Source organism: Salvelinus fontinalis, chromosome 3 (genome assembly GCF_029448725.1).
Source record: "Salvelinus fontinalis isolate EN_2023a chromosome 3, ASM2944872v1, whole genome shotgun sequence".
NCBI lineage: Eukaryota > Metazoa > Chordata > Actinopteri > Salmoniformes > Salmonidae > Salvelinus > Salvelinus fontinalis.
In genome coordinates, this window is record NC_074667.1 from 7237793 (window position 1) to 7293265 (window position 55473).

The 55473-nt window shown below is 44.2% G+C and overlaps 3 protein-coding genes across 6 annotated transcripts; all 3 read left to right on the forward strand.

Annotated features, from left to right (window-relative positions):
* Positions 1–13925: 13925 nt before the first annotated feature.
* LOC129837495 (keratin, type I cytoskeletal 13-like) lies at positions 13926–18775 on the forward strand. 4 transcript variants are annotated; one of them, XM_055903712.1, is made up of 7 exons: positions 13926–14588; positions 14887–14969; positions 15288–15444; positions 15682–15843; positions 15983–16108; positions 17678–17898; positions 18122–18775. In XM_055903712.1, exons 1-7 carry the CDS (start codon positions 13977–13979, stop codon positions 18318–18320), a joined length of 1560 nt encoding a protein of 519 aa, XP_055759687.1. In that variant the 5' UTR covers positions 13926–13976; the 3' UTR covers positions 18321–18775. The 4 variants fall into 4 exon arrangements, with proteins under 4 accessions (XP_055759687.1, XP_055759694.1, XP_055759704.1 ...); XM_055903719.1 differs by having other exon boundaries at positions 18155–18775; XM_055903729.1 differs by having other exon boundaries at positions 18176–18775.
* A 5232-nt stretch (positions 18776–24007) lies between these two features.
* LOC129837489 (keratin, type I cytoskeletal 13-like) lies at positions 24008–27818 on the forward strand. Its single transcript, XM_055903699.1, has 7 exons — positions 24008–24620; positions 25152–25234; positions 25559–25715; positions 25953–26114; positions 26254–26379; positions 26704–26924; positions 27114–27818. The coding sequence occupies exons 1-7, from the start codon at positions 24072–24074 to the stop codon at positions 27361–27363; spliced, it is 1548 nt and encodes a 515-aa protein (XP_055759674.1). The 5' UTR covers positions 24008–24071; the 3' UTR covers positions 27364–27818.
* Positions 27819–37400: 9582 nt separating this feature from the next.
* LOC129835078 (keratin, type I cytoskeletal 13-like) lies at positions 37401–42289 on the forward strand. Its single transcript, XM_055900447.1, has 4 exons — positions 37401–37439; positions 41671–41826; positions 41963–42141; positions 42211–42289. Exons 1-4 carry the CDS (start codon positions 37401–37403, stop codon positions 42287–42289), a joined length of 453 nt encoding a protein of 150 aa, XP_055756422.1.
* Positions 42290–55473: the final 13184 nt, after the last annotated feature.

A 55473-nucleotide genomic window follows, 5' to 3' on the forward strand; every position in this document is an offset into this window, starting at 1 on the left:
ACCACACAGTGGAGTTAGAGGGTTAGTGTTGACAGATATGACTGTGGGAGACTTGAGAAACTCATACAAGGCTTGAAAAGTAGAGTGCTCTACTCACAGTGGTGCACAGCCATAAATCAAGAGGCAGACCACATGTAAGGGAAAGGGAAAGGGGGATACCTCGTCAGTTGCACAACTGAATGCATTCAACTGAAATGTGTCTTCTGCCTTCATCCAATATAGTAATTCATGCATTCGGATTGATTGCTTTCATCTAAACGGATTGCTTTGCCCTGGCTCCTTCTATGTGTGAACATGTCACTGCGGACTGACAGACTGACTGCACATTTCTGATTTAGCATTGCTTATAAAAGCCATAATATCACTTGATTGTGTTCGAGAGAATATTGCTATAGAATGTCTTCTTCATTACATATTTGTTCAGGCAAAGGGTGTCTGTTTGTTTCTACATTGTATGTCTGGAAGAACCAGTTACGTAATGCCAATGGACAGGGGTTGAGTTACAGGTGAATCTGGGTGACAGCGGACTCTATGTTGCGCTGCTGTACTCTGCTCCGTGTGACAGCCACAAACAACCAGATAATAAGTTATGAATTATAAAAGGTTGAGGCTAAAATGAAGCGGTATACCTTAGTTTACACACAAACCAGCTATTGCATGCTCTATTTATATAAAGAAACAAACTCAAATCAAACTAAATCTGAACACTTTATGCCACTAGCTGAATGTCAGTGGAAAGTACATTCTAGTAGGGGGAATAATAATAAAAATATTCCTTTACTTTGCTAAATCTTGTTCATCTGCTTTCAGTTGGAGTTTATATTGTTTTTAAGATTAAGATTAAGATGAAGAACTTTATTGGTCAATTGCACACAAGGTCCAAACCGAAATGACTTCCTCTTTTTACCCGACCCACACATACAAACAGATTTTTTGGAGAGGTGTGGGGTGCTGCCACACTGGATGTCCGGGGAGCTTTTGTTGTGGGGGGTAAAGTGCCTTGCTCAAGGGTACAACAGCAGGCAATGATGTCTAAGATTTGATACCAGTAACCCTCCGGTTGCCAGCTCACTTCCAGACTGATTTTTCCCGTCAGATCCGAGATTCAATCTTGCAACCCGGTTGCTGGCTCCCCTTTCTAACTGCTAGCCTACCTGCCACCCTTTATGGGTGATTGCACAGTAGGCAAAAGCTGCAATCCAAACTTAGAACTGGGTGTACACCATTGCTTTATTTAACCCTTATTCTACCAGGTGAATTGACTGAGAAGAGAACTCATTCTTATTTATAGCAACAACCTGGGAATACCTATAGGGGAGAGGTGAGGGGGTGAAAAAGTTGCTTAGAAAGCTTGGGATGATTAGATGGTCATCACGGTTGGAGGGCCAGATTTTTGGAATTTAGCTAGGACATAATCATGGCCCACTAGATTGTGCGGTCTGCCATCTTTTTGGAGGGGAGAGGACAGGCAGAGGTCACTTTACATAGTTCATGCTTCATATATTTTCTCCTGGGGGGGTTCTGCATGTTCATTCCTGTCAAACATGTACATTCTTTGCTTGTGTCTGATCATCAGAGTAGCAGCAGCGTATATGATGATTGTTTGTGTGAGTGTGTGTGCATGTGTGTAGAGTCAGCATGAATGTGTGTGTGTGTTCTGTGTGTGTGAGAAAATGAAGTGTGTGTGTGTCAAATTAAATCAAATGTTATTTGTCACACACACTTGGTTAGCATATGTTCCCGCGAGTGTAGCGAAATGCTTGTTCTTCTAGTTCCGTCAGTGCAGTAATTTCAAACAAGTAATCTAACAAATTCTAACAAAATGTGTGTGTGTGTGTGTGTGTGTGTGTGTGTGTGTGTGTGTGTGTGTGTGTGTGTGTGTGTGTGTGTGTGTGTGTGTGTGTGTGTGTGTGTGTGTGTGTGTGTGTGGACGTGTTTAACTATACTTGTGGGGACCAGAAATCACCACAAGAATAGTAAACAAACAACATTTTGACCAACTGGAGACATTTTGTTGATCCCCACAAGGACAAAGGCTATTTCCAGGGGGTTTGGGGTTAAGGTTAGAATTAGTGTCAGGGTTAGATGTAGGTTTAGGAGCTAGGGTTAGTTTTAGGGTTAGGGTTAGGAGCAATTTTGAATTGGACTGAATTGTATGTCCCCACACGGTTAGCTGTGCAAGACTGTGTGTGTGTGTGTGTGTGTGTGTGTGTGTGTGTGTGTGTGTGTGTGTGTGTGTGTGTGTGTGTGTGTGTGTGTGTGTGTTTGTGTGTGTGTGTGTGTGTGTGTGTGTGTTGGAGTATCAATGTGAGTGTGTAGAGTCCTGTGAGTGTGCATAAATTAAGTGCAAAAATAAAGAAATCCATAAAAAGGGTCAGTACAGATAGACCATGTAGTGATTTGGTCAGCCATTTAGTAATATCTCGTCCACAGATTTTCGTGGACAGATGAAACGGCGAGAATCTGTCAAGGCTCACGTAGAATAATGTCATTACGAGCGGCAGTAGTTCCTGGTTTTCCTTTTTCGTCATTGATTATTTTGATGAATCAGAATTGGGGCGAAGGCGGTGCGTAAACTGGTAGAGTGATTTTTAAGTCTGTGTGCAGATGATAATCGGTTTCCACTAGATTCCACAGCCACAAAGTCATGATAAATACTGGTGAAATTTGTTAAAGGGATGTCACGTTCCTGACCTGTTTTCTGTTGTTTGGTATGTGTTTAATTGGTCAGGGCGTGAGTTTGGGTGGGTAGTCTATGTTATGTGTTTTCTATGTTGGGTTAATGGGTTGCCTGGTATGGCTCTCAATTAGAGGCAGGTGTTTGACGTTTCCTCTGATTGAGAGCCATATTAAGGTAGGTTGTTCTCACTGTTTGTTTGTGGGTGATTGTTCCTGTGTCTGTGTTTTCTACATGGGACTGTTTCGTTTGTTCGTTCGTTTTAGGTAGTCTGTTTCTGTGTTTTCCACATGGGACTGTTTCGTTTGTTCGTTTGTTTTAGGTAGTCTGTTCCTGTGTCTGTGTTTTCCACATGGGACTGTTTCGTTTGTTCGTTCGTTTTAGGTAGTCTGTTCCTGTGTCAGTGTATTCCACATGGGACTGTTTCGTTTGTTTGTTCGTTTTAGGTAGTCTGTTCCTGTTTGTGCGTTCTTCATCTATATGTAAGTTTGTTTGTTTCAGGTCTGTTGCCTTCGTTTATTGTTTTGTAGTTTGTTCTAGTGTTTTCGTGTTTCGTCTGTCATTTAAATAAATTCAGTATGTATTCATCACCCGCTGCGCCTTGGTCCGTTCATGCACCACAAGACGTTACAAGGGAGGACTTTAGCCGAGAGTTTCCATGTCGCGAAGGAGGAAACTTAGCTTCCTTCCTTTGCACAAAGGTAATCATAATTGTTAACGGCATTCCCTCCCAAAGAAAAAAAGGAAATGGCAAACTTTACGAGAAGCTTCTGGGTAACTGAGATGAGCCTGTCCTTTAGCTTAGCGCCAAACTCTGTGTTAAATCAGGGCTTTTGATTGGGGAAGTAGCGTCGCTGATGTATTTCCTAATAAAGCCGTTGACGGAGGTGGTTAGCTTGTCGATATTGGCTTAGTAACGTAAAATATTCCAGTCAGCGCTAGCAAAGCAGTCTTGTAGATTAGTCTCCTATTCGGGGGACCGAAATCGGGGCCCGGATTTCTCTATGGAGCGGCTATTTCCTGTTTGACCTTGTAGATAGGAAGTACGAGTATAGAGTCATGATCTGATTTGCTGAAGTGGGGACGAGGAAGGGCCTTGTATGCTTGCTTGTGGATAGAGTAACAGTGGTCTAGGACTTTATCGCCCCTACTGGAGAAGGAGACGTGTTGATGGAAAGAACCAACCCAGATACAGGTTTCTGTGATTATATTAATTATCAATACCAATCATTAAAAACAACATACAGACAGAACATTTTATTTTTGAGGTTGCAAAGGCTAATGGTGAAGACAAGGAAGTGTATAAAAGAAAAGGGTTATTATGGACCACATGAACCTCTTCCCCTCCCACCTCCCACAATCCTCGATCCCACGCCAGCACCAAGATGGCAGTTTCTGAGAGTTTGTAAAAGTCTGCAGAGTGCAGGTATAGCCATGAGAGTACATTTCACACTGCCATGTCATAACACATGTTATTCTATATAGTTGAGAGATACACATGTGCATGACACAAACCAGGAGAGTTTAGGAGATGTTATAGAGATAGAAATGTTTGACTAATGCGAACTTAAACTTTTGTGACCAGAGTCAAAAACACTCTTCGCATAATTTTACTCCTCTGGGTTTGAGAGTAATGTGGGTACGAAAGAAAGTGGGGAATAGAGGGATAAGAGTGGGATATGGCTGTGCAATTTACTCTAGACTACATTTTATCATAATTATTATCATGAAATAGCATACCCAACAATAGATGTCATGCTAAACGAAGTAGAATTGCAGGAACTTAGCTTTAAAACAGAAATGCCAGGGCCACATTTCTGGTTCTAGTCTGCCCTTGCTTGCACCATGTACTTTTAATGCAAACTGCAATTCAGCTCATTTGGTTGTGCTATTAGATGCACAGTGACAACACATTGAGTTGTACAAATACACAACATTTATGTCATTGTTTTGCCATTTGAACCTTGTGCTAAACGTTTGAAAGTGCAGATATAACACATTTAGGTGACAACTAAACAAAAAATCAGACAATGTTTTTCCATTGTTTTGGATGGTTTAAAGCATAGTGATAACACATTGGGAATTCAACAAACTTTTGTCTGTCTTTTTGAATGGGTGAATATAGGTTATAATCTCATTGATCAACATCTCAACCAAATATCACCCAATTGTCCATGTTAAATTGTAACGTCTGCTTCCAACTCACACTCTCATTTACGTAGATCCCCTGAACGCAGCCCACTTCCCAGGCCACTTTCCAGCTCACACTCTCAAACACATAGATCCCCTGCACTTTCCCCACATACAGAACATGGGACTCAAATGGCAACATCTGGAGCATGCTCTGGTTATATGGAAATATGCAAACAAGCAATAGCTTGTTCTTGCACGCTGCAGATGCCAAATTCCTTGCCAAGGTGTTAAAGGAAAAGAACAGTATGTTCTATCATTAATCACATGGGGTACGATGCCTGGAGTAAGATCTCTTCCCATGGTGCTATAAAGTTGGAAATGGAAGGAAAACTACTTTTGTTGGACCTGCAGACAACTACAGTGGATGGAAAATGCATAAAGTTGAGTAAAACTTAATATAATGATACCTGAGTCTATGCATAAAATCACAAACACTATGGAGCAACAATGGACTGTTAGGTTTAAGGAAAAGGACAGGCGGTGATGACTGATTGCATCACCGCCTGGTATGGCAACTGCTCAGCATCTGACCATAAGGCGCTACAGAGGGTAGTGCGTACATCTCAGTACATCACTGGGGACAAGCTTCCTGACATCCAGGACCTACAGTATATACAGGTGGTGTCAGAGGAAGGCCCCAAAAATTGTCAAAGACTCCAGAAACCGAAGTCATAGACTGTTCTCTCGGCAAGCAACACTGGAGCGCAAAGTCTTGGACCAAAAGGCTCCTCTACTTCATCACCATCCCTGATCCGGAAGCATCCTCATCAGTAAAAAAGCTGACTAGCATAGCCTAGCATAGCGCCACAAGTAAATACTAGCATATAAATATCATGAAATCACAAGTCCAATACAGCAAATGAAAGAGACACATCTTGTGAATCCAACCATCATTTCCGATTTTTAAAATGTTTTAGAGCGAAACACAATATGTATTTCTATTAGCTAACCACAATAGCAAAAGACTCAACCGCATATATTCACCATTTTTTTACCGCATAGGTAGCTATCACAAAACCGACCAAATAGAGATATAATTAGTCACTAACCAAGAAACAACTTCATCAGATGACAGTCTTATAACATGTTATACAATAAATCTATATTTTGTTCGAAAATGTGCATATTTGAGGTATAAATCATAGTTTTACATTGCATCTACAATCACAAATAGCACCGAAGCAGCAAGAATAATTAGAGAGCAACGTGAAATACCTAAATACTCATCATAAAACATTTATGAAAAATACATGGTGTACAGCAAATGAAAGATAAACATCTTGTGAATCCAGCCAATATTTCAGATTTTTTAAGTGTTATACAGCGAAAACACAATATAGCATTATATTAGCTTACCACAATAGCCAAACACACAACCGCATTCATTCACCGCAAAGGTAGCGATCGCAAAAAAACAGCAAAAGATATAAAATGAATCACTAACCTTGACCAACTTCATCAGATGACAGTCCTATAACATCCGGTTATACAATACACTTATGTTTTGTTCGAAAATGTGCATATTTTGAACTGCAAACTGTGGTTATACATTGTGAATATGTAGCATCGATTCACCAGAATCTCCGGAGAAATTTTGGACAGTCACCTAATCTAATCAAAGAACTCATCATAAACTTTACTAAAAAATACATGTTGGACAGCAAATGAAAGATACACTAGTTCTTAATGTAATCATGGTGTTAGATTTTTAAAAATAACTTTACCATAACAAACAGCTTACGTTATAGCGAGACAGCGCCCGCAAAAAGGAAGGAAAATACGACTAAACATTTTCCACAGAAATACGAAATAACATCATAAATGGTTCTTAATTTTGCTGAGCTTCCATCAGAATCTTGTACAAGGAGTCCTTTGTCCAGAATAAATTGTTGTTTGGTTTTAGAATGTCCTCTTCTCCTGTCGAATTAGCAACCTTAGCTAGCCAAGTGGCGCGAAGATGTCCATCTTCACCTAACGCAGAGAACGGAAAACTCCAAAACTCCCGATAAACGTTGAATAATCTGATAAAACTATATTGAAAAAACATACTTTACGATGATATTATCACATGTATCAAATAAAATCAAAGCCGGAGATATTCGCCGTTTATACCGAACGCTTTTCAGAAGCCAATGCTGATGTCCTTCCCGCGCCTTCGAAGACAATGAAATAGTGGTCACGTCATTCCAAGAGCTCTTGTTCGACCTCAGATCAAGCTAGACACCCCATTCCACCTCCCACTGCCTGTTGACATTTAGTGGAAGGCGTATGAAGTGCATGTTTATCCATAGATTTCAAGCAAATGAATAGGAAGGCCCTGGAACAGGGCCCTGGAACAGCCTCGATTTCAGATTTTTCACTTCATGTCAGGAAGTTTGCTGCAAAATCAGTTCTGTTTTACTCACAGATATAATTCAAACGGTTTTAGAAACTTGAGAGTGTTTTCTATCCAATAGTAATAATAATATGCATATTGTACGATCTAGAATAGAGTACGAGGCAGTTTAATTTGGGCACGATTTTTTCAAAGCGAAAACAGCGCCCCCATATTGACAACAAGTTAACAGCTTCTACCGCCAAGCCATGAGACTGCTGAACAATTAATCAAATGGCAACCCAGACTATTTACATTGACCCCCCAACCCCCACTGCCTCCTGCACCTTTGTTTTTATACTGCTGCTACTTGCTGTTTATTATCTCTGCATAGTCACTTTACAAATGACCTCGACTAACCTGTGGTGGTGGCGGTTAAAGTTTCGGGCATGGGAAGGGGTGGCAGCAGTGGTGGCGGTTATGGTTTCGTCATGGGAGGGGGTGGTGGTGGCTTTCAAGCACATTTGTGTTAAGCATGGTGAGCTGCTTAACACAATTACAGCATGGTGAGCTGTAATTACAAACATCTGACCAAGGACCACAGTTTAGGGCACATTACTTACACAACTTTCTGCAACTTTTATCAATAATCAACATTTGACTTTTTCATCATTCTCTAATATCCCTCAAGTATATCACTTTCACCTGGACTCTAACACTATCCCTCAAGTTGTTGAAGCCAGGCACCACTCCATTACTATATCTAACATCTATATGCCTTCCCATTCAATCACTAGAGCTAACTTTTCAGTATGACAGTAAACATTCCAAATTCCAAACATACTCCCACAGTTTGACGCATCATCTCTGTCTCTCCCGGCCAATAGAAAGGCTCCCTGGAGAACACGCTGGCGGAGACGGAGGGCCGCTACTCCATGCAGCTGGGACGCCTCCAGAACCAAGTGACCAGTCTGGAGGAGCAGCTAGTGTCCCTCCGCAGCGACATGGAACGCCAGGGCCATGAGTACAAGATGCTGCTAGACATCAACACACGCCTGGAGATGGAGATCGCTGAGTACAGGAGGCTGCTGGACGGAGAGGCTAGCGGGTAAGGCAGGAAGCGATTGGACAGAGGGGGGCCAATGAGACAGACAGGGATGTGGGAGGAGAGTGTTACATCTTTGTGGGATGGGAAGAGGGGTGATAGGGGACCTTGAAACACTTGAAAATTAATTTATGTCTCCTTTAACATTTGATTTTATAAACAATGTTCATTTGAAGTTGACCTTACCATGAGCCATGGTTACTTTTGACATGAATCTACTGCTATGTGACTTTTTATTAGATATATATTATGATCATAGATGCTAACTATGCTAATCATGAGTTTCCCTTCCTCACAGCCTCAGCTCCTCGAAATCCGGCCACGGCTCCTCCAGCTCGCACGTCAGCTCCTCTAGCTCAGCCACAGCTCTGGTGTCAGTTCCTCCATCTCCGGCCACAGCTCCTCCACCTCCACCACACGCAAAGTGGTGATCGTCACAGAGGAAATAGTGGATGGCAAGGTTGTCTCCACAAGACAAACCAAACATACCTCTTAAGGTTCCACACACACAGCGAGCACTGCAGCAAGCAATGGGTTAACCCCATAGAAATATACTAGAATGGGTATAGGAAATAAGAGGCCAGCACATGGAATATTACTGCTCCACAGTGCTTTGTTCATACAACGTTACCACTTATACAAAGTCTTCGTCAGATGAAAAATCCCTATTTTCATTGTCTGTCTTATTTGCTAAGGGCAGCTCTGGTTAACTCTAATTTAACATGTGAATTCCATTCTCCTATTCTTTCTAGAATGGCTAAAGCCCCTCAGACACCCATCATGGAACATTGACTTGAATGGGGATTTATTTTCTGGTAATTCTATTTCTATGGTTAACACCTCCAGAACAACATATTCTACTACATCTGGATGGGACACCAACAACAGACCCCATTGTGAATACAATAAAGATGCTCTGACTTGCTGACACCATCATTCTGTTTTCTGTGTCTTTCAATTTGATGTATCTGATCTGGCATGCTCCTATACATCTGACTATCATATAGGTTGTCATCTTTTGCACATGCCAATTCTATGGTCTTGAGAAAGCATATGTTTCAGTATGATCTTGAATATATTTATGGCATTCACTTGTACTTAGTTTAATACTAGGCAAAAACATTTAAATATTGATAGTAGAAATGTTGAAAGTTGTCAGCAATATTATATAATTCTATCTCTATTAAGAAAAAATAGAAAAAATGTGGTCCCGTGTGGCTCAGTTGGTAGAGCATGGCACTTGCAACGCCAGGGTTGTGGGTTCAAATCCCACGGTGGGACCAGGGTTCGATTCCCACGGGGGGACCAGGATGAATATGTATGAACTTTCCAATTTGTAAGTTGCTCTGGATAAGATAAAAGATTCAGAGTTATATAGTGTATAGAGAGTGTTTGTGGAGTCAACTGTAGAGCTGGAAACCATGTTTTGGTGGAAAGATTTAGATTTGAAAACAATTAATTTGAAATTAGATGACAGAATGTATCTCCATCAGAACTACCATGTATGTCTATGCAAGTAGGTCAGGAGCAAGAGCGTCCTAGGTTTTGTATTGAAATCGATGTAGCCAGAGGAGGATGGAAAACAGCTGTCCTCCGGCTACACCAGGGTGCTACCATAGAGGGTCCTGTAGAGACTTCTGTACACCTTCATTGTGAAAGTGTGTTTTAGGAAATCAGGTATTTGGTGACGTGAGTATATTTGGTATGGTTTTATCTAAAAAGCATAACTTTTTATTTTGTAAATATTTAGTATTTTTCAGAAATCACTGAGTAGGGTGGTCCTCATATTCCTCCTCTGAAGAGCCTCCACAGTTACACAACATCAGTAGTCATTGGAGTTAGATGATGGTACAGTTAGTTTTACCAGATATGACTGTCGAAGACTTAGGAGAATTGGGAAACTCTTGAAAAGTAGTGTGCTCTACTCACAGTGGTGCACAGCCATAAATCAAGATGCAGACCACATATACACTACATTTTTTATTTTGAAATGTAACCTTTATTTAACTAGGCAAGTCAGTTAAGAACAAATTCTTATTTACATTGATGGCCTTCTGGGTAACAGTGGGTTAACTGCCTTGTTCAGGGAAGAACGACAGCTTTTAGCTTGTCAGCTCGGGGATTCAATCCAGCAACCTTTACGGTTACTGGCCCAATGCTCTAACCACTAGGCTACCTGCCACCCAAAATGATATGGCCAAAAGTATGTAGACACCTGCTCGTCAAAAACCTAATTCCAATATCATGGGCATTAATATGGAGTTGGTCCTCCCTTTGCTACTATAACAGCATCCACTGTTCTTAGAAGGCTTGCCACTAGATGTTGGAACATTGCTGCGGGTACTTGCTTCCATTCAGCCACAAGAGCATTAGTGTGGTCGGGCACTGATGTTGGGTGATTGGGCCTGGTTCGCAGTCAGCTTTCCAATTCATCCCAAAGGTCTTCGATAGAATATCATTGTATGCTGTGGCATTAAGATTTCCCTTCACTGGAACTAAGGGGCCTATCCCAAACCATGAAAACCAGCCCCAGAACATTATTCCTCCTCCACCAAACATTACAGTTGGCACTATGCATTAGGGCCAGTAGCGTTTCTCCTGGCATCTTCCAAACCCAGATTCGTCCGTCGGACTGCCAGGTGGTGAAGCGTGATTCATCACTCCAGAGAACACGTTTCCACTGTTCCAAAGTCCAATGGAGGTGAGCTTTACACCACTCCAGCCGAAGCTTGGCATTGCACATGGTGATCTTAGGCTTTTGTGCGGCAGTTCGGCCGTGGAAACCTATTTCTTTAAGCTCCAGACTAACTGTTTTGTGCTGACCTTGCTTCCAGAGGTAGTTTGGAACTCGGTAGGGAGTGTTGTAACCGAGGACAGACTATTTTTACACGCTTCAGCACTCGGTGGTACCGTTCTGTGAGCTTGTGTGGCCTATCACTTCGTGGCTGAGCCGTTGTTGCTCCTAGAGGTTTCAACTTCACAATAGCATCACTTACAGTTGACTGGGGCAGCACTAGCAGGGCAGACATTTGACAAACTGACCTGTTGGAAAGGTAGCATCCTATGACGGTGCCACGTTGAAAGTCACTGAGCTCTTCATTAAAGCCATTCTACTGCCAATGTTTGTGTATGGAGATTACATAGCTGTGTGCTCGATTTTATACACTTGTCAGCAATGGGTTTGGCTGAAATTGCCAAATCTACAAATTTGAAGGGGTGTCCACCTACTTTTGGCCATGTACTGTATGATAGATGATATAGTCAAATCAAATCAAATTCTATTTGTCACATACACATGGTTAGCAGATGTTAATGCGAGTGTAGCGAAATGCTTGTGCTTCTAGTTCCATTTACATTACATTTAAGTCATTTAGCAGACCCTCTTATCCAGAGCGACTTACAAATTGGTGCATTCACCTTATGACATCCAGTGGAACAGCCACTTTACAATAGTGCATCTAAATCTTTTAAGGGGGGGGGGGTCAGAAGGATTGCTTTATCCTATCCTAGGTATTCCTTAAAGAGGTGGGGTTTCAGGTGTCTCCGGAAGGTGGTGATTGACTCCGCTGTCCTGGCGTCGTGAGGGAGTTTGTTCCACCATTGGGGTGCCAGAGCAGCGAACAGTTTTGACTGGGCTGAGCGGGAACTGTACTTCCTCAGTGGTAGGGAGGCGAGCAGGCCAGAGGTGGATGAACGCAGTGCCCTTGTTTGGGTGTAGGGCCTGATAAGAGCCTGAAGGTACTGAGGTGCCGTTCCCCTCACAGCTCCGTAGGCAAGCACCATGGTCTTGTAGCGGATGCGAGCTTCAACTGGAAGCCAGTGGAGAGAGCGGGGTGACGTGAGAGAACTTGGGAAGGTTGAACACCAGACGGGCTGCGGCGTTCTCGATGAGTTGTAGGGGTTTAATGGCACAGGCAGGGAGCCCAGCCAACAGCGAGTTGCAGTAATCCAGACGGGAGATGACAAGTGCCTGGATTAGGACCTGCGCCGCTTCCTGTGTGAGGCAGGGTCGTACTCTGCGGATGTTGTAGAGCATGAACCTACAGGAACGGGCCACCGCCTTGATGTTAGTTGAGAACGACAGGGTGTTGTCCAGGATCACGCCAAGGTTCTTAGCGCTCTGGGAGGAGGACACAATGGAGTTGTCAACCGTGATTGCGAGATCATGGAACGGGCAGGTCTTCCCCGGGAGGAAGAGCAGCTCCGTCTTGCCGAGGTTCAGCTTGAGGTGGTGATCCGTCATCCACACTGATATGTCTGCCAGACATGCAGAGATGCGATTCGCCACCTGGTCATCAGAAGGGGGAAAGGAGAAGATTAATTGTGTGTCGTCTGCATAGCAATGATAGGAGAGACCATGTGAGGTTATGACAGAGCCAAGTGACTTGGTGTATAGCGAGAATAGGAGAGGGCCTAGAACAGAGCCCTGGGGGACACCAGTGGTGAGAGCGCGTGGTGAGGAGACAGATTCTCGCCACGCCACCTGGTAGGAGCGACCTGTCAGGTAGGACGCAATCCAAGCGTGGGCCGCGCCGGAGATGCCCAACTCGGAGAGGGTGGAGAGGAGGATCTGATGGTTCACAGTATCAATGTTTTTCCGACAATGCAGTAATAACCAACGAGTAATCTAACCTAACAATTCCACAACTACTACCTTATACACACAAGTGTAAAGGGATAAAGAATATGTACATAAAGATATATGAATGAGTGATGGTACAGAACGGCATAGGCAAGATGCAGTAGATGGTATAGGGTACAGTATATACATATGAGATGAGTAATGTAGGGTATGTAAACATAAAAGTGCATAGTTTAAAGTGGCTAGTGATACATGTATTACATAAAGATGGCAAGATGCAGTAGATGATATAGAGTACAGTATATACATATACATTATATTAAGTGGCATTGTTTAAAGTGGCTAGTGATACATTTTTGATCAATTTCCATCAATTTCCATTATTAAAGTGAGCTGGAGTTGAGTCAGTATGTTGGCAGCAGCCACTCGATGTTAGTGGGGGCTGTTTAACAGTATGAAGGCCTTGAGATAGAAGCTGTTTTTCAGTCTCTCAGTCCCTGCTTTGATGCACCTGTACTGACCTCACCTCCTGGATGATAGCGGGGTGCACAGGCAGTGGCTCGGGTGGTTTTTGTCCTTGATGATCTTTATGGCCTTCCTGTGACATCGGGTGGTGCAGGTGTCCTGGAGGGCAGGTAGTGATTAATGCGTTCAGATTAATTGCTTTTACCTCAATTAATTGCACTGGCCTGGCACCTTGTTTGTGTGAACACGCCAATGTAACCTGACTGACGGCACCTTTCTGATTTATGGCAACATTTATCCATTGTTTTTGGACTGAGACTGGACCACCCTGGAATACTCAACACCTATTGGAAAGCCATTCTGGTGTGTCTTTGGCACACCATGTCCTTCTGCATCCTGGCGTTTGCCAGCAGGTTGTCAAAGTGGGTGGAAGAGCCCTGCCCTGCCCTGCTCTACATGACGTAATACCTCTCTGTATTCCTCCCTTCTCTATTCCTCCCTTCTTCATCTCCCACCGATGTCCTACTCCCAACCTCCCTCCCTCATTCCGCCCTGTGCAGCATAAAAAGGGAACAGTGGCTGGGCCGTGCACCACATTCTCTCTCCTCATCCCAGGCAGGCAGACTCCCTCTCAGCAGCCATGTCCTTCTCCAGATCTAGCATGTCCTACAGCAGCAGCGGCGGTGGAGGCGGAGGGGGCACCATGTCCATGAGGTCTGGAGGTGGAGGTGGAATGGGTATGGGCTCCTCCCGCTTCTCCTCGATGGGTGGTGGTGGCGGTGGAGGATGCCGCATCACTGCCATGAGGGGCGGCAGTGTGTATGGAGGTGCAGGAGGCTCTGGGGTGCGCATCTCTAGCTCCTCGTTTGGTTCCGGTGGAGGAGGTGGTGGTTATGGTTTCGGCATTGGAGGGGTTGGCGGCGGCGGTGGCAGTTATGGTTTTGGCATGGGTGGGGGTGGGGGCGGCATGGGAGGGGTTGGCGGCGGCGGTGGCAGTTATGGTTTTGGCATGGGTGGGGGTGGGGGTGGTGGTGGCGGCGGTGGAGCCGACCTCCATGTGTCGGCCAATGAGAAGGCCACAATGCAGAACCTGAACGACCGCCTGTCCACCTACTTGGAGAAGGTGCGCTCGCTGGAGGCAGCCAACGCCGAGCTGGAGCTGAAGATCCGTCAGTTCGTTGAGAACAAGACGTCCCCCAGCGCTCGCGACTACTCTGGCTTCTACGCTACTATTGCCGACCTGCAGGAAAAGGTATGTGATATGTCTCCTAGATGGTAAGAGCACTCAATGATGACATCACAGTATGTCAAAACATGATCATGTCTGCATTGTGAAAATGTTATTCTTTGTTAGAGAGTACAGGTACAGGGTGTACACGTCATCAGATTGTTTTTCCAACAAGTTACTCATAGGGAAATTAATATGACTTTTAGAAAATGCTAAATTATATACATTTGTTATAATTGATTCAACCAAGAATTTGCACTGCATTTGTGACAAATTCCATGCATACCCCATCCTGAATGTTTTGCCATCCTCCACCTCTCAGATCCAGGCTGCCACCTGCTTGAACGGAAGCATCTATCTGAACATCGACAACGTAAAGCTCGCTGCAGACGACTTCAGAAACAAGTAAGTACACCCAACACCATCCACAGATACAGTACACTGCTGGTGCATTACATTAACCACATGGAATAACACCAAATCTGTAAAAACCCTCATACTGTTTTTTATTACATTTTGTGTTGAATCTATAAAAAAGGAAACCAAATGACATTACCCTTCAGCTCCATCATAACCACACCCCCCCAACAGACATATTAGAAGCCTGGTGTTACTTTCTGATATTTAAACTTAATGGAATACTAGAATCTATAACCCCCCTGCTATTCTCACAGAGGAACACATTCAGGCAGTTCTTTGACCTAAGCTCTCTCTATCTCTCAGGTATGAGAACGAGCTGGCAATGCGTCAGTCAGTGGAGGTGGACATCGCCGGGCTGAAGAGGATGCTGGACGAGATGACCATGGCCAGATCTGACCTGGAGATGCAGATTGAGGGGCAGAAGGAGGAGCTCATCTATCTCAAGAAGAACCATGAGGAGGTGGGTGTGGGCTGATGGAACATATCCATACAGTCTCTTAATGTATTACATCGATTGACCATGTCAACCTGCTATGGGTCTTCACTAGAACACCATTACTGGCTTTCAAGCACATCTGTATCAAGCAAGGGTGTTCAAATGTATAATGAAGACAGAGGGCAGGTCAAGTTGTTACCATCAGGCAGAGATTAGTCACTTCTTAATCCTTTAAACTCACCCCTATGTGTTACTCCACAGGAGCTGCTTGCCATGAGGACGCAGATGACTGGACAGATCAATGTGGAGGTGGACGCAGCACCACAGGAGGACCTGACCAGGGTCATGGCTGAGATCCGGGAGCAGTACGAGTCTGTTAATGCCAAGAACCAGCGCGACCTGGAGTCCTGGTTCCAGACCAAGGTAGAACCTCTAGAACCCCTAAACTATATTCATGGTGTAGATGTTCCTTTACTTCTAGTTGGTAACGTTGTCACATTCTATCATGAGCTAAAATGTTGGTTTGTTCTTGTGATGATTGACCACTTATTGTGTTTTACAGACATTGACGTTGAACCAGGAGGTGGCGTCCAGCACAGAGGTTCTCCAGACCTCAAAGTCAGAGATTTCGGATATCCGTCGCACACTGCTGGGCCTGGAAGCCGAACTGCAGTCACAGCTCAGCATGGTGAGCTGTAATTACAAACATCTGACCAAGGACCACAGTTTAGGTTACATGCAGGTGTAGAAGCACGGTGGCTAGGAAAAACTCCATAGAAAGGCCAGAACCTAGGAAGAAACCTAGAGAGGAACCAGGCTATAATCGGTGGCCAGTCCTCTTCTGGCTGTGCCAGGTGGAGATTATAACAGAACATGGCCAAGATGTTCAAATGCTCGTAGATGACCAACAGGGTCAAATAATAATAATCACGGTGGTTGTCGAGGATGCAACAGGTCAGCACCTCAGGAGTAAATGTCAGTATGCTTTTCGTAGCCGATCACATTCAGAGTAACTCTACCGCTCCTGCTGTCACTAGAGAGTTGAAAACAGCAGGTCTGGGACAGGTAGCACATCCGTTGAACAGGTCAGGGTCCCATAGCCGCAGGCAGAACAGTTGAAACTGGAGCAGCAGCACGGCCAGGTGGACTGGGGACAGCAAGGAGTCATCAGGCCAGGTAGTCCTGAGGCATGATCCTAGGGCTCAGGTCCTCCGAGAGAGCGAGAGAAAGAGGGAAAGAAAGAAAGAAAAGTTAGAAAGACAGAGAGAATTAGAGAGCATACTTAAATTCACACAGGACACAGGATAAGACAGGATAAATACTCCAGATATAGCAGACTGACCCTAGCCCCCCGACACATGAACTACTGCGGCATAAATACTGGAGGCTGAGACAGGGGGGTCGAGGGCCAAACAGGCAGGATATATCCCCACCCACTTTGCCAAAGCACAGCCCCCCACACCACTAGAGGGATATCTCCAACCACCAATTTACCATCCTGAGACAAGACTGAGTATAGCCCACAAAGATCTCCGCCACGGCACAACCCAAGGGGGGGTGCCAACCCAGACAGGAAGCTCACGTCAGTGACTCAACCCACTCAAGTGACGCAGCCCTCCTAGGGACGGGATGGAAGAGCACCAGTAAGCCAGGTACTCAGCCCCCGTAATAGGGTTAGAGGTGGAGAATCCCAGTGGAGAGAGGGGAACCGGCAAGGCAGAGACAGCAAGGGCGTTTCGTTGCTCCAGTGCCTTTCGTTCACCTTCAACCTCCTGGGCCAGACTACACTCAATCATAGGACCTACTGAAGAGATGAGTCTTCAATAAAGACTTAAAGGTTGAGACCGAGTCTACGTCTCTCACATGGATAGGCAGACCATTCCATAAAAATGAAGCTCTATAGGAGAAAGCCCTGCCTCCAGCTGTTTGCTTAGAAATTCTAGGGACAATAAGAAGGCCTGCGTCTTGTGACAATAGCGTACGTGTAGGTATGTACGGCAGGACCAAATCGGAAAGATAGGTAGGAGCAAGCCCATGTAATGCTTTGTAGTTTAGCAGTAAAACCTTGATCAGCCCTTGCCTTAACAGGAAGCCAGTGTAGAGAGGCTAGCAGTGGACTAATATGATCAAATGTTTTGGTTCTAGTCAAGATTCTAGCAGCCGTGTTTAGCATTTTCAGTATGACAGTAAACATTCCAAATTCCAAACCTACTCCCCCAGTTTTTGACGCATCATCTCTCTCTCTCCCGGCCAATAGAAAGGCTCCCTGGAGAACACGCTGGCGGAGACGGAGGGCCGTTACTCCATGCACCTGGGACGCCTCCAGAACCAAGTGACCAGTCTGGAAGAGCAGCTAATGTCTCTCCGCAGCGACATGGAACGCCAGGGCCAGGAGTACAAGATGCTGCTGGACATCAAGACACGCCTGGAGATGGAGATCGCTGAGTACAGGAGGCTGCTGGATGGAGAGGCTAGCGGGTAAGGCAGGATGGGAAGACGGGTGACAAGGGTCCTTGAAACAAGTGAAAATGAATGAATGTCTCCTTCAACATTTGACTTTAGAAACAATTTTAATTTAAGTTCACCTTAATATGAGCCATTGTTACTTTTGACGTGAATTTACTGCTATGTGACCTTTAATAGATACTTATTATGATCATAGATGCTAACTATGCTAACCATGGGTTTCCCTTCCTCACAGCCTCGGCCTCATCTCCTCGAAATCTGGCCACAGCTCCTCCAGCTCCCACATCAGCTCTTCTAGCTCCGGCCTCAACTCCGGCCTCAGCTCCTCCGGCTCTGGCCCCAGCTCCTCCACCAAAGGCAATGTGGTGATCATCGAAGCGGAAATAGTGGATGGAAATGTTGTCCCCTCAAGTGAAACCAAACTGGCTTGTTAAGGTCCCACACACACAGCGAGCACTGCTGCAAGCAGTGGGTTAACCCCATAGAAATATAATTACTATAATGGGTATAGGAAATGAGAGTGGAATATTGGAATATTACTGCTCCACAGTGCTTTGTTCATGCAACCTAAAATACAAAATTTCAATTTATACAAAGTCTTCGTCAGATGAAAAATCCCTATCCTCGTTATCTGTGTAATTTCTTTAGGCCAGTTCTGGTTTACTCTAGTTTAAGATGTGCATAACGTCCGTCTATACTTTCTAGAATGGCTATAGCCCCTCAGACACCCATCATGGAAAATTGACTTGAATGGGGATTTATTTTCTGGTAATTCTATTTCTATGGTTAACACCTCCAGAACAACATATTCTACTACATCTGGATGGGACACCAACAACAGACCCCATTGTGAATACAATAAAGATGCTCTGACTTGCTGACACCATCATTCATGTCTTTTAACTTGATGTATCTTATCTGGCATGCTCCTATACATCTGACTATCATATAAGTTGTCATCTTTTGCACATGAGGCCAATTCTATGGTCTTGAGAAAGCATATGTTTCAGTATGATCTTGAATATTTTTATGACATTCACTTGTACATTGATCTAAAGATGATCTTAGAAATGTTGAAAGTTGTCAGCAACATTATATAATTCTATTTTTTAAAGAAAAATTCTGAGTTCTTAGATTCAGAGTTATATACGGTGTAGAGAGTGTTTGTGGAGTCAAATCTAGTGCTGGATACCATGTTTTGTTGGAAAGATTTAGATTTGAAAACAATTAATTTGAAATTAGATGACAGAATGTATCACCTATTACATCCATTCTCAAAGATTCATTTATGATAAAGAATGAATATCTCTGTAACAAGTGAAACCACACAGTCCATTCTCATTCAACCACAATCGTTATTGATGGTTCTGTTGACAAATGATTACTTGATCTTATCCACATTCACATCGAGGTTCTGGGTGGTCTCCATCAGAACTACCATGTAGGTCTATGGAAGTAAGTATGGTGCACAAGCCTCCTATGTTTTATATTGAAGCAAGAGCGTCCTAGGTTTTGTATTGAAATCGATGTAGCCAGAGGAGGATGGAAAACAGCTGTCCTCCGGCTACACCAGGGTGCTACCATAGAGGGTCCTGTTGAAACTTCTGTACACCTTCATTGCAATAGTGTGTTTTAGGTAATCAGGTATTTGTTGATGTGAGTATATGTAGCATCGTTTTTTTTAAAGCATAACTTTAGAATTTATAATCTTTTTGGTATTTTCTGAAGATCACTGAGTAGGGTGGTCCTCCTATTCCTCTGAGGAGCCTCCACAGTTACACAACATCAGTAGTCATTGGAGTTAGATGATGGCACAGTTCGCGTTGACAGATATGACTGTGGGAGACTTAGGAGAATTGGGAAACTCTTGAAAAGTTGAGTGCTCTACTCAAAGTGGTGCACAGCCATAAATCAAGATGCAGACCACATAAACACTACATGGCCAAATGTATGTGGACACCTGCTCATCGAACACATCATTTCAAAATCATGGGTATAAATATGGAGCTGGTCCCCCTATGCTGCTATAATAGCCTGCACTATTCTGGAAAGGCTTTCCACTACATGTTGGAACATTGCTGCAGGTTCTTGGTTCCATTCAGCCACAAGAGCATTAGTGAGGTTGGGCACTGATATTGGGTGATTAGGCCCACAGCTGGCGTTCCAATTCGTCCCAAAGATGTTCAATAGAATGTCACTGTATGCTGTGGCGTTAAGACATCCCTTCCCTGGAACTAAGGGGCCTATCCCAAACCATGAAAACCAGCCCCAGACCACCAACATGACGGTAGCGTTTCTCCTGGCATCTTCCAAACCCAGATTCGTCCGTCGGACTGCCTGTTGGTGAAGCGTGATTCATCACTCCAGAGAACACTTTTCCACTGCACTTTTCCACGGCGATGAGCTTTACACCACTCTACCTCACCCCCCATACTGCTTTTATTTATTTACTTTTCTGCTCTTTTGCACACCAGTATCTCTTCTTGCACATGATCATCTGATGTTTTATCACTCCAGTGTTAATCTGCTAAATTGTAATTATTCGATTTATTGCCTACCTCATGCCTTTTGCACACATTGTATATAGATTCTCTTTTTTTCTACCATGTTATTGACTTGTTTATTGTTTACTCCATGTGTAACTCTGTGTTGTTGTCTGTTCACACTGCTATGCTTTATCTTGGCCAGGTCGCAGTTGCAAATGAGAACTTGTTCTCAACTAGCCTACCTGGTTAAATAAAGGTGAAATAAAAAATAAAAAAATAAAAATCAGACGCACCGGCTCCAAGAGACACAATTTCTCAAACCCTGTCTTCACAAATATCTTCCCATATGCGCATGGTGGCCTTAGGCTTTGTGCTGCTGCTCGGCCGTGGAAACCTATTTCATAATGCTCCCGCCTAACTGTTTTGTGCTGACCTTGCTTCCAGAGGTAGTTTGGAACTCGGTAGTGAGTGTTGCAACAGAGGACAGAATATTTTTACGTGCTTCAGCACTCGGCGGTCCCGTTCTGTGAACTTGTGTGGCCTACCACTTCGCGGCTGAGCCGCTGTTGCTCCTAGAGGTTTCGACTTCACAATAACAGCACTTACAGTTGACTGGGGCAGCACTAGCAGGGCAGACATTTGACAAACTGACCTGTTGGAAAGGTAGCATCCTATGACGGTGCCACGTTGAAAGTCACTGAGCTCTTCATTAAGGCCATTCTACTTCAAATGTTTGTGTATGGAGATTGCATAGCTGTGTGCTCGATTTTATACACATGTCAGCAACGGGTGTGGCTGAAATAGCCACATACCTTTTCCATGTAGTGTATGATAGATGATATAGTGATTTCTTAATTCAGATCAATTTATTTAATCAAAAATGGAATGCATTCGCCAGGCACCTTGTTTGTGTGAACATGCCAATGTAAACTGACTGACTACACCCTTCTGATTTAGCATTGCTCAGAAAATACCATAATTTCACAATTGTAATAAGACACAGATGATACACTTTGGATTTGAATCCACTTCAACTAGATTGTGGTCTAGAAATTACTGCTTCAGGATGTCTTCTTTTAGACATACAGTTGAAGTCGGAAGTTTGCAGACACCTTAGCCAAATACATTCAAACTCAGTTTTTCACAATTCCTGACATTTAATCCTAGTAAAAATTCCCTGTTTTAGGTCAGTTAGGATCACCACTTTATTTTAAGAATGTGATATGTCAGAATAATAGTAGGGAGAATGATTTATTTCAGCCTTTATTTCTTTCATCACATTCCCAGTGGGTCAGAAGTTTACATACGCTCACTTAGTATTTGGTAGCATTGCCTTTAAATTGTTTAACTTGGGTCAAACATTTCGGGTAGCCTTCCACAATAAGTTGGGTGAATTTTGGCCTATTCCTCCTGACAGAACTCGTGTAACTGAGTCAGGTTTGTAGGCCTCCTTGCTTGCACATGCTTTTTCAGTTCTGCCCACAAATTGTCTATGGGATTGAGGTCAGGGCTTTGTGATGGCCACTCCAATACCTTGACTTTGTTGTCCTTGCCACAACTTTGGAAGTATGCTTGGGGTCATTGTCCATTTGGAAGACCCATTTGCGACCAAGCTTTAACTTCCTGACTGATGTCTTGAGATGTTGCTTTAATATATCCACATCATTTTCCTGCCTCATGATGCCATCTATTTTTTGAAGTGCACCAATCCCTCCTGCAGCAAAGCACAGGAGGGACAACATGATGCTGACACCCCCGAGCTTCAAGGTTGGGATGGGGTTCTTTGGCTTGCAAGCCTCTCCCTTTTTCCTCCAAACATAAAGATGGTCATTATGGCCAAACCGTTACATTTTTGTTTCATCAGACCAGAGGACATTTCTCGAAAAAGTATGATCTTTGTCCCCATGTGCAGTTGCAAACCGTAGTCTGGCTTTTTTTGTGTGGTTTTGGAGCGGTGGCTTCTTCCTTGCTGAGCGGCCTTTCAGGTTATGTCGATATAGGACTCGTTTTACTGTGGATATAGATACTTTGTACCTGTTTCCTCCAGCATCTTCACAAGGACCTTTGATGTTGTTCTGGGATTGATTTGCACTTTTTGCACCAAAGTACGTTCATCTCTAGGAGACAGAACGCGTCTCCTTCCTGAGCGGTATGACGGCGGTGTGGTCCCATGGTGTTTATACTTGCGTACTATTGTTTGTCCAGGTGAACATGGTATCTTCAGGCATTTGGAAATTGCTCCCAAGGATGAACCAGACTTGTGGAGGTCTATTTTCTGAGGTCTTGGCTGATTTATTTAGATGTTCCCATGATGTCAAGCAAAGAGGCACTGAGTTTGAAGGTAGGCCTTCAAATACATCCACAGGTATGCCTCCAATTGACTCAAATGATGTCAATTAGCCTGTCAGAAGCTTCTAATGCCATGACATCATTTACTGTACTTTTCCAAGCTGTTTAAAGGTACAGTCAACTTAGTGTATGTAAACTTCTGAAATAATCTGTCGTAAACACTTGTTGGAAAAATGACGTGTGTCATGCACAAAGTAGATGTCCTAACTGACTTGTCAAAACTATAGTTTCTTAACAATACATTTGTGGAGTGGTTGAAAAACAAGTTTTAATGACTCCAACCTAAGTGTATGTAAACTTCCGACTTCAACTGTATTTGTTAATGCGAAGGAGGTCTGTTTGTTCCTACGTTGGGGATATTGTGTGTCTGGAAGAACCAGTTACAGAATTTCAATGGACAGGGGTTGAGTTCTGGGTGAATCTAGTGACTGTCAGTGGCTCTATGTGCTGTTGTGCTCGGCTCAGCTCGCTGTGACTGGGTTGTAAACAGCCACATACAACCAGGAAATTATTTATGAATAATTAAAAGGCAAAGTAAGGTGAGGAGGTATATTTTAGTTTTTACAAACTTTAGACAAGTATTAGGGCAACATTTATCCATTGTTTTTGAACTGAGGCTGGACCACTCAGGAAAACTCAAAACCTCTTGGAAAGCCATTCTGGCATGTCTTTGGCATTAAAATATGTGTCATTCTCCCGTTGTGAAATAAAAAGTTTAACCTGGGCTTTGCTCCTTTCATATTTATTTTGATCCTGACAAATTCCCCAGTCCCTGTCTTGGTACATATCAGGTAGAGGAGGTAAATAGCCATTCAGTGTTTAAAAAAATCTGCTCAGAAAACATGGCAAAGTTCACCTGTCACAGCATGTCAAAGTTATACTGTGTGTGTTGACTGATTGACTGACCTACCTGGGGCTAATAGAAGCAGGTTTGTTTATGCTTTCAACCAGACGCTATTACGGGAGAGGAATTCCATCTATTTATAGGTGCACTTTTATATGTTTCTGCAGCCAGACACCATATATAGAGTGAGGTGGGGAGAGTGGAGTTGCACAACAATAGTATATTTTCAATATTTGCATATCCACACATACAGTACATTTCTATCCACTTCCATCTCCTTCTGCATCCTAGCATGTCAAAGTGTGGGGGAGGATCCCCTGCCCTACATGTGGTAAATCCTCCCTGTACTCCTCCCTTCTCTATTCCACCCTTCTGCCTCTCCCACCCATGTCCTCCTCCCACCGTCCCTCCTTCTGCCCTGAGCAGCATAAAAAGGGAACAGTGGCTGGGCCGTGCACCACATTCTCTCTCCTCATCCCAGGCAGGCAGACTCTCTCTCAGCAGCCATGTCCTTCTCCAGATCTAGCATGTCCTACAGCAGCAGCGGCGGTGGAGGCGGAGGTGGCACCATGTCCATGAGGTCTGGAGGTGGAGGTGGAATGGGTATGGGCTCCTCCCGCTTCTCCTCGATGGGTGGTGGTGGCGGTGGAGGAGGCCGCGTCACTGCCATGAGGGCCGGCAGTGTGTATGGAGGTGCAGGAGGCTCTGGGGTGCGCATCTCTAGCTCCTCGTTCGGTTCCGGCGGCGGAGGTGGTGGTGGCGGTTATGGTTTCGGCCTGGGAGGGGGTGGCGGCGGCGGTAGCGGCTTTGGTTTCGGCATGGGAGGGGGTGGTGGTGGTGGCGGTGGAGCCGACATTAATGTGTCGGTCAATGAGAAGGCCACAATGCAGAACCTGAACGACCGCCTGTCCACCTACTTGGAGAAGGTGCGCATGCTAGAGGCGGCCAACGCCGAGCTGGAGCTGAAGATCCGTCAGTTCATGGAGAGCAAGACATCCCCCAGCGCTCGCGACTACTCTGGCTTCTACGCTATTATCGCCGACTTGCAGGACAAGGTACGTGACGTGTTTCCTAGATAGCAAGAGCACTCAAAAACGACATCACAGCATGTCAAAACATGATCATGTCTGCATTGTGACAATGTTATTCTTTATTAGAGAGTATAGGTACGGTGAACACATGTCAGTTACTGAGAGTGATATATGACTATTGGAAAATGCAAAATTATATACATTTGTTATAATTGATTAAACTAAGATATTGCACCGAAGATAAATTACAAGACAGTATGCATATTTGCAGCTGAAGCATTGAAAATAAAGCAGATAAATGAAGCCAATCCTTCCTCTCTTTTAAGAGCCCCTAGGCGATTGCAAAAGGTGCCATTAGTTTCTTTGTGTCATGCTTTACAATGTTCACAAAGATAACAGGTTCCCTGTAATGCTTCTATTAGCTATAATTTACAGTGCAGCTGAAACTCAGAACTGAGTGATTACAGTGTGTTTTAACAGTTTGTGAGTACTGCATTTGTGTGGAATTCCACGCATGCCCCATCCTGAAATGTTTTGCCATCCTCCACCTCTCAGATCCAGGAAGCCACCTGCTTGAACGGAAGCATCTATCTGAACATCGACAACGCAAAGCTCGCTGCAGACGACTTCAGAAACAAGTAAGTACACCCAACACCATCCACAGATACAGTACACTGCTGGAGCATTACATTAACCACATGGAATAACCCCAAATCTGTAAAAACCCTCATACTGTTTTTATTACATTTTGTGTTGAATCTATAAAAAAGGAAACCAAATGACAATACCCTTCAGCTCCATCATAACCACACCCTCCCAACAGACATATCACAAGCCTGGTGTTACTTTCTGATATTTTATCCAAAACTTAATGGAATACTAGAATCTATAACCCCCCCTGCTATTCTCACAGAGGAACACATTCAGGCAGTTCTTTGACCTAAGCTCTCTCTATCTCTCAGGTATGAGAACGAGCTGGCCATGCGTCAGTCAGTGGAGGCTGACATCGCCGGGCTGAAGAGGATGCTGGACGAGATGACCATGGCCAGATCTGACCTGGAGATGCAGATCGAGGGGCTGAAGGAAGAGCTCATCTATCTCAAGAAGAACCATGAGGAGGTGGGTGTGGGCTGATGGAACATATCCATACAGTCTCTTAATGTATTACATCTATTGACCATGTCAACCTGCTATGGGTCTTCACTAGAACACCATTGCTGGCTTTCAAACACATCTGTATCAAGCAATGGTGTTCAAATATATAATGAAGACAGAGGGCAATTTAAGTTGTTACCATCAGGCAGAGGTTAGTCACTTCTTAATCCTTTAAACTCACCCCTATGTGTTACTCCACAGGAGCTGCTTGCCATGAGGACGCAGATGACTGGACAAATCAACGTGGAAGTGGACGCAGCACCACAGGAGGACCTGACCAGAGTAATGGCTGAGATTCGTGAGCAGTATGAGGCCGTTAGTGCCAAGAACCAGCGTGACCTGGAGTCCTGGTTCCAGACCAAGGTAGAACCTCTAGAACCCCTAAACTGTGTTCATGGTGTAGATGTTCCTTTACTTCTAGTTGGTAACATTGTGACATTCTATCATGAGCTGAAATGTTGGTTTGTTTCTGTGACGATTGACCACATATTGTGTTTTACAGACAGAGACGTTGAACAAGGAGGTGGCGTCCAGCACAGAGGTTCTCCAGACCTCCAAGTCAGAGATCTCGGAGATCCGTCGCACACTGCAGGGCCTGGAAATTGAACTGCAGTCACAGCTCAGCATGGTGAGCTGTAATTACAAACATCTGACCAAGAACCACAGTTTGGGGCACATTACGTACACAACTTTCTGCAACTTTTATCAATAATCAACATTTGACTCTTTCATTATTCTCTACCATCCCTCAAGTATCTCACTTTCACTTGGACTCTAACACTATCCCTCAAGTTGTTGTAGCCAGGCACCTCTACATTACTATAGCTAAACTCTACCTGCCTTCACATTCAATCACTAGAGCTAACTTTTCAGTATGACAGTAAACATTCCAAATTCCAAACCTGCTCACACAGTTTTTTGACCCTTCATCTCTGTCTCTCCCGGCCAATAGAAAGGCTCCCTGGAGAACACGCTGGCGGAGACGGAGGGCCGCTACTCCATGCAGCTGGGACGCCTCCAGAACCAAGTGACCAGTCTGGAAGAGCAGCTAATGTCTCTCCGCAGCGACATGGAACGCCAGGGCCAGGAGTATAAGATGCTGCTGGACATCAAGACACGCCTGGAGATGGAGATCGCTGAGTACAGGAGGCTGCTGGATGGAGAGGCTAGCGGGTAAGGCAGGAAGCGATTGGATGCCTACCTCAACATTTGATTTTAAAAACAATGTTCATTTGAAGTTGACCTTCGTTTGAGCCATGGTTACTTTTGACATGAATCTACAGCTATGTGACCTTTAATAGATATTATGATCATAGATCATAGATGCTAACTATGCTAACCATTGGTTTCCCTTCCTAACAGCCTTGTTCACAGCTCCTCAAAATCTGGCCACAGCTCCTCCAGCTCCCACATCAGCTCCTCTAGCTCCGGCGTCAGCTCCGGCCTAAGCTCCGGCCTCAGCTCATCCAGCTCCGGCGTCAGCTCCGGCCTCAGCTCCTCCAGCGCCGGCCCCAGCTCATCCACCTCCACCACACGCAAGGTGGTGATCGTCACAGAGGAAATGGTGGACGGCAAGGTTGTCTCCTCAAGTGAAACCAAACACACCTCTTAAGGTCCCACACACACAGAGAGCACTGCAGCAAGCAATGGGTTAACCACATAGAAATATAATTACTAGAATGGTTATAGGAAATGTGAGGCCAGAACGTGGAATATTGCGGTTCCCCAGTGCTTTATTCATGCAACCTAAAATACAACGTCACAACTTATAAAAGTATTTGTCAGATAAAAAATCCCTATCCTTGTTATCAGTGTTATTTGTTTAGGCCAGCTCTGGTTTACTCTAGTTTAAGATGTGCATAACGTCCTCCTATACTTTCTAGAATGGCTAAAGCCCCTCAGACACCCATCATGGAACATTGACTTGAATGGGGATTTATTTTCTGGTAATTCTATTTCTATGGTTAACACCTCCAGAACAACATATTCTACTACATCTGGATGGGACACCAACAACAGACCCCATTGTGAATACAATAAAGATGCTCTGACTTGCAGACACCATCATTCTGTCTTCTGTGTCTTTCAATTTGATGTATCTGATCTGGCATGCTCCTATACATCTGACTATCATATAGGTTGTCATCTTTTGCACATGCCAATTCTATGGTCTTGAGAAAGCATATGTTTCAGTATGATCTTGAATATATTTATGACATTCACTCGTACTGAGTTTAATACTTGCCAATATTTTTAGAAATGCTGATAGTAGAAATTTGAATGCAAGTTGTCAGCAAAATTACATCATTCTATCTCTATTTATCAAACTCTCCGTTTTTCAAGCATTAGATTCAGAGTTATATACTGTATGGAGAGTGTTTGTGTAGTCAACTCTAGTGCTGGATACCATGTTTCGGTGGAAAGATGTCAAATTGAATTCAAGTCATATGAAATGAGAGCACAACATGTATCTGCTATGACATCCATACTCACAGGTTCATGTAGTCAGTCTATTATAAAGCATTAATATCTCTGAAACAAGTGAAACCACACAGTGGAGTTAGAGGGTTAGTGTTGACAGATATGACTGTGGGAGACTTGAGAAACTCATACAAGGCTTGAAAAGTAGAGTGCTCTACTCACAGTGGTGCACAGCCATAAATCAAGAGGCAGACCACATGTAAGGGAAAGGGAAAGGGGGATACCTCGTCAGTTGCACAACTGAATGCATTCAACTGAAATGTGTCTTCTACCTTCATCCAATATAGTAATTCATGCATTCGGATTGATTGCTTTCATCTAAACGGATTGCTTTGCCCTGGCTCCTTCTATGTGTGAACATGTCACTGCGGACTGACAGACTGACTGCACATTTCTGATTTAGCATTGCTTATAAAAGCCATAATATCACTTGATTGTGTTCGAGAGAATATTGCTATAGAATGTCTTCTTCATTACATATTTGTTCAGGCAAAGGGTGTCTGTTTGTTTCTACATTGTATGTCTGGAAGAACCAGTTACGTAATGCCAATGGACAGGGGTTGAGTTACAGGTGAATCTGGGTGACAGCGGACTCTATGTTGCGCTGCTGTACTCTGCTCCGTGTGACAGCCACAAACAACCAGATAATAAGTTATGAATTATAAAAGGTTGAGGCTAAAATGAAGCGGTATACCTTAGTTTACACACAAACCAGCTATTGCATGCTCTATTTATATAAAGAAACAAACTCAAATCAAACTAAATCTGAACACTTTATGCCACTAGCTGAATGTCAATGGAAAGTACATTCTAGTAGGGGGAATAATAATAAAAGTATTCCTTTACTTTGCAAAATCTTGTTCATCTGCTTTCAGTTGGAGTTTATATTGGTTTTAAGATTAAGATGAAGATGAAGAACTTTATTGGTCAATTGCACACAAGGTCCAAACCGAAATGACTTCCTCTTTTTACCCGACCCACACATACATACAGATTTTTTGGAGAGGTGTGGGGTGCTGCCACACTGGATGTCCGGGGAGCTTTTGTTGTGGGGGGTTAAGTGCCTTGCTCAAGGGCACAACAGCAGGCAATGACGTCTAAGATTTGATACCAGTAACCCTCCGGTTGCCAGCTCACTTCCCGACTGATTTTTCCCGTCAGATCCGAGATTCAATCTTGCAACCCGGTTGCTGGCTCCCCTCTCTAACTGCTAGCCTACCTGCCACCCTTTATGGGTGATTGCACAGTAGGCACAAGCTGCAATCCAAACTTAGAAGTGGGTGTACACCATTGCCCTATTTAACCCTTATTCTACCAGGTGAATTGACTGAGAAGAGAACTCATTCTTATTTATAGCAACAACCTGGGAATAGCTGCAGGGGAGAGGTGGGGGGGTGAAAAAGTCGCTTAGAAAGCTTGGGATGATTAGATGGTCATCACGGTTGGAGGGCCAGATTTGGGAATTTAGCTAGGACATAATCATGGCCCACTAGATTGTGCGGTCTGTCATCTTTTTGGAGGGGAGAGGACAGGCAGAGGTCACTTTACATAGTTCATGCTTCATACATTTTCTCCTGGGGGGGTTCTGCATGTTCATTCCTGTCAAACATGTACATTCTTTGCTTGTGTCTGATCATCAGAGTAGCAGCAGCGTATATGATGATTGTTTGTGTGAGTGTGTGTGCATGTGTGTAGAGTCAGCATGAATGTGTGTGTGTGTGAGAAAATTAAGTGTGTGTGTGTCAAATCAAATCAAATGTTATTTGTCACACACACTTGGTTAGCATATGTTCCTGCGAGTGTAGCGAAATGCTTGTTCTTCTAGTTCCGACAGTGCGGTAATATCTAAAAAGTAATCTAACAAATTCTAACAAAATGTGTGTGTGTGTGTGTGTGTGTGTGTGTGTGTGTGTGTGTGTGTGTGTGTGTGTGTGTGTGTGTGTGTGTGTGTGTGTGTGTGTGTGTGTGTGTGTGTGTGTGTGTGTGTGTGTGTGTGTGTGTGTGTGTGTGTGCGTTGGAGTATCAATGTGAGTGTGTAGAGTCCTGTGAGTGTGCATAAAGTAAGTGCAAAAATAAAGAAATCCATAAAAAGGGTCAGTACAGATAGACCATGTAGTGATTTGGTCAGCCATTTAGTAATATCTCGTCCACAGATTTTCGTGGACAGATGAAACGGCAAGAATCTGTCAAGGCTCACGTAGAATAATGTGATTACCAGTAGTTCCTGGTTTTCCGTTTTCGTCATTGATTATTTGGATGAATCAGAATTGGGGCGAAGTGGTACAGTGATTTTTAAGCCTGTGTGCGGATGATAAGCGGTTTCCACTAGATTCCACAGCCACAAAGTCATGATAAATACTGGTGAAATTTGTTAAAGGGAGGACTTTAGCCGAGAGTTTCCATGTGGCGAAGGAGGAAACTTCGCTTCCTTCCTTTGCACAAAGGTAATCATAATTGTTAACGGCATTCCCTCCAAAAGTAAAACAGGAAATGGCAAACTTTTCGAGAAATTTCTGGGTAACTGAGATGAGCTATTTAGCCGGCTGTGGACAGAAGCTGTTCAGGAGCCCGTTGGTGTCACGTACTGGTACCACTTGCCGTGAGAACAGTTTATGGCTGATATAGAAGTCATGGATGGTAGAGAGCTTGGCCCAGGGATGTACTGGGCTGTCCACCACACCCTCTGTGGCACCATGAAATCGAGGGTGATGCAGTTGCCATACCAAGCAGAGATGCAGCCAGTCATGACGCTCTTAAGGGTGCAGCTGTATAACTTTTTGAGGACTTGAGGGCCAATGCCAAATCTTTTCAACCTCGTGAGGAGGAAGACACGCTGTCACGCCTTCTTCACGACTGTGTGTGTGGGCTATTTTAAGTCCTTAGTGATTTGGACACCGAGGAACTTGAAGCTCTCGACCCACTCCACTACATCCCCGTCGATGTGGATGGGGGAGTGCTCACCCCCCCTCTTTAATGTTGTCCACGATCAGCTCCTTGGTCTTACTGATGTTGAGGGAGAGGTTGCTGTCCTGGCACCACACTGTCAGATCACTGACCTCCTCCCTGTAAGCGGACCTGCTCTCCAAACTTGATGGTGTCGGAGTCGTGCGTGGCCAGGGAGTCGTGGGTGAACAGGGAGACCAAGAAGGGACTAAGCACACACCCTTTTGGGGCCGCCATGTTGATGGTCAGTGTGGCGGAGGTTATGTTGCCTACCCTCACCACCTTTTCAGGATCTAGTTGCAGAGGGAGGTGTCAAAGAACAGCATTCTCACATAGGTATTCCTCTTCTCTTGGTGGGTGAGAGCAGTGTGGAGTCCAATTGAGTATGCGTCGATCTGTTGGGGCAGGATGCAAATTGGAGTTGGTCTAGGGTGTCTGGAATGATGGAGTTGATGTGTGCCATAACCAGCCTTTCAAAACAGTTCATGATTACAGATGTGAGTCCTACAGGGCGGTAGTCATTGTGGCAGGTAGTCTTAGAGTTCTTGGGAACAGGAATGATGGGGTCAGCTTGAGACGTGGAGATTAGAGACTGAGACAAGGAGAGGTTGTAAATGGCTGTTCTGCGCAAGCACTGAGAATGTGCCCTGGAATACTGAGTGTTTACCTGATTAGCGAGATCACCCAGGGCTCTGAATCGGCGGGTGCGCTCATGCACGGCTCGGTGTTGCTTTTGTTGAAGTGTGCAGTAAATGCATTGAGTTCTTCTAGTAGAGAGACATCATTGGGAAGATCATGGCTGGGCCTTCCTTTGTAATCCGTAATGGACTATAGCCCCTGCCACATGCAGCGGGTTTCGAAGTCTGTGTAATAGGATTCCAGCTTGTTCCTGTATTGTCCTTATGCTTGTTTGATGGCTGTCTGGAGATCGTAGCAGAACTTCTTGTACTTGTTTGTGTCCTCAGCCATAGCCATGGGGTTGGCTGCGATATCCCTGTGTGCGCTAAGCCTGTCCTTTAGCTTAGCGCCAAACTCTGTGTTAAATCAGGGCTTTTGATTGGGGAAGTAGCGTCGCTGATGTATTTCCTAATAAAGCCGTTGACGGAGGTGGTTAGCTTGTCGATGATATTGGCATAAAATAAGTAACGTAAAATATTCCAGTCAGCGCTAGCAAAGCAGTCTTGTAGCTTAGTCTCCGATTCGGGGGACCATTTCTCTATGGAGCGGGTATTTCCTGTTTGACCTTGTAGATAGGAAGTAGGAGTATAGAGTCATGATCTGATTTGCTGAAGTGGGGACGAGGAAGGGCCTTGTATGCTTGCTTGTGGATAGAGTAACAGTGGTCTAGGACTTTATCGCCCCTACTGGAGAAGGAGACGTGTTGATGGAAAGAACCAACCCAGATACAGGTTTCTGTGATTATATTAATTATCAATACCAATCATTAAAAACAACATACAGACAGAACATTTTATTTTTGACGTTGCAAAGGCTAATGGTGAAGACAAGGAAGTGTATAAAAGAAAAGGGTTATTATGGACCACATGAACCTCTTCCCCTCCCACCTCCCACAATCCTCGATCCCACGCCAGCACCAAGATGCCCGTTTCTGAGAGTTTGTAAAAGTCTGCAGAGTGCAGGTATAGTCATGAGAGTACATTGCACACTGCCATGTTGTCACGCCCTGGCCTTAGTATTCTTTGTTTTCTTTATTATTTTAGTTAGGTCAGGGTGTGACATGGGGAATGTTTGTGTTTTGTTGGTTTTGGGTGTTTCTATGGTATAGGGGTTGTTGGGTGTAGTATATGGGTTTGTGTTGAGTACATGTGTCTAGCGTTGTCTATGTATGTTTAGTTGTCTAGGAGAGTCTATGGTTACCTGAATGAGTTCCCAATTAGAGACAGCTGATTTCGGTTGTCTCTGATTGGGAGCCTTATTTAGGGTAGCCATAGGCTTTCATTGGTGGTGAGTAGTTGTCTATGTGATACGTTTGTATCCTGTTGTATGTGCACGACGTTTATTAGCTTCACGATCGTTTGTTGTTTTGTTAGTTTGTATTAAGTGTTTCGTGTTTATTTTTCGTCATCTTTAAAATAAAAAGGAGATGGCTTATTTTCCTAAAGCTGCGTTTTGGTCCGTCAATCCTCCACACGATCGTGACAGAACTACTCACCATTACAGGACCAAGCGGCATGGAAAGCGGCAACAGGACCCACCTACACAGGATTCGTGGACATGGGAGGAGATACTGGATGGTAAGGGGCCGTGGGCACAACCGGGAGAATATCGCCTTCCTCGTGAAGAGCTGGAGGCAGCTAAAGCCGAGAGGAGGCGATATGAGGAGGCAGCACGGAGACAAGGCTGGAAGCCCGTGAGTACAACCCAAAAATTTCTTGGGGGGGGCCTTAAAGGGAGTGTGGCGAAGTCAGGTAGGAAACCTGCGCCTACTCCCTGTACTTACCGTGGAGAGCGAGAGTACGGGCAGACACCGTGTTACGCAGTAGAGCGCACGGTGTCTCCTGTACGCGTGCATAGCCCGGTTCGGTACATTTCAGCTCCACGTATCGGCCGGGCTAGACTGAGCGTTGAGCCGTATGTCATGAAGCCGGCCCAACGCATCTGGTCACCAGTGCGTCTCCTCGGGCCGGCGTACATGGCACCAGCCTTACGCATGGTGTCCCCGGTTCGCCTACATAGGCCGGTGCGGGTTATTCCACCTCCCCGCACTGGTCAGGCGACGGGGAGCATACAACCAGGTAAGGTTGGGCAGGCTCGGCGCTCAAGGGAGCCAGTACGCCTGCACGGTCCGGTATTTCCGGCGCCACCTCCCCGCCCCAACTCAGTACCACCAGTGCCTCCTCCACGCACTAGCTATATGGTGCGTGTCTCCAGCCCTTTACCACCAGTGCCTAAACCACGCACCAAGCCTCCTGTGTGTCCCCAGAGTCCTGTGCGTCCTGTTGCTGCTCCCCGCACTAGCCCTGAGATGCGTGTCTCCAGCCCGGTACCACCAGTCCCGGCACCACGCACCAGGCCTACAGTGCGCCTCAGCCGGCAGGAGTCTGCCGTCTGCACAGCGATGACTGAACTGCCCGTCTGCCAAGCGCCATCTGAGCCATCCGTCTCCCCAGCGCCATCTGAGCCATCCGTCTCCCCAGCGCCATCTGAGCCATCCGTCTCCCCAGCGCCATCTGAGCCATCCGTCTCCCCAGCGCCATCTGAGCCATCCGTCTGCAATGAGCCTGCAAAGCCGCCCGTCTGCCATGAGCCTGCAAAGCCGCCCGTCTGCCATGAGCCTACTGAGCCGTCCGCCAGACAGGAGCCGCTAGAGCCGTCCGTCAGACAGGATCTGCCAGAGCCGCCAACCAGACAGGATCTGCCAGAGCCGCCACCCAGACAGGATCTGCTAGAGCCGCCACCCAGACAGGATCTGCTAGAGCCGCCAATCAGACAGGATCTGCCAGATCAGTCAGCCAGCCATGAGCAGCCAGATCCGTCAGCTAGCCATGAGCAGCCAGATCCGTCAGCCAGCCATGAGCAGCCAGATCCGTCAGCCAGCCATGAGCAGCCAGATCCGTCAGCCAGCCATGAGCAGCCAGATCCGTCAGCCAGCCATGAGCAGCCAGATCCGTCAGCCAGCCATGAGCAGCCAGATCCGTCAGCCAGCCATGAGCAGCCAGATCCGTCAGCCAGCCATGAGCAGCCAGATCCGTCAGCCAGCCATGAGCAGCCAGATCCGTCAGCCAGCCATGAGCAGCCAGATCCGTCAGCCAGCCATGAGCAGCCAGATCCGTCAGCCAGCCATGAGCAGCCAGATCCGTCAGCCAGCCATGAGCAGCCAGATCCGTCAGCCAGCCATGAGCAGCCAGATCCGTCAGCCAGCCATGAGCAGCCAGATCCGTCAGCCAGCCATGAGCAGCCAGATCCGTCAGCCAGCCATGAGCAGCCAGATCCGTCAGCCAGCCATGAGCAGCCAGATCCGTCAGCCAGCCATGAGCAGCCAGATCCGTCAGCCAGCCATGAGCAGCCAGATCTGTCAGCCAGCCATGGGCCGTCCCTCAGTCCGGAGCTGCAGTCCCTCAGTCCGGAGCTGCCCCTTACCCTGGTGCTGCCCCTTACCCTGGTACTGCCCCTTACCCTGGTACTGCTCCTGACCCTGCTATTGCCCCTTACCCTGGTACTGCCCCTTACCCTGGTACTGCCCCTTAGTCCGGAGCTACCCCTTAGTCCGGAACTGCCCCTTAATGCAATGGGGTTAATGTGGAGGGGGGTCATTTGGAGGAAGCTAAGGAGGCGGTTAGGGACTGTGGTGACGTGGGGACCACGACCAGAGCCGGAGCCGCCACCATGGATGGAAGCCCACCCAGACCCTCCCCTAGACTGTGTAATGGTGCGCCCGGAGTTCGCACCTTAAGGGGGGGGTTATGTCACGCCCTGGCCTTAGTATTCTTTGTTTTCTTTATTATTTTAGTTAGGTCAGGGTGTGACATGGGGAATGTTTGTGTTTTGTTGGTTTTGGGTGTTTCTATGGTATAGGGGTTGTTGGGTGTAGTATATGGGTTTGTGTTGAGTACATGTGTCTAGCGTTGTCTATGTATGTGTAGTTGTCTAGGAGAGTCTATGGTTACCTGAATGAGTTCCCAATTAGAGACAGCTGATTTCGGTTGTCTCTGATTGGGAGCCTTATTTAGGGTAGCCATAGGCTTTCATTGGTGGTGAGTAGTTGTCTATGTGATACGTTTGTAGCCAGTGTGTGCACATCGTTGTTTAGCTTCACGATCGTTTTCTTGTTTTGTTTAGTGTTTAAGTGTTTTTGTTTCGTGTGCCTTCTTCACCAATAAAAAGGAGATGGCTTATTTTCCTAAAGCTGCGTTTTGGTCCGTCAATCCTCCACACGATCGTGACACATGTCATAGCACATGTTATTCTATATAGTTGAGAGATACACATATGCATGACACAAACCAGGAGAGTTTAGGAGATGTTATAGAGATAGAAAAGTTTGACTAATGCGACCTTAAACTTTTGTGACCAGAGGCAAAAATACTCCAAATTTTACTCCTCTTGGTTGGAGAGTAATGTGGGTACGAAAGAAAGTGATGAATGGAAGGATAAGAGTGGGATATGGCTCTGCAATTTACTCTAGACTACATGTCATGCTAAACAAAGTAGAATTCCAGGAACTTAGCTTTAAAACAGAAATGCCAGGGCCACATTTCTGGTTCTAGTCTGCCTTTGCTTGCACCATGTACTTTTAATGCAAACTGCAATTCAGCTCATTTGGTTGTGCTATTAGATGAAGCACAGTGACAACACATTGAGTTGTACAAATACACAACATGTATGTCATTGCTTTGCCATTTGAACCTTGTGCTAAACGTTTGAAAGTGCAGATATAACACATTTAGGTGACATCTAAACAAAAAATCAGACAATGTTTTTCCATTGTTTTGGATGGTTTAAGCATAGTGATAACACATTGGGAATTCAACAAACTTTTGTCTGTCTTTTTGAATGGGTGAATATAGGTTATAATCTCATTGATCAACATCTCAACCAAATATCACCCAATTGTCCATGTTCAAATTGTAACGTCTGCTTCCAACTCACACTCTCATTTACGTAGATCCCCTGAACGCAGCTCACTTCCCAGGCCACTTTCCAGCTCACACTCTCAAACACATAGATCCCCTGCACTTTCCCCACATACAGAACATGGGACTCAAATGGCAACATCTGGAGCATGCTCTGGTTATATGGAAATATGCAAACAAGCAATAGCTTGTTCTTGCACGCTGCAGATGCCAAATTCTTTGCCAAGGTGTTAAAGGAAAAGAACAGTACGTTCTATCATTAATCACATGGGGTACGATGCCTGGAGTGAGCTGCGTTCAGGGATTTCGTAGATCTGTCACACACTGCAGGGCCTGGAGATTGAACTGCAGTCACAGCTCAGCATGGTGAGCCGTAATTATTTACACGGACCACCATTTAGGGGGCATTACTTATACAACTTTCTACAACTTTCATGGATGCTAACTATGCTAATCATTGGTTTCCCTTCCTCACAGCCTCTTTCTCAGCTCCTCGAAATCCGTCCACAGCTCCGGCCTCAGCTCCGGTCTCAGCTCCTCCAGCTCTGGCCTCAGCTCCTCTAGCTCCGGCCTCAGCTCCTCTAGCTCCGGCCTCAGCTCCGGCCCCAGCTCCTCCACCTCCACCACACGCATGGTGGTGATCGTCACAGAGGAAATGGTGGATGGCAAGGTGCAAGCAATGGGTTAACAACATTGAATTAAATATCGGTTGAGTAACGTAAAATAACCCAGTCAGCGCCAGCAAAGCAGTCTTGTAGCTTAGTCTCCGATTCGGGGTACCATTTCTCTATGGAGCGTGTCACAGGTACTTCCTGTTCGACCTTGTAGATAGGAAGTAGGAGTATAGAGTCATGATCTGATTTGCCGACGTGGGGACGAGGAAGGGCCTTGTATGCTTGCTTGTGGATAGCGTAACAGTGGTCTAGGACTTTATCCCCCCTACTGGAGAAGGAGACGTGTTGATGGAAAGAACCAACCCAGATACAGGTTTCTGTGATTATATTAATTATCAATACCAATCATTAAAAACAACATACAGACAGAACATTTTCTTTTTGAGTTTGCAAAGGCAAATCGTGAAGACAAGGAAGTGTATAAAAGAAAAGGGTTATTATGGACCACATGAACCTCTTCCCCTCCCACCTCCCACAATCCTCTATCCCACGCCAGCACCAAGATGCCAGTGTCTGAGAGTTTGTAAAACCCTGCAGAGTGCAGGTATGGTGATGAGAGTACATTGCACACTGCCATGTCATAGCACATGTTATTCTATATAGTTGAGAGATACACATATGCATGACACAAACCAGGAGAGTTTAGGAGATGTTATAGAGATAGAAATGTTTGACTAATGCGACCTTAAACTTTTGTGACCAGAGGCAAAAACACTCCTCGCATAATTTCACTCCTCTGGGTTTGAGAGTAATGTGGGTACGAAAGAAAGTGGGAAGGGAGGGATAAGAGTGGGATATGGCTGTGCAATTTACTCTAGACTACATTTTATCATAATTATTATCATGAAATAGCATACCCAACAATAGATGTCATGCTAAACGAAGTAGAATTGCAGGAACTTAGCTTTAAAACAGAAATGCCAGGGCCACATTTCTTGTTCTAGTCTGCCTTTGCTTGCACCATGTACTTCTAATGCAAACTGCAATTCAGCTCATTTGGTTGTGCTATTAGATGAAGCACAGTGACAACACATTGAGTTGTACAAATACACAACATTTATGACATTGTTTTGCCATTTGAACCTTGTGCTAAACGTTTGAAAGTGCAGATATAACACATTTAGGTGACAACTAAACAAAGAATTAGACAATGTTTTTTCATTGTTTTGGATTGTTTAAAGCATAGTGATAACACATTTGGAATTCAACAAACTTTTGTCTGTCTTTTGAATGGGTGAATATAGGTTATAATCTCATTGATCAACATCTCAACCAAATATCACCCAATTGTCCATGTTCAAATTGTAACGTCTGCTTCCAACTCACACTCTCATACACGTAGATCCCCTGAACGCAGCTCACTTCCCAGGCCACTTTCCAGCTCACACCCTCAAACACATAGATCCCCTGCACTTTCCCCACATACAGAACATGGGACTCAAATGGCAACATCTGGAGCATGCTCTGGTTATATGGAAATATGCAAACAAGCAATAGCTTGTTCTTGCACGCTGCAGATGCCAAATTCTTTGCCAAGGTGTTAAGGGAAAAGAACAGTATGTTCTATCATTAATCACATGGGGTACGATGCCTGGAGTAAGATCTCATCCCATGGTGCTATAAAGTTGGAAATGGAAGGAAAACTCCTTTTGTTCGACCTGCAGACAACTACAGTGGATGGAAAATGCATAAAGTTGAGTGAAACTTAATATAATGGTACCTGAGTCTATGCATAAAATCACAAACACTATGAAGCAACAATGGACTGTTAAGTTTAAGGAAAAGGACAGGCGGTGATGACTGGTTGCATCACCGCCTGGTATGGCAACTGCTCAGCATCTGACCGTAAGGCGCAACAGAGGGTAGTGCGTACAGCCCAGTACATCACTGGGGCCAAGCTTCCTGACATCCAGGACCTACAGTATATACCAGGCGGTGTCAGAGGAAGGCCCCAAAAATTGTCAAAGACTCCAGAAACCGAAGTCATAGACTGTTCTCTCGGCAAGCAACACTGGAGCTCAAAGTCTTGGGCCAAAAGGCTCCTTAACAGCTTCTACCCCCAAGCCATGAGACTGCTGAACAATTAATCAAATGGCAACCCGGACTATTTACATTGACCCCCCAACCCCCACTGCCTCCTGCACCTTTGTTTTTATACTGCTGCTACTTGCTGTTTATTATCTCTGCATAGTCACTTTACAAATGACCTCGACTAACCTGTGGTGGTGGTGGTTATGGTTTCGACAGTAGAAGAGGTGGTGGTGGCTTTCCAGTACATGTGTGTTAACCTGTTTGGGCTGCAGGGGCAGTATTGAGTAGCCAGATAAAAGGTGCCCATTTCAAACGGCCTCGTACTCAATTCTTGCTCGTACAATATGCATATTATTATTACTATTGGATAGAAAACACTCTTTAGTTTCTAAAACCGTTTGAATTATATCTGTGAGTCAAACAGAACTCATTTGGCACAAACTTCCTGACCAGGAAGTGGCATGTCTGAAATTGGGGCTCTGTTCTACTTCCTGCCTATAAATGGGCATGATACGTAAGAGTATACGTGCACTTCATAGACCTTCCTCTGGATGTCAAGAGGCGGTGAGAGAAGAAATGTAGTGTTTATCTTGGTCTGAAGTGGAATACAGGCTCTTTGTATGACGTGTCCTCCCATTTCCTGTTTTCTGGAGGCGCGAAAGGGGACATGGATTTGCCTTCTGTTTAGCTGCCGTTATGGACGACTAATCTCTCCGACTTTGATTTTATTTGATACATGTGACCATATCATCGTAAAGTATGTTTTTCGATATAGTTTCATCAGATTATTGAAAAAAATTTGGGAGTTTTGCCGTGTTCCGTTCTCTTCCGTTTGTTGACATGGAGAGCTTTGTGCCACTAGGCTAGCGCGCTTGCTAATTCAAGAGGGAAAATGAACGTTCTAATTCCAAACAACGATTGTTCTTGACAAAGGACACCTTGTCCAACATTCTGATGGAAGATCACCAAAAGTAAGAAACATTTTATGATGCTATTTCATATATCTGTCGTGCATGTGAACTAGTCGCCGACGCCCAATGTTTGGGTACTCTGCTATACCGAAGCTGGATGTCGTAATGAAGTTATTTTTTAGAATTCTAACACTGCGATTTCATTAAGAACTAATGGATCTATCATTTCCTATACAACATGTATTTTTTAGTTATGTTTATGAATAGCTATTTGGTCAGAATATGTGTATCAGAAAACGTGTCAGAAAAATATCGTTGCTGTTTAGACGTTGTGGAAAAAGTAGCTAAATTAGCACAATGTGTAACCACTGATTTCAGCTCTAAATATGCACATTTTCGAACAAAACATAAGTGTATGCATAACCTGATGTTATAGGACTGTCATCTGACGAAGAATATCAAGGTTAGTCAAAAATTATATCTTTTGCTTGTTTGTTACGATCGCTAACCTTTTGCTACTGGGAAATGGCTTGTCTTTCTGGCTATTGTGGTAAGCTAATATAACGCTATATTTTGTTTTCGCTGTAAAACACTTAATAAATCGGAAATATTGGCTGGAATCACAAGATGCCTGTCTTTCATTTGCTGTATACTATGTATTTTTCAGAAATGTTTTATGATGAGTAATTAGGTATTTGACGTTGGTGTCTGTAATTATTATGGCTGCTTTCGGTGCAATTTCTGATTGTAGCTGCAATGTAAACTATGATTTATACCTGAAATATGCACATTTTTCGAACAAAACATAGATTTATTGAATAACATGTTATAAGACTGTCATCTGATGAAGTTGTTTGTTGGTTAGTTTGGTTGGTTCTTGGTTAGTTAGGTTGGCTTTGTGCATGCTACCTGTGCTGTGAAGAATGTCTGTCATTCTTTGTATTTGGTGGTGAGCTAACATAAATATATGTGCTGTTTTCGCTGTAAAACATTTTAAAAATCGGACATGTTGGCTGGATTCACAAGATGTGTACCTTTCATTTGCTGTGTTGGACTTGTTAATGTGTGAAAGTTAAATATTTAAAAAATATATATTTTGAATTTCGCGCCCTGCACTTGAGCTGGCTGTTGTCATAAGTGTACCGACGTCGGGCTTGCAGCCAGAAGAAGTTGCAATGGTGTTCAAATTTACAATGAAGACAGAGGACAGGTCAAGTTGTTACCATCAGGCAGTGGTCAGTCACGTCTTAATCCTTTAAACTCACCACTATGTGTTTCTCCACAGGAGCTGCTGGACATGAGGATGCAGATGACTGGACAGATCAATTTGGACGCAGCACCACAGGAGGACCTGACCAGAGTCATGGCTGAGATCCGTGAGCAGTACGAGTCCTTAAGTGCCAAGAACCAGCGTGACCTGGAGGCCTGGTTCCAGACCAAGGTAGAACCTCTAGAACCCCTAAACTATGTTCATGATGTAGATGTTCCTTTACTTCTAGTTGGTAACGTTGTCACATTCTATCATGAGCTGAAATGTTGGTTTGTTTCTGTGATTGACCACTTTTTGTGTTTTACAGACAGAGACGTTGAACAAGGAGGTGGCATCCAGCACAGAGGTTCTCCAGACCTCAAAGTCAGAGATTTCGGAGATCCGTCACACACTGCAGGGCCTGGAAATTGAACTGCAGTCACAGCTCAGCATAGTGAGCTGTAATTACAAACATCTGACCAAGGACCACAGTTTAGGGCACATTACGTACACAACTTTCTGCAACTTTTATAAAAACTCAACATTTTACTTTTCATCATTCTCTACCCTCCCCAGCTCCTCCACCTCCACCACACGCATGGTGGTGACCGTCACAGAGGAAATGGTGGGTGGCAAGGTGCAAGCAATGGGTTAACAACATTGAAATATAATTCGTAGAATAGGTATAGGAAATGAGAGGTCAGCACATAGAATATTGCTGTTCCCCAGTGCTTTATTCATGCAACCTAAAATACGTTTCTATTTATACAAAGGGAATATTCACCTGAAAAGACTATCTTCATTATCTGTGTTATTTGTTAAAACTTCTTACGGCTGAGATCCCGTTAACGGGACTTGACAACAGCCGGTGAAAGTGCAGGGCGCCAAATTCAAACAACAGAGATCTCATGATTAAAATTCCTCAAACAAAGAAGTATTTTACACCATTTTAAAGAAACTTGTTAATCCCACCACAGTGTCCAATTTCAAAAAGGCTTTACGACGAAAGCACACCATCTAATTATGTTAGGTCAGTACCTAGTCACAGAAAAACACAGCAATTTTTCCAGCCAAAGAGAGGAGTTACAAAAAGCAGAAATAGAGATAAAATGAATCACTAACCTTTGATGATCTTCATCAGATGACACTCATAGGACTTCATGTTACACAATACATGTATGTTTTGTTCGATAAAGTTCATATTTATATCCCAAAATCTTAGTTTACATTGGCGCGTTATGTTCAGTAATGTTTTGCCTCCAAAACATCTGGTAATTTTGCAGAGAGCCACATCAATTTACAGAAATACTCATAATAAACATTGATAAAAGATACAAGTGTTATACATGGAACTTTAGATAAACTTCTCCTTAATGCAACCGCTGTGTCAGATTTCAAAAAAGATTTACCGAAAAAGCACACCATGCAATCTGAGTACAGCGCTCAGACAACAAAACAAGCCATACAGATACCCGCCATGTTGTGGAGTCAACAGAAGTCAGAAATAGCATTATAAATATTCACTTACCTTTGATGATCTTCATCAGAATGCACTCCCAGGAATCCCAGTTCCACAATAAATGTTTGTTTGTTCGATAAAGTCGATAATTTGTCCAAATACCTCATTTTAGTTCAAAAATCCAAATTCATGACGCGCAGGCCAGACGAAAAGTCAAGAAATTCCATTACAGTTCGTAGAAACATGTCAAACGATGTATAGAATCAATCTTTAGGATGTTTTTAACATAAATCTTCAAAAATATTTCAAACAGAGAATTTCTTTGTCTTTAGAAACAAAAAGGAACGCAGCAACCTCTCACGGGGGCACGCCTGAGTGAGCTCATGGCACTCTGCCAGACACCTGGTTGAAACAGCTCTCATTCCCTCATCCTTCACAGTGGAAACCTGAAACAATGTTCTAAAGACTGTTGACATCTAGTGGAAGCCTTAGGAAGTGCAAAATGACCCCATAGACACTGTATATCGGATAGGCAAACCTACAAACCTCAGATTTCTCACTTCCTGGTTGGATTCTTTCTCAGGTTTTTGCCTACCATATGAGTTCTGTTATACTCACAGACATCATTCAAACAGTTTTAGAAACTTCAGAGTGTTTTCTATCCAAATCTACTAATAATATGCATATATTAGCAACTGGAACTGAGTAGCAGGCCGTTTACTCTGGGTACCTTATTCATCCAAGCTACTCAATACTGCCCCCAGCCATAAGAAGTTAAGGGCAGCTCTGTTTAACTCTAGTATGGGGTGTCCATACCATCCTCCTATTCTTTCTGGAATAGCTAAAGCCCCTCAGACACCCATCATGGAACATTGACTTCAATGGGGATTTATTTTCTGGTAATTCTATTTCTATGGTTAACACCTCCAGAACAACATATTCTACTACATCTGGATGGGACACCAACAACAGACCCCATTGTGAATACAATAAAGATGCTATGACTTGCTGACACCATCATTCTGTTTTCTGTATTTTTTATTTGATGTATTTTGTATTCCCATTAGCTGCAGCCAAGGCAGCAGCTTCTCTTCCTGGGGTCCAAACACATTAAAGCACTTACATTACATAGAAAACGATAGATTAAACAGAACATCATATAACATTATTACACCACTACATATCGACAATACAAAATGTACGATACATAATGTAATATACCACCATACAAGATTATTACAATGTATGCGTGTGTGTCTCTTTACAATCCCCGCTATTCCATAAGACGTATTTTTTCTTGTTTTTTTAAAATCTGATTTTACTGCTTGCATCAGTTATCTGATGTGGAATAGAGTTCCATGTAGTCATGGCTCTATGTAGTACTGTCCGCCTCGAATAGTCTGTTCTGGATTGGGGATTGTGAAGAGACCTCTGGTGGCATGTCTTGGGGGGTGTCCGAGCTGTGTGCTAGTAGTTTAAACAGACGGCTCGGTACATTCAGCTTGTCAACACTTCAGACAAAAACAAGTAGTGATGACGTCAACCCGTTTGCTGACTCGCCTCTCTAAGCGCTTGGCTACCTGCCACCCTTAGGCACATCCTGCAATCTAAACTGAGAGGTGGGTGTACACCAGTGGTTTATTTAACTCTTAATTCTACCAGGTGAATTGACCGAGAAGAGAACACATTCTTATTTATAGCAACCACCTACGAAACGTTGCAGTGGAGAGGTGTGGGAATGAAAGACAGTCATCCCGGTAGGAGGGACAGATTTGGGAATTTAGCTAGGACATAATCATGGCCCACTAGATTGTGCGGTCTGTCATCTTTTTGGAGGGGAGAGGACAGGCAGAGGTCACTTTACATAGTTCATGCTTCATATATTTTCTCCTGGGGGGGTTCTGCATGTTCATTCCTGTCAAACATGTACATTCTTTGCTTGTGTCTGATCATCAGAGTAGCAGCAGCGTATATGATGATTGTTTGTGTGAGTGTGTGTGCATGTGTGTAGAGTCAGCATGAATGTGTGTGTGTTCTGTGTGTGTGTGAAAATTAAGTGTGTGTGTGTGTGTGGGTGTGTGTGGGTGTGTGTGTGCATGTGTGTTTGTTGGAGTATTGATGTGAGTGTGATTGAGTGTGTAGAGTCCGTGCAGAAATAAAAAAAGAATACATACAAAGGGTAATGCAGATTGTCTGTGTAGTGATTGTTAGCTTTTTAGTAAAATCTCATGGACAGATTTTTGGGGACAGATGAAACGGCAAGAAGCTGTCAAGGCTCACATAGAATAATGTGATTACGAGTGGCAGTGGTTCCTGGTTTTCCGTTTTCATCATTGATTATTTGGATGAATCAGAATTGGGGCGAAGGCGATGTGTAAACTGGTGCAGTGATTTTCAAGCCTGTGTGCAGATGATAAATGTCTTCCACTAGATTCCACAGCCACAAAGTCAAACTTGGCTATATAATTTTTTTCTTCTTTTTAGCCATGATAAACACTTGTGAAATTAGTGATAGGGAGGGCTTTGGCCGAGAGTTTCCATTTGCAAGGGAGGAGACTTCGCTTCCTTCCTTGGCACGGAGGTAATTATAATCTCTCCAAAAGTAATACAGGAATTGGAAACTTTCACGAGAAACCTCTGGGTAACTGAGATGAGCTATTTAGCAGTTTTATGGCTGGAGATAGAAGCTGTTCAGGAGCCTGTTGGTGTCACGTACTGGTACGGCTTGCCGCGTGGAAGCAGAGAGAACAGTTTATGGCTTGGGTGACTGGAGTCTTTTTTCCGGGCCTTCCTTTCACACCGCCTGATGTAGAAGTCATGGATGGTAGGGAGCTCGGCCCCAGGGATGTACTGGGCTGTCCGCCCCACCCTCTGTAGCACCATGCGATCGAGGGTGGTGCAGTTGCCATACCAAGCAGTGATGCAGCCAGTCATGATGCTCTCAATGGTGCAGCTATATAACTTTTTGAGGATTTGAGGGCCCATGCCAAATCTTTTCAACCTCGTGAGGAGGAAGACGCGCTTTCATGACTTCTTCACGGCTGTGGGCCATTTTAAGTCCTTATTGATTTATACACAAAGCAACTTGAAGCTTTTGACCCACTCCACTACATCCCCGTCGATGTGGATGGGGGATTGCTCACCCCCTGTTTCATGTAGTCCATGATCAGCTCCTTGGTCTTACTGATGTTGAGGGAGAGGTTGTTGTCCCGGCACCACACTGTCAGATCATTGACCTCCACCCTGTAGGCGGTGTTATAGTCACCGGTGATCAGGCCTACCACCATTGTGTCATCAGCAAACTTGATGAGGGTGTCGGAGTCGTGCGTGGCCACACAGTCGTGGGTGAACAGGGAGGACAAGAGGGGACTAAGCACACCCCCCTGTTGGGCCCCCGTGTTGAGGATCAGTGTGGCTGAGGCTATGTTGCCTACCCTCACCACCTTGGGTCGGCCTATCAGGAAATCCAGGATCCAGAAGGAAGTGTTCAGTCACAGGTTCCTCGTGGGCTTGGAGGGGACTATGGTGTTGAACGCTGAGCTGTAGTCCATGAACAGCATTCTCACATAGGTATTACTCTTATATAGGTGGGTGAAATCTATGTGGAGTGCAATTGAGATTGCGTCGTCTATGAATATGTTAGGGCAGAATGCAAATTGGAGTGGGTCTAGGTTCTAGGGTGTCTGGAATAATAGAGTTGATGTGTGCCATAACCAGCCTTTCAAAACACTTCATGATTACAGATGTGAGTCCTACAGGGCGGTGGTCATTGTGGCAGATAGTCTTAGAGTTCGTGGGAACAGGAATGATGGTGGTCAGCTTGAGACATGTTGGGATTAAAGACTGAGACAAGGAGAGGTTGTAAACGGCTGTTCTGCACAAGCTCTGAGAACGTGCCCTGGAATGCTGTCCGGCATCACGGCCTTGTGAGTGTTTACCTGATTAGCGAGATCCGCCATTCCTCCGGCTCTGCGGTGGCCCTCATTCACGGCTCTGTGCGGTTTTTGTCGAAGCGTGCATTAAATTAATTGAGTTCTTCTGGTAGAGAGGTATCATTGGGCAGATCATGGCTGGGCCTTCCTTTGTAATCCATAATGGACTATAGCCCCTGCCACATGCGGTGGGCGGCGGAGTCTATGTAATAGGATTCCAGCTTGTTCCTATATTGTCCTTTTGCTTGTTTGATGGCTCGGTGGAGATCGTAAAGGGACTTTGTGTCCTCAGCCGTAGCCTCGGTGTTGGCTGCGATAGCCCTTTGTGCGGCAAACCTGTCCTTTAGCTTAGCGCCAACCTCTGTGTTAAACCAGGGCTTTTGATTGGGGAAGCAGTGAACCTTCACTGTGGGGACAACGTCGCTGATGTATTTCCGAATGAAGCCATTGATGGAGGTGGTTATCTTGTTGATGCTATCAGCGGAGTACCGGAACATATTTCAGTCAGTGCTAGCAAAGCAGTCCTGTAGCATAGCGTGTCACAGATACTTCCTGGTTGACCTTGTAGATGGGAAGCAGGAGTATAGAGTGATGATCTGATTTTCCAAAGGGGGGACGTGGAAGGTCATTGTATGCTTGCTTGTGGATAGAGTAACAGTCGCCTAGGACTTTATCGCCCCTAGTGGAGAAGGAGACGTGTTGATGGAACGAACCAACCCAGATACAGGTTTCTGGGATTATACTAGTTATTAATTATCTTCCCCTCCCACCTCCCACAATCCCAGATCCCCAGCCAGCACCCAGATGCCGGTTTCTGAGGGTTTGTAAAAGTCTGCAGAGTGCAGGTATAGTCATGAGAGTACATTGCACACTGCCATGTCATAGCACATGTTATTCGATATAGTTGAGAGATACACATATGCATGACACAAACCAGGAGAGTGTAGGAGATGTTTCAGATATAGAAATGTTTGACTAATGCAAACTTCAACTTTTGTGACCAGAGGTAAAAAAAACACTCCTCGCATAATTTTACACCTCCATGTTTGGGTAGGAAAGAACGTGGGGAATGAAGGTAGTGTGTAGTATGGCTGTGCAACAGGAAAAGGAGTACCGAGCACTCCCCAATTCTCATCGACCGAGTTGTGGTGGAGCAGGTTGAGAGCTTCAAGATCCTTGGTGTCCACATCACCAACAAACTATCATGGTCCAAACACACTAAGACAATCGTGAAGAGGGAACCACAACATCTTTTCCCCCTCAGATCCTCAAAAGGTTCAACAGCTGCACCATTGAGATCATCCTGCCTGGTATGACAACTGCTCGGTCTCCGACTGCACGGCACTACAGAGAGTAGTGCGCACGTGACAAATACACTTTGATTTGATTTCATCAACGTTGCTATTTAGGCCTATAGCATTTGTGAAAAGTCATCAACAGCTATTATTTAAATTTAACAAATTAATAAAAATATTTGATAATACATATAGGCCTAGGGTTTCAAGCTTTTAATTCCAGTTTGTCGACAACTTAATAATGAATGTGTTGGATTCACATCTCCATCTCAACCAAAAGAATAAGACTAAGCCATTTGGAACAGCTCTCCTTCAAATGTTGATATTTGGTTGCACTGGCCAAATTTAATTCAGTATCACTTTTGCACTACAGTAAATAGCCTAATAACTTGTCGACAACAAGCATGTTGGATTTACTTCTCCATCTCAACCAAAATCTATAGGATTGAGACAGTGGCACAAATGAAACTAGCTAAGTGTGACGACCCTCCCACTCTGTCTGCCGAATTCATTCTCTTTGCTCTTGTTTTCCTTAATAGGATGTCGGTGGGCGGAGCCTGTAGAGTCGTCAGCAAAATTGGACACACCTGGGCTCGTGTGTGTCCTCGAGATAAATATACCTTTCCCCCCTACATTGAGGAGACTCTCTACACAGACACTGTTGGTTTTTGGTTGTGTCATTTTGTGGCTTGTTGGTTTTGGCACCTCTCAAACCCCTCAATATCACCATCAATGCACGCTACCACTCACTTACATTACTGACCTCACACACCATTGTTACATTTATAGTTTACTTTAGTTAATAAATATGTTTTTGTTATTCCTTGACCTCTGCGTTGGCTCCCTTTTTGTTATGGGTTACGAGCCGGTTCGTGATAAGTGAGGGCTCTTCAGGGATCATAAGGTTGGTTCCTAGACATTTTGGCGTATAGGATTTTTTTGCATTATGATAGATTAACGCTAATTGGGATGCGATTTGGTCTGTATTCAATGCCTTGTCTTATAAGTGTTCGGTATAGTTCCTTAGAGACGTGTCAGTGATTTTGGTTGTCCAGTGATGTCGTCAAACTGGTGCATTGCATGGAGAAGTATGCCAGTAGGCTTAATCCTAGTGTCGCTAAGCTAACTGGTAAGTGGAGTTTGTTTGGGAGAATGTGGAGTTAGTGTTTTGATAAACTCTTTTGTTCGTTTTTTTGAGTTGAGATGTTTGGTAGGCCAAGTGTTGGTTGCCTTTTGTTTGTTTGGTAAACTTGTTGGTTGTGTGCTGCGTTGGAGTGCTGCGCTGGCCCCTGCCCAGGCTGGAGACTCCTGCTCTATTTGCTGTGGGATATCGGTACGAGGTGAGTACAATCTGCTGTGTACCTCAGTGGGAGATTTGGGTAGGGTAGTGCTATTTGCTACCCGGGGCAATCTCCTTTCTTTTCCCCTTAGCGACGTGCTCCACTTTGGAATACGTTGGGGATGGTTATTTTGTTTGTTATTTTTGTGTGGTGTCCGTGGACGGACCAGTTGTCCCAGGGGCACATCTGTGGCTTGGGGGGGAATTTTCCAGTGTGCTGGGGGGTTGTTCCATGCCAGAGGGCTACTGTGTGTAATTACCCACTGCGAACCGCACGAAGACTAGGGTTGAGTTATTGTAGGATTTGGGGAAGCTCCTTATATATCTCATCTCCTGTGGTGCCCAGTGTGATTGGCGTTTCTCTTGTTGTCGTCTGGTGTGCTCAGAAGAGGGGAAGAGCGAGATCATTTTTAGTAGTTACTTGTGACTATGGGGTCTAACGTAGACAAGTCCATTTGTGTTCCATCAGAGGAACTGTTAGACGTATGTACTAAAGAACAGCTGTTGAAGATCACTGAACTCTACCAAGTTGAAATTAGTGATAAACGTCAAAACAAATTGTTAGGTTGATATTGAAGGCCAATCTGATTGAGAGTGGTGTAATTGTAGATACCATTGGGGCAGCCTCTGCCGAGGACTCGCCACCTCCCCGACCGTCTCCGCATTTCATTACAATGGCCGCTCCGTCTGTTAGCCCTAGTAGTCTTTCTTTTGAACAGCAGAAAGAACTGCTTCTGTTACAGCTCGATCATGATCGTGTTGAGCACGATAAGGAAATGGAATTTAAACAGGATTTTGAGCGTGCCAAAATCAAGCTACAACACTTCGAGGTGTACGTCGAGTGCAGTACGGTACCTATTGTGATCTACACCGACCATAACCCTATCACCTTTTCGAGGTCTATGATGTGTCCTAACCAGAGGATAATGAGATGGTGTTTGTTTTTACAGGCGTTTCATCTCGATGTGCGGCACATCCGGGGGACTGATAACGTCGTTGCTGACGCGCTCTCTCGTGCGCCCTGTTCCTGAACGGGTCTGGTCCTATTGATCGGTGGACACGCGTTTTCTCAAACGTGTTGTCCCCTAGTGTATGCATGTCGTCCACGTGACTGACCACTGTTTAGTTTGTGTCGTCCTGTTTTCTTTTCCCTGCTGTCCTCGTTTTCTTCTTTCCTCTTAAAGGATGCTTCCTGTGCGCAAAGGTTGCTGAGGTCTGGGGAGGATGAGGTTGGCTGGGGCAGTGGGACAGTGTTATCCAGGGCAGTATTTTGTTGGTGCGGTGTTCCGGGGTACTTGGTGGCCCCAGGTTTTATGTGTCTGCTGAATTCTTTCTCTTTGCTCTTGTATTCCTTAATAGAATGTCGGTGAGTGGAGCCGGGAGGGTCGTCAGCGAAATGGGACACCCCTCGGCTTGCGTGTGGCCCAGGGATAAATGCTGCTTTCCCTGTACATCGAGGAGACTCTCTCCACACAGACACTGTTGGTTTTTGGTTGTGGCATTTTGTCTTGTTTGTGTTGGCACCTTTCAACACCCCTCATTATCACCATCTGTGCATGCAACCACTCACTTACACTACTGATAACACACACCATTGTTACTTGTTTATAGTTTACTTTAGTTAATAAATATATTTTTTATATCCCTTGATCTCTGTGTTGGCTCCCTTTTTGTTTCTGGCTATGAGCTGGTTCATGACATAAGCAGTAGATACATCTCCTTCAAACCAAACACAATTCAATATTTTTGTAATACAATAGCCTAAAGTGCAGGCTCTTACAAACTTTTGTAACAGTTCAACCTTAAAATTAGTAAAACATCCATAGCAGTTGTTTTGGGGCTGCCAGAGGTGGAACTGCGTTTGAGCTGTCTAAGCCAAAGTGGCTCTTGGCATTATACCTAAAGCGGATATTGACAATGGCTGCAGGGAGTCCCATTTATAGAAATCCCATGCAGCCTTATTTACAAGTTTGAACGCTGGAATATGAGCAGGGCCAGCTCCAGGCATAAGTGACGTAAGCCATCTTTTGGGGCCCCCTGAACCAATTATGAAGATTTGAATTTTCTTTTCACCTCATGGCTAAATGTGTTGAACTGCATGAATGTTTAATAAAATTGCAAAATTTTCTCTTCGCATGGCAAAATGTGTAGAACTGCAGAAAATGTACTTTAACGTATATGTTTCTCTCCGCTGTCAAGAAGGGGCCACTAAAACTATTTTGCCCGCTTGATGGTGGTGGGGCCCCCAACCAAATCTTGCTTAGAGCCAACCCTGAATGTGAGATGTAATCTATACCTCGATTTGACAGCTCCAATGCAGTTCCACCTCCAACACTGCCAAAACATCTTCTGTGCGGATGTCTGTTATTGCCAGTTAACGCAAGATCTGATTGAATATAGGCCTCAAATTCAATAAACCGATGCATAACAACAATCACTGTGATGCTTTAGGTTCTATGATATTCAGAGGTTGAGATTTCACAAGTCAGAAACCTTTTTTTGACTTTACTTTAATGGGAAATCTGTCGCCGTCAATTGAGCTATTCACTTACTGAAAACTGCACAAAAACCATAATGATTTGGGATATTTTGATAGTCCCAGGTGTTCTGAATAAGAGATTATAATTGCTCCTTTTACAATATTACAACACATTTGGTAGGAAGAATAACATCAAATATGGGTTGGACTAGATTTTTTTCATAATTATTATCATGAAATAGCCTAACAATATCTGTCATGTTAAATCAAGTAGAATTGCAGGAACGTAGCTTTAAAACAGAAATGCCAGGGCCAAATTCTGATCCTAGTCTGTCCCTGCTTGCACAATGTACTTTTAGTGCAATCTCAACTGCAATTCAGCTCATTTGGTTGTGCTACTAATTAGATGAAGCACAGTGATAACACATTCCGTTGTACAGATAAACAAAATATCTGTCATTGTTTTCTCATTTGAACTTTGTGCTAAATGGTTGAAAGTGCAGTTATAACACATTTAAGTGTTTTTTTGGATGGTTGAAAGCATAGTGATAACACATTTGGAATTCAACAAACTTTTGGCTGTCTTTTTGAATGGGTGAATGTAGGTTCAATTCTCATTGATTAACATCTCAACCAAATATCCCCCAAATGTCCATGTTGAAATGACTTGGTGTGCCCAGTGGGATGTCACTGCAACTTACATGTTAATAATATGTCAGCTATGGTTTACTTACTTATGCTTTACCTACAAAGGTTACATTTTAACTTTTTTCTAGTTAGACCATGTTGACTTAAAGGCAATAGCTACAGTTGAATAGCTACAGTCATTAAAACTCGTTTTTCAACGTCTCCACAAATGTATTGTTAACAAACTATAGTATTGGCAAGTCGGTTAGGACATATACTTTGTGCATGACACAAGTCATTTTTCCAACAATTGTTTACAGACAGATTGTTTCACTAAAAAGTCACTGTATCACAATTCCAGTGGGTCAGAAGTTTACATACACTAAGTTGACTGTGCCTTTAAACAACTTAGACAATTCCAGAAAATTATGTCATGGCTTTAGAAGCTTCTGACAGGCTAATTGACATAATTTGAGTCAATTGGAGGTGTACCTGGGGATGTATTTCAAGGCCTACCTTCAAACTCAGTGCCTCTTTGCTTGACATCATGGGAAAATCTAAATAAATCAGCCAAGACCTCAGAAAATAGACCTCCACAAGTCTGGTTCATCCTTGGGAGCAATTTCCTAATGCCTGAAGGTTCCACGTTCATCTGTACAAACAATAGTACGCAAGTATAAACATCATGGGACCATGCAGCCATCATACCACTCAGGAAGGAGATGCGTTCTGTCTCCTAGAGATGAATGTACTTTGGTGCAAAAAGTGCAAATCAATCCCAGAACAACAGTAAAGGTCCTTGTGAAGAAGCTGGAGGAAACAGGTACAAAAGTATCTATATCCACAGTAAAACGAGTCCTATCGACATAACCTGAAAGGACGCTCAGCAAGGAAGAAGCCACTGCTCCAAAACCTCCATAAAAAAGCCAGACTACGATTTGCAACTGCACATGGAGAAATGTCCTCTGGTCTGATGAAACAAAAATAGAACTGTTTGGCCATAATGACCATCGTTATGTTTGGAGGAAAAAGGGGGAGGCTTGCAAGCCGAAGAATACCATCCCAACCATGAAGCACGGGGGTGGCAGCATCATGTTGTGGGGGTGCTTTACTGCAGGAGGGACTGGTGCACTTCACAAAATAGATGGCATCATGAAGAGGAAAATTACGTGGATATATTGAAGCAACGCCTCAAGACATCAGTCAGGAAGTTAAAGCTTGGTCGCAAATGGGATCTTCCCAATGGACAATGACCCCAAGGATACTTCCAAAGTTGTGGCAAAATGGCTTAAGGACAACAAAGTCAAAGTATTGGAGTGGCCATCACAAAGCCCTGACCTCAATCCTACAGAAAATTTGTGGGCAGAACTGACAAAGCGTGTGCGAGCAAGGAGGCCTACAAACCTGACTCAGTTACACCAGCTGGAAAATTACCCCAAGCATACTTCCAACGTTGTGGCAAAATTGCTTAATTAAGGACAACAAAGTCAAGGTATTCTGTCAGGAGGAATGGACCAAAATTCACCCAACTTATTGTGGGAAGCTTGTGGAAGGCTACCCGAAACATTTGACCCAAGTTAAACATTTTAAAGGCAATGCTTCCAAATACTAATTGAGTGTATGTAAACTTCTGATCCACTGGGAATGTGATGAAAGAAATAAAAGCTGAAATAAATCATTCTCTCAACCATTATTCTAACATTTCACATTCTTAAAATAAAGTGGTGATCCTAACTGACTGATTAAATGTCAGGAGTTTTGAAAAACTGAGTTTAAATGTATTTGGCTAAGGTGTATGTAAATTTCCCGACTTCAACTGTACACTGTATATAGTGCAACATCTCCGCCAATGCCATTATAATCCATTCTACTGCAAATCATTAACATGAGGACATAAATGCTGCAATGCTCTTTGGCATTAACCAAATGCAAATCATCTTTTCCACATACTAAATGTCAGACTCAAATGGTAACCTCTGGAGCATGATAAAAATACATCTGCAAGAAATGCTCTGGTTACATGGAAATATGCATACAAGCGACAGCTTGCTCTTGCATGCTGCAGACGCCAAGTTCCCTTCAAGGTGTTAAGGGAAAAGAATGGTACTTTAATCCCATCTGAGGTTTCTTTTCCTGGGGTACGATGCCCGGAGTAATGACTCATCCCATGGGGGCTATATAGTGATACTTTTGTCGGTCCTGCAGACTCCTATTGTTGATGGAAAATGCATGAAGTTGAGTGAAACTTAATACAATGGTAAACTGAGTATGCGCATAAAAGGAACAATGGACTGTTGCGTTTAGGGAAAAGGACACGGGATTTTCTTGCAAGACATCAGTGTGTGAGACAAAGACAGGTCTGTTCGGGGAGAATGTTGTCTGGGTGTCAAGCGATAGATCATATTCTACCGTGAAGTTTCTTTGCAACGTGTTGTCTTAGTAACGTAACAGCTACAGGTAAATAGCCATTCTCTGTGTCAATCTATATTACCAGGAAACACGGAGAAGCTCACCTGTCAAAGTTAAACTGTGTGTGTTGACTGATTGATTGACCAACCTGGGGCTAATAGAAGCAGGCTTGTCTATGCTTTCAACCAGACACTATTATGAGAGAGGAATTCCATCTGTTTACAGGGTGTGAACTTTTATATGTTTGTGCAGGCAGACACCATATATAGAGCAAGAAGGGGGAGGGTGGAGTTGCACAG

What these genes read in the sequence shown, in the direction of transcription:
- LOC129835078 (XM_055900447.1), top strand. Translation starts at nt 37,401, where the DNA reads ATGGTGGTGATCGTCACAGAGGAAATGGTGGATGGCAAG. An exon ending in AGGAAATGGTGGATGGCAAG is followed by an intron (nt 37,440 to 41,670) that starts GTGCAAGCAATG and finishes GTTTCTCCACAG; the next exon opens with GAGCTGCTGGACATGAGGAT. An exon ending in AGGCCTGGTTCCAGACCAAG is followed by an intron (nt 41,827 to 41,962) that starts GTAGAACCTCTA and finishes TGTGTTTTACAG; the next exon opens with ACAGAGACGTTGAACAAGGA.
- LOC129837489 (XM_055903699.1), top strand. Translation starts at nt 24,072, where the DNA reads ATGTCCTTCTCCAGATCTAGCATGTCCTACAGCAGCAGCGGCGGTGGA. An exon ending in TCAAGAAGAACCATGAGGAG is followed by an intron (nt 25,716 to 25,952) that starts GTGGGTGTGGGC and finishes GTTACTCCACAG; the next exon opens with GAGCTGCTTGCCATGAGGAC. An exon ending in TGCAGTCACAGCTCAGCATG is followed by an intron (nt 26,380 to 26,703) that starts GTGAGCTGTAAT and finishes CCCGGCCAATAG; the next exon opens with AAAGGCTCCCTGGAGAACAC.
- LOC129837495 (XM_055903712.1), top strand. Translation starts at nt 13,977, where the DNA reads ATGTCCTTCTCCAGATCTAGCATGTCCTACAGCAGCAGCGGCGGTGGA. An exon ending in GCAGACGACTTCAGAAACAA is followed by an intron (nt 14,970 to 15,287) that starts GTAAGTACACCC and finishes TCTATCTCTCAG; the next exon opens with GTATGAGAACGAGCTGGCAA. An exon ending in TCAAGAAGAACCATGAGGAG is followed by an intron (nt 15,445 to 15,681) that starts GTGGGTGTGGGC and finishes GTTACTCCACAG; the next exon opens with GAGCTGCTTGCCATGAGGAC.